Source organism: Nicotiana tabacum, chromosome 4 (assembly GCF_000715075.1).
Source record: "Nicotiana tabacum cultivar K326 chromosome 4, ASM71507v2, whole genome shotgun sequence".
Taxonomy (NCBI): domain Eukaryota; kingdom Viridiplantae; phylum Streptophyta; class Magnoliopsida; order Solanales; family Solanaceae; genus Nicotiana; species Nicotiana tabacum.
Window position 1 is genome coordinate 10859289 of NC_134083.1, and position 72089 is coordinate 10931377.

At 35.9% G+C, this 72089-nt stretch overlaps 2 protein-coding genes, 3 long non-coding RNA genes and 1 other non-coding gene across 19 annotated transcripts; 5 read left to right on the forward strand and 1 right to left on the reverse strand.

The window, feature by feature from the left end:
• The first annotated feature begins 14404 nt into the window (after positions 1-14404).
• On the forward strand, positions 14405-17958 carry LOC107806955 (pentatricopeptide repeat-containing protein At1g15510, chloroplastic). The gene has a single exon (XM_016631228.2). The coding sequence runs from the start codon at positions 14741-14743 to the stop codon at positions 17369-17371; it is 2631 nt and encodes an 876-aa protein (XP_016486714.1). The 5' UTR covers positions 14405-14740; the 3' UTR covers positions 17372-17958.
• Positions 17959-19345: 1387 nt separating this feature from the next.
• Positions 19346-22917, reverse strand: LOC107806956 (uncharacterized). The gene is made up of 7 exons (XM_016631230.2): positions 22638-22917; positions 21347-21462; positions 21126-21244; positions 20747-20909; positions 20434-20660; positions 19889-20207; positions 19346-19719 (listed from the first exon to the last, which is right to left on the reverse strand). The coding sequence occupies exons 1-7, from the start codon at positions 22794-22796 to the stop codon at positions 19482-19484; spliced, it is 1341 nt and encodes a 446-aa protein (XP_016486716.2). The 5' UTR covers positions 22797-22917; the 3' UTR covers positions 19346-19481.
• An 8540-nt stretch (positions 22918-31457) lies between these two features.
• LOC107806954 (uncharacterized) lies at positions 31458-37940 on the forward strand. Of its 2 annotated transcripts, XR_012708507.1 has the most exons (5): positions 31458-31579; positions 31834-31908; positions 35532-35650; positions 36481-36932; positions 37617-37940. It is a non-coding gene; the product is annotated as an uncharacterized LOC107806954 (long non-coding RNA). The 2 variants fall into 2 exon arrangements; XR_012708506.1 differs by having other exon boundaries at positions 35532-36932.
• Positions 37941-44861: 6921 nt separating this feature from the next.
• On the forward strand, positions 44862-50041 carry LOC107771093 (uncharacterized). 6 transcript variants are annotated; one of them, XR_012708513.1, is made up of 5 exons: positions 44862-45453; positions 45629-45749; positions 45846-47130; positions 47542-47619; positions 49737-50041. It is a non-coding gene; the product is annotated as an uncharacterized LOC107771093 (long non-coding RNA). The 6 variants fall into 6 exon arrangements; XR_012708510.1 differs by having other exon boundaries at positions 44862-46021; positions 46277-47130; XR_012708511.1 differs by having other exon boundaries at positions 44862-46021; positions 47053-47130.
• Positions 50042-50289: 248 nt separating this feature from the next.
• Positions 50290-50360, forward strand: TRNAG-GCC (transfer RNA glycine (anticodon GCC)). The gene has a single exon. It is a non-coding gene; the product is annotated as a tRNA-Gly (tRNA).
• A 1698-nt stretch (positions 50361-52058) lies between these two features.
• On the forward strand, positions 52059-56982 carry LOC107771091 (uncharacterized). Of its 8 annotated transcripts, none has more exons than XR_001644750.2 (6): positions 52059-52335; positions 52476-52915; positions 54397-54682; positions 54799-55126; positions 55359-55460; positions 56462-56982. It is a non-coding gene; the product is annotated as an uncharacterized LOC107771091 (long non-coding RNA). The 8 variants fall into 8 exon arrangements; XR_001644748.2 differs by having other exon boundaries at positions 52085-52566; positions 52815-52915; XR_001644746.2 differs by having other exon boundaries at positions 52086-52603; positions 52815-52915.
• Positions 56983-72089: the final 15107 nt, after the last annotated feature.

The window sequence follows — 72089 nt, forward strand, 5'->3', positions numbered from 1 at the left end:
TTCTCCAATTGGGGTGAACTCTTTCTTTGGTTCCTGTTTTCTCACATATTCTTGTCGGGGACGAGGATTATATGGTGCCTGAAAATTCGGCCGGAGTTGACGGGAGCCTTGTGGAATCGGTGCCCGCCATTGTTGGTGATTGGGAGGCCTAGCATAAGCCTGAGTATTAAACACTGTGTATTGTTGCAGGGGAACTGAGTATCGGGGACCTTGAGGCGGATAATAATGTTGAGGAGAATTGGATTGTCCTTGTTGGAATTGCACGTAAGAAGGAGCTATTCCTCTTTGAACTCCCTCGAACCCAGATGCCATCATGGATCCTTCCTCCTTCTTTTTTCGATTTTCGAAACTGCCTGACCCGCTTTGAATTGCTTGTGTAGTCGCCTTAAGGGATGCCTGACTCACAATTTTGCCTGACTTCATGCCATTCTCAACTATTTCACCAATCTTAATCGCCTCAGCAAAAGGTTTACCGATGGCGGCCAACATGTAATGGAGGTAATCAGGATCCTGAGCTTGGAGAAAATAGTCAATCATTTCTGCCTCTTTCATTGGTGGTTTGACCCTAGTAGCCTGCTCTCTCCACTTGATTACATATTCTCTTAAGCTTTCTGTTGGTTTCTTCTTTATGTTGACGAGAGAGGAGCGGTCTGGCACTATATCAATGTTGTACTGAAACTGTTGGACAAAATCTTGAGCCATATCATTTCAAACGTGCCAGTGAGAGATATCTTGATCTATGAACCACTCTGAAGCAATTCCTGTCAAACTTTCCCCAAAATAAGCCATGAGCAATTCTTCTTTGCCTCTCGCTCCCCTTAATTGGTTACAATACCTCTTCAAATGGGCAACGGGATCACCATGCCCATCATACTTATCAAACTTGGGGGTCTTGAAGCCGGGTGGCAAATGAACATGGGGAAGCATGCATAGATCGTTAAACGAAACACTTTTGTGGCCCCCCAAACCCTGTATGTTTCTCATGGTTTGTTCCAAGCTCTTCATTTTTCTGGTCATTTCCTCTTGTTCCATATTCTTTTCGTGCTTTTCGATCTCAATTGGGAACACGTTATGAGGAGTATGCTTGTATGAATCTGAAACCTTTAAAGTCAGTTCTGGAGAGTAATGTTGGGCATCATGAGCATCCAGTTGTGGATCATTATTGGACTTTTGAGCAAGAGCCGGTTGAGGGACAGTGAAAGTATGGACAATGGGTATAGTAGGTGGGTCATTTTTGAGAGGTGCGATTGGAGGACGTGGAATGGAGGTACTGGGGATAGTGGGAAGGTTAATGCTCGGACTGAATCCAGGTTGGTACAATGGGTTACTTGTTATGGAGATAGGCACTTGAGTGGCAACTGACACATTATGAAGATTATCCGAAGGCCCTATGGGTAGTGAGGGCGGTGCTTGTCCATTCACCCAGGCTTGGTACATCTCTGCCAATTGTTGCTTCAACACTCTTACTTCTTCAACCAGTCCTGAACCTTGTTCAACCAATTGTCCATGGACATCATCATTATCTGACTCATTCTCACTGTTGTTTGCCATTCTACTTTTTCCTTTTGATCTCGTGTTGTAAGGGTGAGTCGCCAGTTTAAACCACAAACCAACCACCTCTATTTTACTTTATCTTTTAAAATGACAAACAACAAACGTGTTAGAGTTAGGCATTTTACAGATATTAATCACACATTATATGTCATGCACCTAATGCCATTTTCATTTCTAAAATAATCTTGGAAGGCTTTATGTTTCATCCCGGCTTATTGATTTATTGGTTTATTTTCATCTTGAATTTAACGGGTTTTTTTTTCTTTTCATTTTTTTAGATTAATTATGGTTATGATCGCATCCGATGAGGATTGCCTATGTATCATGACGCCGCATGAATCAGACCATTACGTAGTTCAGGGGAAAACAATAATAGTATTTTTTTTTTAAACAAAACGAAATAATACAATAACAGAAAGGACCTTACATTGAAAATGACTTACCAAACTCTGACAAGACTAAAAGACAGTGATTTTAAGGATTCAACAATGACTCAAACTAAAACATAACTACTACATGAAAAGTTCTAACAACTACGACTATAATCCAACTCCACAATCTTCTTGCTTTCAAACACTGGAACATCTGCTCATGGTGGGGCTTGCCCTGGTTGACCCCCTAATGTACGGTACTTCCTTTCTAACTCTGCTGCAAGATGACGGGCAAAAGTAGGTACATGCTCCAAAAACTTCTCATAATCCATCCCTTGGCAGTTCACATAACTTTGAGCGGTATAAACAGCCAAATTATGGACTTGCTCTTTGAAGTACTGGAAATTCTGGTCTCGATCTTGTAACTGCTGCTAGCGATTGGTGGCTATCTCCCTTATATGGCCCTCACGATCTAAGGCTGACTCCAACTGAGCCCGAAGTCTAGCCTGCTCGAGTCTCGCCTGAGCCATCTCCCTATCAAAATCTGTCTGCTTGTATTCTCTATTGTACCTTCTCATTTCTTCCAACTGTGCATGGAGTTGAGCTTCTGAACGTACCCAATGGGCCTTCTCTCTCTCGAATTGAGCCCTTTCTTCTTCAAATTTTGTTACTTGGCGATCCTTACTTGAGGGAATCATAATCTTGCACCTTTTCCATCAGATTGGCAATGGTTCTCTGGTCTTTTCAACTTCTCACTGGCACTTTAGAGGCTTTCTTCATCTGTCGAAGTTGAGCACAAAGGACTTTATTTTTGCGGATCAGACTCTTCTTTTCCCCTTCGGCTTCTCGTTCTTGCAAGTCTTTCTAAAAATTGAGGTTTCTCAGCCTTTCTTCTAAGGCATAAATAGTTGTTTTGTATCCCTTTTCCCGTTCACCCCAGGCCAACCTTTCTTGAATTTTATCATCAAAGGATTGAACATGCGGACTTTTTGTAGGCCTTTTGGGCTCTGGCACATCATCCACGCGAGACCTCTTCCCAAACCATATAGCATAACCCGGATCTACCTCACCTCTCGCAGGATCTGGCACCTGAGTATCATCTTTCAAGTAGTGACAACCATTCCAAATTTGCTGGATTAAAGCTTCGGGGAGTGTGGCTTCGGGGTGTAGCTCAATCACTTGCACACTCAAATCTTCATCCTTAGGTACTACTTGGTACCTTCCTAGCTGTCTTAGAACTCTGTGTGGCGCATACGGCTGGACACTTCCCAAACCCAACAACAACAAATAACTTTTTAGGACCGACATGTGTATCACCTCTCTTACCGAGAGCCATCCCAAAGTCCACTCAATTTGACTTGCATTTAAAGATCTTAGGTGGGATATCCAGGCTTTCACCCCTTTTGGAGAGTTGTAATCTTTTACTCTTTCTTCGTAACTCTCAATGAAATTGTCCTTGCTCGGACCATAGCTCATGAACTTGGGGTGATGTCGGAGATGCTCAATCAACCACATTTGTAACAAAATATTGCACCCTTCGAAGAATTTTGCCCCGGACTTGCACAAAGTCAACGCCCGATAAATGTCTGATAGAATGATCGGGGCAAGAGTGTGATGTTCTTTGGTAGTGAGGACCTGTACGACCCTGGCTATGCGGGTATCAATTGTCCGCTTCTCGTTTGGGAAGTCCATAATTCCCAGAAACGCCACTATGAAGGTGAAGCGACGATGAATCTGCCATGTGTCTTTGTTCTGCTTGTTGTTAAGGCCCTTTTCATGCATTTCAAACCCATTTGGCTGCCCGAACCTAGAGTACAAGAAGTAGAAAGAATAACACCCTTCGACTACGTTGGTCTTTCTAATTTGCTTACTGATGTTTAGAAGATCGAAGAATCGGTGTACAGAAAGATCCCTTGGGAATATGAGCTCCTGGTTTCTCAAATCCCTGCCAAACCCGGAATATCCAGCTATCTCTTCTAAAGTGGGAGTTAGCTCAAAATCGGAGAAGCGAAAGACATTGTGAACGGGGTCCCAAAAAGACACTAGTGCCTCAATCAAATCGTCCCGCGGTTTAATTTTCATAATATCTGTAAGGGCTCCCAGGTGCTTGGTGACCCATTTCTGACCATCTTCTCCTAAATCATACCACCAGATCTGAAGCTGAAGTGGAGCCTCGTCTACAACTGTGAATGGTGTGTTCTGGACAGTGCTCATTTTGTACCTATGGGTGGTTAAGGTTAGGGTTGACACTAGTCTCAAGAGACAGAACCAATGCACTCCTTTTGCAAAACAATCTTTTGTAAATAACTCAATTTTAAGAAAAATCAACGAGAAGGGGGGCTATTTTTGCAATTGTGACCGAAGAAAGGGTGGCTATTTTTACAACTATGGCCCCTTCTTACTTTCAAGGATAGCTTTAGGGCCGGGGAAGGGCATTATGGTAAAAGTGATTCCCAATTGACAGACACGTCCGTTCTTGCGAGAACAGCCCTTCAACAATTTTGAAGATGTTCTAAGGCTATTCTGACAGGAACGATTTGGGATTAACCGAAGATGGGTCTGCTTATTTGTTTTTTGATTAAAAAAAAACACTAGACACATTTCTTTTTTTTTAGTTATTTTATAAAAATGGGGCCGAACCCTATGAAGGTTGCCTACGTATCTCACATCCGGTGAGAATCAGACCCGCGTAGTTCGTAGATATTTCAGGAATAGGATGACACTTTTTTTAAAAAAAAATTCAGGCTTTTTTGGGGTAAATACTAAGATTTTCGAAAATCGGGTAAATTTTCTCCCTCATATTTTTTTCTTTCTGGTTTTCCCTCAATATTTTTATATTTTTATTTTATTTTAGAAATCGATCAACATGCACAAACCAAATCAAACATAATGCACAAGTAGCACATAAGATGCATCAGGATGGTCTTGTAATTTCGGGTACACCTGTCCTAGACGGACCCAACCCCTGTGTTGAGTCCCCAAAGTTAAATGCACATGATGCAAACAAACGTTCCTACTAGGGATCCTACATGAGACTATGTTATTCTAGGTTTAAATCCTAAGGGGAGTGTTTTAGACCTGGCTTGCCCAAGCGGACAGCTTGAGCCGAGGTGGGGGTAACGTACCGGGAGCACGAAAGTCTACCCGGCCTAGTTACTGACCCAGCCTCGTTCTAATTGATATGACTTCTAACAGAAAATTGGGCCACGCGCACGTGTGCACCATAAATTCAGAAGACTCAGAAAGGAAGCGTAAGAAGACAATTTAATATAGTTCAAATAATATCAAAGCGGTAAATAAGCGACAATTAGCACATTAGACTCAAAAATACATTAATAACATCAAATCAATAAAGCCAAGTATAAATCATCTTATAAGCTCGAATTCTGAACCCCGAACTAGAAGTTCTGGGTTCTTGTCCCCAGCAGAGTCGCCAGAGCTGTCACACCTCCTTTTTCCTGGGGGAATAAGAAAGAAAGGAGTTTTTCCAATTTAAGTGACATTAATCGAAATGAGATTATTTATTAAATTCAGAGTCGTCACTTGGGATAAAATCTGGTGTCCCAAGTCACCAGTTTATTTTAAATCCCAAATCGAGGAAATTCGACTCTGTTTTACGGTCCGCGAACACAAAAAATTGGGTAAGGAATTCTGTTAACCCGAGAGAAGGTGTGAGGCACTCTCGAATTTCGTAATTTTAGCACGGTCGCTTTAATCATACCTGGCTTAATTAAATGGTTTAATTACTCATTTTAGAACCTATGTACATTTACCTTTTTACCGCTTTTAATTGCTTTATTATTTGTAATTATGAAATTATTTTGAAATGAATCACGCGTACGTGTATTCGTTTTGTTTGGTGTGTCATGAATCATGTCACGCGTACGTGTACACAATTAATAACACTTTATTATTTGCAACCCCCATTTATCTATTAATAAGCCTTACAATGTGTCTAGACCCAATTAGTTATATTCTCCCTTGAATCTATTCTCGGTGAGAATGTGAAAGAAATATACTCAACAGTTTAATATGAAATATCCGATTAATTTACCAAGGAAAATACTTATGATAATAAACAAAAAAAAAAAAAATTATTCAAATAAAGTTCATGAAATGAAGATAAAACTCATGAATCCAATTTATTCTTCAACAGTGAAACAAAGAAGAAATCTATATCCGTAGACTAATTTAAAATAGCTATTCATAATACTAAAATAACTTACAGTGGAGTTAAGGTATAAAGAAATTAATACAATTAACAATTTTTTTTTTTAAGGAATTTCTACTAAAATTAATACCTGAAACTTCAGTTTTCATGTTCAAGTAGTTAACAGTTGTAAACATTTATTCAAAGAAGAAAAAGTTTTATTTATATATAAGAAACTTACTAGAATCTTATAAGGAAAAATTTATTATAATTTATGGTCTATTCACAAGAATAACTGGAAAAATTAACTCGTTTCTAATGAACCTCATAGCACAATTTTGTGCAAACTTAACTGACCGCTAAATTAACACTAGAAAAATATTTATAGCATCACCATAGTCATTTTAACCTTAATTTCTTATGAATTCTCTTTTTAGTCTTTCACTAAATAAACTAAATGATAACAATTATCCAGAAACATATGCTCAAACAGAAAAATGACGGATTAAAAAAATAAATTACTAATAAAAGGAACCAAATCCTAATGCTTTGAATTTATTCAAAGAAAACTAAGAAATAACAGTGAAGAAGGATAAAATCAAAACCTTAGCAAAAGAATTCCAGTAATACAAGAAAAAGAACTAGTACAAACTCCAATCCAATGCAGAAACTCAGGCCGGACAATGTAGCAGCAACGTCGAACCTGAAGCCACGAACGGAAACTCGATCTCCTAATCACACGAGAATCTCTCAAACTTTTATCTAGAAAAACTCTCTTTCCTTTTGTTTTTGAATCTTCTTTGTTTCTTCCTCTCACTTTTCACGTTACTTTTTTTATTCCCCCTCCCCCTTAAGCAAGTGCAAGTGTGTGCTATTTATATAAAAAATCCTAAAGTCCTACTCGTATGTGTCTATGATCATGGGATTAGATTGAGGGGATAGTTGGGACGTAAGGAGTGAGACGTGGGGAGTTTGAAAAAAATGAGGATTATGGTTGTATAGGCAGCTTACTAAGATTAGAAGAGATCTTTTGTATTGTTTATTTTATTATTATTTTTTTCTTCTTTTTGTTAGTTGCCCTTTTTTTTATATATAAATTAACTTTTACTTTCTTCTTCTTTTTTTTTTAATTGATTTTTTTTTTAGAGAAAGTAAATTGCATAGTTAAAAATATTAGTCAGCTACTTTTATACTTAAATATTATATACATAAGAAACCTAAATATTTACATTGTAGTTTAAATTATACTGAGAAAGATACTATAGCTTACTTATTAAAATTCTAATTATATGAAACCAAGTAATTTTAATTTATTTTTTTTAAAATTTTCTTTTTCTCTTTACAAATAGAAACAAAAATATGTATTTTAAAAATGTGAATATTTTTGTAGTTTTTATAAACTCTACTAAAAGTGAGATAAATGTTTAAAATATCAAGATTAGGCATAAAATACATATTTACACTAAAATAGTATAGAATTTGAGTGTGGTCAAAAATTAGTTGTTCACAATTATCACGCATAAAATTCTGCCGAGGACATTCGGCCCGACCCAACATAAATGTAAACTGTGCACTGTCGAGGGTCGAACGGCACAAACCATAGATGCATCTATTAACCTGCCGAGGCGAATGGCCCGCTCCCATGAGAGTAGTAGAAAGAATTACCCCGCTCGCGAAATATACTTACGACGCGGTCAAATATAAATTATCAATAAATCATAACCCTTTCTTGATTCTTTTCAAAATAAAGACAATTCAACTTGAAGCTTTTAAATCCTTCAAATCCTCGACTTAGTTCCATTTGATACAATTAACAAATATAGTCAAATAACAGTATCCACAAAGCATGGTGTAAACCTAAAACTACCCGGACATAAACAGGAATAGTAGCTACGTACGGACTCCTGTCACTTCGTGCGTACGTAGCCCCCCACAAATAACAACACATATTAATTAAGTTCATCTATGAGATAAATTCCCTCTTACAAGGTTAGAAAAGAGACTTACCTCGTCTCAAGCCTACTTCTCAATTCAAGAATGCGCTCAGACCTCCAAATTTGATGCCAAACTACTCGAAACTAGTCAAACATTACACAAATCAATCAATATATACTCAAAAGTTCATATCTCCACTATTAGAGTGATTACCCAAGCCAAATTGCAAGATTCCTAAAATTCACCCCATGGCCCACATACCCGAATTTCGGAAATCTTTGAAGAAAGTTATTACCCATAACCTTAGGAATATAAATATAAGGTTTTCACTAAGTTTCATAATCATTTTCGTGGTAAAATCTCATTTTTTTTATTAAACCCTAGTTTTTTCATCTAAAACCATAATTTCTACTAATTTTTATGTTAAAATATACCAATAATCTATGTATTAAACTCACATTAAGATAGGAATTACTTACCCTCAATAGCTAGGTTGAAGTCTCCCTTTTTGAAGCTCTAAAATCGCCCAAATATATGAAGAATGGGAGAAAAATGCCTAAGTCCCGTATTAAATGAAGTTCACTGCCTCCAGCGATTTCCGCACCTGCGGTCATAGGGCCGTACCTGCGCCCTCGCTTCTGCGGATAAAAGTCCGCTTCTGCGAAACTCCCCTGGGCCGGCTGGCGTCGCTTCTGTGGACGGGTTTTCGCTTCTGCGGTCCCGCTTCTACGGAGAATGGGCCACACCTGCAGAACCTAGGCGGCCCTTCCTTGGCCGCTTCTACGAGGCTTGGCTCGCACCTACAGCTGACCAAGCGCAGGTGCGATTATGACAGACCTGATGCTTCGGTTGTTGCTCCAAATTCTCATCTTCATTCGAGCCTCGTTCGATTGACACTCGGGTCTTCGTCCGAACATATCAATAAGTTTGAAATCATAAAACAGACTCGCTCGAACTCTCGGAACACCCGAAACAACATCAAAACTAAGAATCGCACCCCAAAACCAATTGAATCAAACTTAAGAACTTCAAGTTCTTCAATTTACTTCCAATGCGTCGAAACGTAGTTAAACTACTCGAAATGACACCAAATTTTGCGTGCAAGTCTTAAATGACATTATGAAACTATTTTCGATCTCGGAATTCCGTTTGGACCTTGATATCACCAAAACCCGCTCCCAATCAAATTTAAAGAACTTCTAAAACTTTCAAGAACCAACTTTCACTATTAGGCGCCAAAACGCTCCCGGGTCATCCAAAATCCAATCCGAATATACGTCCAAGTTCGAAATCATCATACGCACCTATTAAAACCATCAAATTCCTATTCCGATGTCGTCTACTCAAAATGTTGACCGAAGTCAAACTTGGCCTTTTAAGCCAACCTTAAGGAACCAAGTATTCCGATTTCAACCCGAACCTTTCCAAATCCCGAACTAACCATCCTCGCAAGTCATAAATAGTAAAAGCATGTACGAGAAGTCTTATTTAGAGGAATATGGTTCTAGAAATTAGAACGACTGGTCGGGTCGTTACGCTTCCAGTCCTTTGTTTGTCCATTCCTCTGACATTCCCGGGATCTCTTTAATTCTTTTTCCTTTTTCAGGGAATGGCTTTGGGAGGTGGAAGAGTAAGATGATAGTTGCCTTGTTCGTAAAGAATAAGATAGCCTTTGTTGATGGTACATGCACTAGGCCAAGTACCAGTGGACCTCAAAAGAAAATTTGGGATAGGTGCAATAATATGGTAATTTCCTAGCTGACTAGTTACCTTTCCCCTGAAATAGCAGAAAGTGTGCAGTACTCTGAAACTACTCAAAGTATTTGGACTCAGCTCTAAGCTAGACATGTGACTGAAAATAGGGCAAAGATTTCTGAACTTAAACGAGAATTAGCCTATAATTCCCGGGGAGCACTAGACATAGCTTCCTATTTTAATAAATTGAAGAAATTATGGGATGAACTAGGGGTCATTTGCACTGATCATGCACAAAGATGCACTTGTGCTGCTAAGCCTGGTATTCAACATGAGGATGAGGAGAACAAACTTTTCCAATTCCTAATGGGTTTAAATGAGATATATATGGGTGTCAGGAGCAATTTACTTATGATGCAACCTCCACCAAGTCTTGACAACGCTTATAATATACTGCTTAATAATGAAAAGCAAAGATAAGTTCAATCTAATTCCCAGTTCAACCCTGATTCAATGTCTTTCAATGTAAACACTAATGCAAAGGTGGGTCCTAATCCTGGTGTCAGTCATGTCCCAACCTTCAATCCTAATCCTAATCCCACTCTTCCCAGGCAATATCCACAAAGAGGAAATTTTGACCAGAACAAGGTGAACCTGTTCTGTAAATACTGCAAGAAATCTGGACATTTAATTGATACTTCAAACTTCATAGGTTTCCACAAAAATCTAAGGTCTTCAAGGGAAAGAGAATTGTTGTTTTTAGTGTTGATAGTTCAGAACATGGTAATCCTAAGTTCAATGGTCACGAGTCTGCCCCTAATTTCACTGAGGGTATCCACCCAACTCCTACTGCTCATGCTGGCGAGACTCATAATTTAGTCATTCCAGGGTTTACGAGACAGTAGTATGCTCAATTGATCAGTCTGTTGCAACATTCAACTTTGGGAGAGTCTACCAATCCTTCATCCAATCTTATGTGTTCTGCTAACTTTGCTGGTAGTATGCTAACTCAGAGTCCTATTTCTGGTTCTAAACTTTGCATGCTTACACATATTGATTCTGTCACATGGATAATAGATTCAAGGGCAACCGATCATATGACTTCTAATAAGGACTTACTTACTAATATTGTTCCTCTACCTATACTCTATCTTGTCACCCTCCCCAATGGGTACAAAGTAAAAGTGACTTTAATATGATCTTTTGCTTTGACTCCTTCTATTACATTACACAATATTTTGTTCATTCCTTCTTTTCAACACAAGTTAATTTCAGTTCATAAGTTGATAAAATAATTGCACTGTATAGTACTATTCACTTTCACTTCCTGTCTGTTACATATGCTACAAACCCTTTCTTTGAAGATGCCTCTGGAACTTGATAAAGAGAAAGCTGGTTTATACAAGCAATCTTGGAAGAGACCAGCAGACTCAGTACCATTTTCTGTGCATTTTGTTCCTATTTCATGCAGTAATGTTTCTTCCTGTAATTCTAGCAATATTTCTCATTCTGTAGTATTATTTCCTATTTCACAGATGAACCTTTGTCATGTAATAATATTGTTCATAATAATATGGATCATGTTTGGCATCAAAGGCTAGCACATATTCCTTTTACTGCTATAAAACATATATCTGTTTTGTCTACTTCTCTGCCATCTAGACAATATTTTTCTTGTTTTATTTGTCCTATGGCTAGACAGACTAGGCTTCATTTTCCTGACAGCTCCATTAAAACCACTAGACCTTTTCAACTGATACACATTGATATATGAGGTCCTTATCACACACCTACATCTTCTGGTTCCAAATATTTTCTTGTAATTGTTGATGACTTCTCAAGAGCAACTTGGACTCATTTATTAGGGTCCAAAAGTAATGCTTTCTCTTTAATCAAAGCCTTCTTAGCTATGGTTCACACCCAATTTAATGTGTCAGTCCAAACTATTAGGAGTGACAATGCTTTGGAGTTGGGATCTAGCCATGCTACTTCTTCTTTTCTTACTGAGCATGGGATCATTCATCAAACTACTTGTCCTCACACACCCTAACAAAATGGTGTGGTTTAAAGAAAACACATGACCCTTCTTGAAGCATTTAGAGCCTTACTCTTTCAGTCTAAACTTCCAGTTAATTTTTTGGGGGATTGTCTTTTAACTGCTACTTACATGATTAATAGGATCCCATCTAGACTTCTTCAGAATAGATCTCCCTATGAGGTTCTGTATGGGAAGCCTTATAACTATTCTCATTTAAGGGTATTTAGGTGTTTGGCTTATTCTACTATTCTAATTCCCCAAAGGGATAAGCTCTAGCCCAGAGCTATTTCCTGTGTCTTTCTAGGTTATTCTTTTGCCAAGAAAGGTTACAAGCTCTATAATTTGACTACTAGGTAATGTTTTGTTTCCAGAGATGTTATTTTCCATGAGCATTGTTTTCCTTTTACCACCCCCCCTCCTTTCTTTGTACCCTTTATGCCTACTGTCATGCTGCTCCTCTTAATGATGTACCTTTTCCTACTTCTCCTCTACATCCCTCTGATTCTTCTCCTTCTCCTTCTCCTTCTCCTTTTCCTTCTTCTTCTTCTTCTTCTTCTTCTTCTTCTTCTTCTTCTTCCCCTTCTTTTACTTCTTCCTCTACTAACTCTACTTTTTCTCATGGTGCTCCATCTCCTATACTTTTCAATCATGATATACCTTTCCCTCTTTCCTATTCTCCTTCTCCTGTTCTTAGGAAGCCTTCTAGACAACATGCTACTCCTTCATATTTGCAGGATTATGTTTGCAAACTTCCTTCTTTCTCTGCAGCCCATTCTTCCTCACAATTTTTAGAGTCTGAACCTGCTAATTACTCTCAGGCCGCTTTAGTTCCAGCATGGCAGGATGCTGTGAGAAAGGAATTTGAAACTTTAGACTCCAATCAGACTTAGGATGTTATTCCTCTACCTGCTGGGAAGAAGCCTATAGGGTATAAATAGATGTATAAAATCAAATATAATGCTGATGGTAGTGTTGAGAGATACAAAGCTAGGCTTGTCATGATGGGTGATACTCAGGCTGAAGGTTTTGATTTTACTGAAACCTTCTCCCATGTAGTTAATGTCTACTGTCAAGTATTTAATGGTTGTGGCTGTTAAGGAACATTGGTCTCTTTCTCAATTAGATTTCAGCAGTGCTTTCCTCCATGGAGATCAAGATGAGGAGGTTTATATAAAATTACCCCAAGGGTTGTCTGTGTCTACTCCTTTTACTTCTCTGCCCCTTGTTTGCAAACTGAAGAATTTTCTCTATGGTCTTAGGTAGGCTTCTAGGCAATAATATGCCAAGTTATCCCAGGCTTTGTATTCTAGGGGTTATACTCATTCCCTCAATAACTATTCCCTGTTTGTCAAAGGTAATCTTGGGCATTTGGTCCTTTTGGTTGTCTATGTTGATGATATCATTATTATTGGGGATGATACTGTTGAGATTTCTTCTCTAAAGCAGTTCCTAGACTCTGAGTTTAAGATCAAAGATCTGGCTCTTTGCACTATTTCCTAGGCATTGAGGTGTGTCATGTTTCTGGTGGGATTGTTCTCAATCAAAAGAAATTTGTCTCAGATTTGCTTCAGCAGTTTGGCTGCACTTCTGTTACTCCTGCGGTCTGTCCTTTGGAGTTGCACACTAAATTGCATGTTGATTTTGGTGATTTGCTCCCTACACCTAAGTCCTATAGAAGTCTGGTGGGGAAGTTGCTCTTTCTCACCCATACTAGACCTGGTATTTGTTTTGTTGTTCAACATTTGAGTCAATTTCTGAAATCTCCTAGGGTCCCTCATATGTATGATACTCTCTATGTTCTGAGATATTTCAAGGGCACTATGGATCTGGTTTTGTATTATTCTGATTCTCTTGACTTATCTATCACTGCATATTCAGATAGTGACTGGGCTGCTTGCCGTGACACTAGGAGGTCTATCATTGGATTATGTATTTTTTGGGTGGTATCCTCATTAGTTGGAAGTCCAAAAATAACATGTTGTTTTCACTTTCTTCTACTGAGGCTGAATACAGGGCTTTGAGCAAGGTGGTTGCTGAGTTGACTTGGTTTTCCAGGCTCTTGAATGATTTTGTTGTTCCTGTTATGCTTTATTTTTATGTCTTTTGTGATAATCAGGCTGCCCTGCATATAGCCAAATATCATGTTTTTCATAAACAGACCAAATATATTATGGTTGATTGCCATTTCATTAGGAACAAGCTTGGTGATGGGCTAATTCAATTATTTCATGTTTCTACCACCAAGCAGTTGGCTGATCTACTCACCAAACCTTTGCCTGGCAATCTTCATCACCATTTCTTATCCAAGTTGCAGATGGTTTTCCCCTCCAACTTGAGGGGGGTGTTGACATGATGGAGTATTTAGCTTCTAGTCCCAACCACAAACTTAGTGGCTAGTCATATAATAGGCCATAGTATTTATTTTGGCTATCTTTGTAAATATTGTTTCAGCTTGTTTTAGTTAGTGTATTAGTTAGGAGGCTAATTTAATTGTATTGGGCACCCGACTGAGGCCCACTATATAAATATACAGTGTTGGATCTAGAAGGATCCATCGGCATTTTTCTCTCATTTTGTTTTTCTCATATGAAAGTATCCTCTCTCTGCGTTGAAAACCCTAACCAAATTTTTCCAAATTGTTCGATCTAGAAGGTTATCATTTTCCAATAGCAAGAAACTAATTCTAATTTCTACATGTTAAAATAAATATGCTTGTTGAATTAATTTAATTAAAAGAAGAAGGAGAGGAGGAGGAGGAGGAGATGATTTATATTAAGAACAAACTAATTTCAATTTCTATCAGTTAAAATTTATATCACGACACCCCAGAAAAATGGTTAGCCAAAATATAAAATACTCTCTACGACGCCGAATAGGGAATTTCGAAGTATCTCTTATCGGCTAAACTGCTATTGGCGTTTGATAGCCGTTTAAACCATCTCCTTAAACCCCGGCTGATAAAAATATCCTACATGCTCCTTCGTTACACCTCCCGATATGGCAGTCTCTGCTAAAACCCCAACTACTTCCCTCCCTTCCTTAGACCTCCCAAACCCTCAATTCTCTAAACTCCATTCTTCTAAATCTCTAAACTTTTCTCACATCTTCCAAAAATCCCACCTTTTATTCTTAAAAAAAACCCAGCAAAATTTCCTCCTCAGCTCCTCCTCCACCTCAACTCCCACCACTGACCCCAATTCCCATCTTATCCAGCTATGTTCCCACAACCAGCTAGAACAAGCCATAATATTCTTAAAGTCAGTAAAAGAACTTCATGGGACTATAGAAGAAGAAACATTTGTTTTATTAGCTAGGCTTTGTGAATTTAAGAGGGCATCTAACGAAGCATGTGAAGTTTTTTCATGTATACTTAACTGTATGTCCCAGTTAAGCTTGAGACTAGGAAATGCATTGTTGAGCATGTTTGTTAGGCTGGGGAATTTGGGTGATGCTTGGTATGTTTTTGGGAAAATGGAGGAAAGAGATGTGTTTTCTTGGAATGTTTTGATTGGTGGGTATGCGAAAAATGGTTACTTTGATGAGGCTTTGGATTTGTATCAAAGGATGTTGTGGGTTGGTGTTAGACCTGATGTGTATACGTTTCCGTGTGTTTTGAGGACTTGTGGTGGCTTGCCTGACTGGAAAATGGGTAGGGAGATACATGCTCATGTTTTTAGATTTGGGTATGAGTCGGAAATTGATGTGGTTAATGCTTTGGTTACTATGTATGTGAAATGTGGTGATGTGTTCATTGCGAGGATGGTGTTTGATGGAATGCCTAGGAGAGATACAATTTCTTGGAATGCTATGATTGCAGGTTACTTTGAGAACAATGAGTTTTCGGAAGGGTTGAAGTTGTTTTCGTCGATGAGGGAATTTGGATTTTTTCCGGATTTGATGACCATGACAAGTGTGATTTCAGCTTGTGAGGCTCTTGGGGATGAGAGTTTAGGGAAGGCGCTTCATGGGTACGTGTCAAGAATGGATTTTTATAGTGATGTTTCGGTGCACAACTCTCTCATTCAACTTTATTCGGCTATTGGGAGTTGGGAGGAAGCAGAGAAGATCTTTGATAGGATCCAGTGTAAAGATGTAGTTTCATGGACTGCAATGATTTCGGGTTATGAGAGTAATGGGTTTCCTGAGAAGGCTGTGGAGACGTACAAAATGATGGAGCTAGAAGGTGTCATGCCGGATGAGATTACTATTGCTTCTGTTCTATCTGCCTGTACTTCATTGGGCCTTCTAGAAATGGGTGTTAAGCTTCATGAACTAGCCGAAAGGAGAGGACTTACAGCATACGTGATTGTTTCAAACACTCTGATCGACTTTTATTCGAAGTGCAACTGTATTGACAAGGCATTGGAAATTTTCCACAGGATACCAGATAAAAATGTCATATCTTGGACATCTATCATTCTTGGTCTTCGGATTAATAATCACAGTTTGGAAGCTTTGATTTTGTTTAGTCAAATGAAACGCTATCAGGATCCCAATACCGTTACCTTAGTGTCTGTCCTCTCTGCATGTTCTAGAATCGGTGCACTGATGTGTGGTAAAGAAATACATGCATATGTATTGAGGAACGCTATGGCATTTCATGGTTTTTTACCCAATGCACTCCTTGACTTCTATGTGAGGTGTGGAAGGATTGCCCCTGCACTGAATCTGTTTAATATGCAGAAAAAGGATGTTACTGCTTGGAATATTTTGCTGACTGGCTATGCTCAGCGAGGGCAAGGTGCACTCGCGGTTGAGCTTTTTGATGGAATGCTTACTTCAAAAGTAAAGCCTGACGAGATTACTTTCATTTCTCTGTTACGTGCTTGTAGTAGATCCGGGTTGGTGACTAAAGGCCTTGACTATTTAAATAGCATGGAGAGTAAATATTGCATTGTTCCAAATCTGAAGCATTATGCTTGTGTGGTTGATCTGCTAGGCCGTGCAGGTCTAGTGGAGGATGCTTATGATTTTATTATAACATTGCCTGTGAAACCTGATTCTGCTATCTGGGGGGCTTTATTGAATGCGTGTAGGATCCACAGGCAGGTTGAACTTGGAGAACTAGCTGCTAGACATATTCTTGAAACTGATGAGAGAAGTGTTGGGTATTATGTTCTCCTATGTAACTTCTATTCCGACAGTGGCAGATGGGATGAAGTTGCAACGTTAAGGAAGATTATGATAGAAAGAGGACTGACTGTTGATCCTGGTTGCAGCTGGATAGAAGTAAAGGGAAATGTACATGCATTCCTTAGTGGTGATAATTTCCACCCCAAAATTAAGGAAATCAATGCGGTTTTGGAAGGATTTTATGAAAAAATGAAAACAGCACGTCGTAGTGAATCAGAAAGATATATAGTAAATGAGGTTGAAGATTCAAAAGCCGAGATCTTTTGTGGACACAGCGAGAGACTGGCTATTGCATTTGGGCTTATAAATACTGCTCCAGGGACACCAATTTGGGTCACAAAGAATCTCTATATGTGCAAGAGCTGTCATGACACAATCAAGTTTATCTCTGAGGTTGTCCGGAGGGAGATTTCAGTTAGAGACACTGAGCATTTCCACCATTTTAAGGATGGAAGATGCACATGTGGGGATGAAAATTATTTGGGAGAAACTTGAAATTCATAACAGGGGAGAATCAATTCACAGTTAGCAAAATAGAATCTTTTGCTTGTGAACGGGCAGCGCCAGGTTACATAGAATGGAAGCTGAATTAGCTCCTGGCTAGAGAACTCAATACACCCCCGAAGGTGCTATTGCTGATATTTAATGATGTGGTAGACTGCTAAATCTCATCCACAGTCCAGCACTGCACGTCTGTTGCTTCCGCAGATAACATCAACTGCCCTTCTGCAGGAATGTTTATTTCCCCTGTGGTAATGATCTTGAAAGCTAGAACATTGTGAAATGTTTGCAATCTCAAAAGACAATTTACTCAACATAGAGATGCCTGATGCACTGTATATAGCACATACCTTTCTATCATACTCGAAGATAGACGCTAGTCCTTTGTTACTTTAGCGAAGTGGATATAGAAACCTGTATATCTTGGTGGTGGTATGACTTTGTGCTCAAAGAGCGGGGAAGCTTGTCTAGATAATAGTACATGTTGTTGCGTGTAGAACTGCATGAACATGGAGGGTCATGAAAACAAACAAAACTACTTGTCTTTTCAAAATTGTTGACTGAAAGAATTGTGCCAGAAACCTTTCCTCTTATCTTTCTGCACGATCTAATTTTGTCTTGGTAAAACATAACCGGACATGTTTTCAAACTCCAAAGGATACTTACGTCAAACAACAAGCTGTTATTACAAATCCTTCAAAAAGAATAATAGTACACTATTTTACACAGAAATAAAGCGCGCACCATTCACACACTCATTTTGGTAGCCAACACTCACTAGCAATAACAACCAAACTATATGAACTTAGTTCTATGTATCAGGGCCTACATCTTCACTGCTTTCTTGATTGTTTTGATGGATGATCTTATGAAGCCATTACCTCCTACCCGACCTTCATCGCTATCATCACCAACAACTGAGGGCTTCTTCCTTATGCAATCCACTCTCTTTTTCATGCCACTCAAGAGGAGAGATGGGGAAGACGGGATACGCCTAAACAACCTGGCACTGTCAGACCTCAAGAGTTCCCTTTCCTTTTCCTTTTCCTTTTCCTTTTCCTTTTCGCTCTTCCTTTCAGTTCTTTCACAGCTGCTAGATCTCCCAACTACTCCCTTAGAAGCAGAACCTACATCACTGGCTCTCCTTTCTGGAAGTAATCTGTAGGGAGGAGGATTCCTGGATGGTGTTTTTTGACCTTTAAGCTCAGTTCTTTCTTCTTTTTTTCCAATTTCTCTGTTTGAAAATGATGATTTCCTCTCTGCCATTTCAACAATTTCCTCTCTTTTTGTTTCTTCTAGCTGTTTGGCCGCTTTCTGTGGCTGTTTCACATCCTCAGCTATTTCTGACTCCTCTGATCTGGATTTCTTTATCTCGTTCTGTGGATGTCTGATCTGGATTTCTTTATCTAGCTGTTTGGCCGCTTTCTGCGGCTGTTTCTCAGCTATTTCTGACTCCTCTGATCTGGATTTCTTTATCTCGTTCTGTGGATGTCTGATGTTCTGCTTTCTTATCGTGCCATCAATCTCATTAGTTTCATCTTCTCCTGCATTAAGTGTTTTCTTACCATTATTGTTCTCCTCAGCAGTCTGAACACTAAAGTTGGTAGGTTCTTGGGAGTTATCCAAAAGCAACTGAAGCCATTTTTCAACATTTCCTTTCCCACGTTGCTTTCTGCTCTCGTCGTCCTCCTCCTCTCTTTCAGCTTCATGAAAAGTGGGAAACCCGGCATTGTATGTTATCCCTTCTTCTTGTATTTCTGTATTTTGAATCTTCTTCTCTGTTGGATCCTCGTCCTTTGCCTGCACAATAGCCTTGTCGCTTTGTCTTTCTTTCTCTTGTCCTCCATTTAGAGAGAGTCTTGCCTCATATGCTTTCTGCTCCTCGTCCAGAAATACTCTTAGTTCCTTATGCATACTGTCATTGGACTTCATCCCTGGCAAGCATAGAACTCTCTGATCATCTTTCTCTAATTCTGCCCTTGAGCTGCTGCCAGGAAGACAGAGGAGAGTCTTCTCATCTCCCTCTTCATCTGGAAATTCATCCATTCTTGATCTTTTTCTTGTTTGGTCCCACTCAGGTCTTATCTGTTGCTCGAGTTCATCTCTATATTTGAATCTCTTGTGTAGCTCTCTCTTCATCTGGAAATTCATCCATTCTTGATCTTTTTCTTGTTTGGTCCCACTCAGGTCTTATCTGTTGCTCGAGTTCATCTCTATATTTGAATCTCTTGTGTAGCTCTCTCTCTGCAGAATCACAAATTGCTCTTTGAGCTTCAAGTCTTGCCATAAGAGCATTAGCTGCTGCCTGATTCAACCTCACTTGTTCTTTATACACAACACTCCTACAAGTAACATAAACCAATAGAGTAAGAGCATATAATAAAAATTATATGTATATTTATACATTTTCCGGCTATTATTTTTTAGGCGGCCCAAGAATGTAATTATCTCTATTATCAAATACTCGTGAATTTTTATTTTTCTAGTGGACATGTTTTTCAGTGATCTTACTGGTGCATGGCATCTCGAATCATCTTCTCTAGCATAGCTCTATAAGAAGATTGTGCCTCAGCTAGTCGTCGACATTTCTCTGCTCTCCTCCTTTTCTTTATTAGGACTAGCTCCAGTTCTTCTACGGCTGCTTTCTCCTCCTCAGTCTTTTGCTTTAATTCACCCACTTCATCGTCTAATTTCTGAATTTCTGCCTGCATCTTTGAAGTCTCTTCTCTGTGTCTCAAAGAATCTCTAGCCATCACAATAGCTTGGTATGGATTGGTCACCATGCCTGGATCTTCATTTTCTTTCAAATCCGCCTTTGATCTTTTGTAAGCTGTCACAAAAGAAAAACTTTAAAAAGCAAAACCAAAGAAACAAAGAGTAGTCTCACCACCGCCCCAAGCCTTTGGTAATTAAGTGGAGAAGGGGTAGAGGGACGGGCCCCACTGGCCCTCGAGGATTTCTCAGTCACTTGAAAAAATAGAACTATACACTTGTCTATTCTCACAAGACATTAAAATCAAGAAGCAGATGATGGTGTTTATTATTTGGAGACTAACCTACAATAGGAGTGTTTGATCTTGGTCTTCTATTTATATCCAAGGATTTCAGAGTAGAGGAAGAATCAAAAGACTCTCTTCGACTTAGAACAACAGCAGCTGGAGCCAGGCCAATCTTTTCTTGCGATTCAACAAAATGATGAGGAAAAACATGGGAATCAACAGTTTGTGAGGCATTCAGTTCTTCATTTTCACCTTCAGAAAACAACCATGAAAATGCTCTGCGCCTGAAAATAATGACAGTAAGCATCTAGCAGTTGCAAAATATCACTTTTAAACTGGAAAAACATTCAACAAACATACAGCAACCAACCTGAAATCTGAATTTGATATAGCAAAGATGGACAGGAACTGGTTTATGGATATACCAACTTGCAGATCCCACCAGGGTATAAGGAATTCCAGCTTATTATTCTTTTTCTTACATGATTGCCACTGCATTATCCTCAGATTGCTTGGAACAGTTAGTCCTCCTCCTGCAATTTCACCAAATTGTCACAAATTCAGAACTCATAAAATGAAGAAAAAAATGACTAATGCAGAAGAGTTTAACTTATATACACAGATGGTGTAAGCTTTTACAACAGGTAAAGGTGACCTTATAGTGTAAAAGTTTCTTTACACTGTCCAGGTACATCAGTCAAACTTTGCGCGGAAAAACAGAAGGATGCAGAAAGATGATGAGTAATTACTGGAGCAAGGAAACCAATGATCAATTTTCCAAGCCAGAGGTGAAGCTGAATCAGCATGATAATACAGAACATTGCCATATGAGTCTACTCGAAATACTTCAGGATCAAACCCTGCATTCCTGGAGTTCAAAAATTATAATCAAGAATGAGAAACCTCTTATTAAGCATGTCCTAATTATTCATATTGGATAAGTTGAATTGCATGAACAATCCAGTTTTACCCGAGATGGTTGAGTTGCTTCCACAAAAGAGACAGGAAAATCTTCGGTTTTGTACTGGGTTGTGCATTTGGATCAATGATAGGGAACATGTCATCCAATTCTTTGGCTCTCAAAACCTATTATCAATCAATATAACAATGATCAAAATTTGAGGCAGCACATAATTCCTCCAGAAAATTAAGTACAAATATGGTAGGATGCATTAGAGAAAATAATGCATGCATTAGCTTTTGGTAATACTAATCCCTTGTTTGGTATACTTTTTCAACCTACGTATTATTAATGCAAGTATTAGTTATACAACTTATTTGGTATTATCCTTTGTATAACTAATACATAACAAACCAAGGTATAACTAATGCATGCATTAGCACGGTTAAAGACAAAATTGTCCTTAAAGTCCCTTATAAAGCTAAAGAATACAAGGAAATTTTTAAAAACTAATTTTCTTAAAAGCTATGCAGGGCATTTTAATTTTTATTGCACCACACCAAACAGTGGATAAAAAATAATCTCCGCATAACTAATGCTTGCATTACTAACTCATACATTACTAATCCCGGCATTACTAATACACCTTATTCAGCATTATTCTTATACACCCTACCAAGTGACCCCTCACTGTTTTAAAGGAAACTATAATCTGGGACACTTGTTTTCCAATATCAGATAAGTGGTTTTTAGAACACTGGCTACTTGAAAATCACTGATTTAATTGGAGTTAGAAATTGAATAACATTCACAAGGTTTAACTCAACTATGAGGCGGATGCAATGTATAATCCACCGAGTTCAACTGAACTATATTTGCACAAAACATAGATATCCATGTACAAAAGTCACTAAAATATCAACAAATATTAAAATTCGAACCGTAATTGTAAATGTTCATTGAGTGTAATTGTGAGAAGATAAAGGTTAAAACCATCGAGTTTAAATCCTAAATCCATCCGTGATATCCACTTAGGGATATAACTATACTACCAATTAAGGTCCATTTAAGCTTTATAATGGATGAAGAAGGCGAATTTAACTTGCAATTAGAAGCTAGAAATCATATGCACCATAAATACAACGAAAATTCAACATAAAATTGGGGGAATTTTTTTTTCCCGAGGGAACAGATTAATCCACTCTTTATGGTGAGACAGAAAAAGCCATATTAAGTTCTCCATACAGTAATTTAATCAGATTTGGTGAATTAGATATAATTCGGAGCACCAAGTTCCTCCTTCTGAAAAATGACTGATTAATCTTGAAATAAAGAGAATTGAATTGATTCTTTATGTTACCTCATGATGTGGTAGAGAATAGGGAGTGAAAGCGAAAGGAGGGCCGCGGCTGAAGGGGCCAAAGCTTCTGTCTTTACAGATCTTGGCATAGGCCTTTGGGTATCCTAGTCCCTTGTCAATCACCATTTCTTCAGGGGTAAAAACAAGATCTCCAGCCATTGATGCCTCTGTTTTTTCTTGAAGAGAAATGAAGGAGGAAAAACCAGCGCTGAACAGAGCTAAGTGTCAGAGATTTATGTGATTTTGATGAAGAGAGGAAGAGAACCAACGGTCATGTCATTTTTAAAAAGTAGAACAATTGTGTTTTTTCCCTTTTTCAATTGGTTGAGAGGTGTAACGGCTAGATATGCTGGCCTACTGCCTTAACAGCTCTCTCGTATGTAATTCGGTTGTTCCTCGTTAAAGTCTTACCGTATTTGAAAAGACCATATTAGCCTTGTCGAATAAGCTATCAGCTGACCTGGATGTATGAAAACTATGGGGTGATTCGGTCAAAGAAATGGAAAGTTGTAGAACACAGGTCATCATTGAAGTTTGAACGAGTTTTAGAAAACCAATGAGTGGAACAAATCTATTACTCCTTAGTAAAAGGTCACGTGAAAAGTTCCTTTTAGTATGACAAACCAAGTGAGTACATGTCAACACACATCTAGGCTCTAACTAAATTCTACCCACGTAGTCAATACTTTTTTCTTTTTCTTTCTATTTTAGGAGAGTTTAGTGGTGAGGAAATGGATAAAATAAATGGCGGAAGGGGGGGGGTGGGGGGGGGGGGGAAGAACCAACACGACATGATAAAATAAAAATGGTTATTTGCTATTGACATTTTATTCTTTATTATTTTATTTTTTTGCTTGAAAGAAAATAAGCAAACATGTTTATGCCAAAGATATAATCATTAATTTTTGTGTGGTTTAAACACATTGACATAAGAGTTACATTAGGACGAGAGACGAATCCAAAATTTGAATTTGATGGGTTCAAAGTTTTTAGTATTAAACTCCTTGTACATTTCAAATTATGGGTTCAAATTTAGTTTATATTAAATACATCGGGAACTTTACATAACTGTCACTGTTTAAAAGAAATATAACAAATTCTCAGCAGAAAACCCAATATTATATTTGTGACATGAAAATATTTATATTTGTAGCACACAGTTTCATTAAAATAGAAATATTAATTATTAATCCCTAAACATAAGCAATTTGAATGAAAAATCAATAATTCTTTGTACAAAAATCATATTTTTTTTTCCCTCTTTATATATTAGCTTTCCATCTTTTTCTTCATCTTGTTAATTTTGTTTTCTGCCGAAACCAATATATTTTCTAAATTTGTTCCATTCGTTTTTTTAAAAATTATCTTTCTTAAATTTTTCTCTTGCTTCTTTCTTCCTTTCTTAACATAAAGATCTTACTTCGATAATAATATATGTTAACATATACAAAACGTATATATAAAAAATATACATTGAATTAAAACATATAAAAAATATACATAAAAAATACATCTTCAATTAAGATGACACTTAGATATGTGAAATATACATAAAAATATATCTTAAATTTAATTAAGATGGCATATAAATATACAAAAAAATATACATAAAAAATACATCCTGAATTAAAATGGCACTTGACATATAAAATATATTTAAAATATATATTAAAAATACATCTTAAAATAAGATGGCACTTCACAAATAAATATACAACAATTATATACATAAAAATACATTTTGAATTAAAGTGATACTTGATATACAAAGTATAAAAGATGTATAAATCAATACATCTTGAATTTAGGTGGCATTCACATATACATCAGATTTTCAAAAATGGAGCGAAGAAGATGAATGTTGGAAAGGGAGAATGGAGATGGACAAAAAAATTACTTCTTGTGATTAGTGAGTCAATTAACTTATTAAATGCTGAGCTTAATTTTTATAATATGCTAATAATGGGGGAAAAATGCTCTTTATGGAATAAACAATAAATGATACTATTTTTTTTAAACAATAGTTAAAAAAGGATCAAGCGTGTAAAAAATCCAAATACGATATATGTGTGTGGGAATGAGATCCCCTCCAGTGAAAATTGGTCCAGTATTGTTCCATACATAGATCGATTTAGCAAAGGTATATACCCTATTTATTATAAACTAAAATTATTTTAAAATATTATTTTCTATAGCTACCTTTTATATTTATAGCAAAATAAGTATTTTATGGTATATACTACCATTGCGGCATGAAATACGCCTATTTACGTTTTTCCTCTCTCTTAGACAACTTGACATACCTATTTTTAAGGGATTTCCGTTACTGTATTCATGAATACATAGCGCGAATACATGTGAATACAACTGTATTCATGAATACAGCAGCGCGAATATATGTGAATACATACGCGTATAACTGAACTGTCCTGATTTTAGGCATTTTTTGCTGATGTATTCATGAATACATGCGTGCGAATACATGTGAATGCATGCACGTACAACTGGATTGCCCTGATTTTAGGTATTTTTTACTGATGTATTCATGAATACAGTAGCACAAATACATGTGAATACATGCGCGTACAGCTGGACTGCCATATTTTTAGGCATTTTTTTTACTGTTATATTCATGAATACATGTGAATACATGCGCGTACAACTGGACTGCCCTGATTTTAGGTGCTTTTTGCTACTGTATTCAACTGTATTTATGAATACAGCAGCGCGAATACATATGAATACACTACTGTAACAACTGAATAATAGGTATAGGAAGTAATTATATATATGATAACTATAGTAAGTTAATAACCACTAAACAATAGTGATTTCTAAAAATTACTCACCGATTTATGCCATGTGTCCACCCACCTATATTATGGTTTAGATTCATTTTGTTATAAACAATTAAAAAGATAAGGCAATTTTGAATTAAAAATAAAATAAAAAATACAAAAAAGCTAAGGCAACCATTTATGTAAACGTGGCTACCATTTTATCTCATTCTATATATATATATTTATTTTTATTTTAACTACACAATAAGTGAAGATTTTGTTATAAAATAAAGACAGTAAAGTAAAGAAACTGAAGACAAGTATAGAGGGAGATTGATATTTTTATTCAACTTCAAACTGTTGTACATAATGAACTGAAAACTTCTCTATTTATAGAAGAAAGGAAGCAGCTGCGAGGCTTTTCAGGAAGCAGCTGCAAGGCTTTTCTTTAGCTGCTTGTAAGCTGTCTGCATGAGCTACTTGCAACCTGCATGTTTAATAAGAAACTGCTGCAAATCATTTCATTGAGCTACTTGCAACCTGCATGTATCAGCTGCTTGTAGATAAACTTCAACAGAGTACTAAATGGATAATCTTCTTCAGGAAGATTATCTATAGTGGGGTAATAAATGGACATCCACAATAATTATTTTCATAACACTCCCCCTTGGATGTTCATTAAAAGGTATTGTGCCTCGTTAAAACCTTACTAGGAAAAATCCAGTGAGAAAAATTCTAGTGAAGGAAAAAGAGTACACATATTTAGTAATACGCATTTCTAGCTGCCTCATTAAAAACCTTATAAGAAAAACCCTGTAGGAAAAAACCTTAGTAAGGAAAAAAGAGTACATCACGTATTTTACTTCTCCTGATGAAAACTTTGTTTCAAATATTTGAGTCTCCGCATTCCAATCTTGTATACCATCTTCTCAAAAGTTGATGTTGGTAAAGATTTAGTGAATAAATCTGCCGGATTGTCACTTGAACGGATTTATTGCACATCAATGTCACCATTTTTCTGAAGATTGTGTGTATAGAATAATTTTGGTGAAATGTGCTTCGTTCTATCTCCTTTTATAAATCCTCCCTTCAATTGGGCTATGCATGTAGCATTGTCTTCGTATAAAATTGTGGGTCTTTTATCACATTCCAACCCATATTTTTTTCGAATAAAACGAATCGTTGATCTCAACCATATGCATTCCCTACTTACTTCATGAATAACTATTATCTCAACATGATTTGAAGAAGTAGCAGTAATAGATTGCTTTGTGAAGCGCTATGATATGACAATACCTCCACATATAAACACATACCCGATTTGATATCGAACTTTATGGGGATCAGATAAATAACTTGCATCTACATAACCAACAAGATCTACACTACCTTTGTTAGCATAAAACAAACTCATATCAAGAGTTCCCTTTAAATATCGCAATATATGCTTAATCCCATTCCAATGTCTCCGTGTAGGAGAAGAGCTATATCTTGCTAGTAAATTAACAGAAAATACAATGTCAGGCCTTGTAGCATTAACAAGATACATAAGTGCATCAATTGTGCTGAGATAGAGTATTTCAGGACCAAGGAGTTCATCATCCTCTTCTGGAGGTCAGAACGGATCCTTATTCACTTCGAGTGATCGAACACCCAATTGGTGTACTTAATGGGTGCGCTTTGTCCATGTAAAAGCATTTTAAGACCTTTTCTGTATAGACATATTCATGGATAAAGATCTCGTCTGCTAAATATTCAATTTGCAGACTAAGACAAAGTTTTTCCCTATGGAGCTCTTCTGAAGTTCCTATGATATTTATGCCATTAACATAAACAACAAGTATAATAAACTATGATGTTGTTTTCTTTGTAAAAATGCATGGACAAATGCCTTCATTTACATAACCTTCATTCATCAATTCAGTGAGGCGATTATATCACATGCGCCCAGATTGATTTAAACCGTACAAAGATCTTTGTACTCTGATTGAATGCATTTCACGATGCTTTGAACTATATGCTTCAGGCATTTTAAATCCTTCAGGGATCTTCATATAGACTTAATCAAATGAGTCATATAGGTTATGCCTTGCATTTAGATGGCATGACATCTTCAGGTGTCTGGACTACAGGTCCGATCCTCACAATCTTTTACAATATTGTGCACTATATTGTATCAAATATATCGTCGACGATCATTTCATATCGGTTCGCAAGCGACATAACTTGTTGAGATCTCATCACTTTCTTTATTTTCAGGTACCTGAACTTCTTCCGGAGTTTCATGAAATATTATGTCGTGGGCTCTTCCGGAGCTTATTTCCTCCTTATTATGATCATTTTGATCATTTGCTCCTATTCTTTTCAAGAATTGTTACCTTTGGAACCGATTGGTCTACTACGCTTCATGCGTACAGTAAACTCTATCCTTCATTAACTTAATTTTAATAGGAGCATTTGCAGCTGAAATATGATATTTAATTTTGGATCAGCAAATGCTTCTGGCATTTGACTTGAATTATCTTCTAAGCGAGGATCATATTAATGATAATTCGATTCATATAGTATATTTTTCAACTGTTTTATTCCATCACCCAAATGTTAGAAAAACTAACATATATCCCAAATCTTCTTTGAAAAATATATCATTGTGCATTGTGGTAGAGAAATTAATCATATACCACACATCAAAAGTTATTAGATAGTAAAAATATTTGGTTTCTGATCCTAAACCAATTGTGAGGGGATGACTTATCATATTTTGTTAGTCTGATGCATACAAGTGCTGTTGTATGCAATTTAGAAAATCTTAGACCAACACATGAGGCTTTGTTCTCATAAGCAATAGTTTAGCCATTAATAAGAGGTATTCAATGCTAAACTAGCTTGGATATAAACCAGCATCATCAAAATGAATTATTTTGATTTCATAATCTGAAAATTATGCTCTTAATTGAGAAAAACAATTTCAAATGTCAAACTGCAGGTTGACAATATAAACATACATGTAACCATCTTATATATGCATATATAAGTGGTTCACATGATAGGTGAATGAGCTCATATTCACCTTTTATATATTTCAGAATTCGGGGATTGTAGTCCCAACTTTAGTTGGTATAATCAAATTATTATGAGAACAAGCAATACAAGAGAATTCTTTAAGAATCTTCTAGTTCTTCAGTATATGCTTATCTGAATTCTCAAATAGCTCATTTAAAAATGGCAAATGAAAACTTAAAGTTTATCATGGCATGTGCTATCTCTAAGTAAACTTCTGGTTTACTATGGCATAAACTTTTGCATCAGTAAACTTCTAATTTACTGTGGCTACTTTTGTATCAGTAAATTTTTGATTTACTGTGGCTGCTTTTGCATTAGTAAACTTCTGGTATACTGTGATACATGATGTAGTACAAATTTAAAGAATAAGACGGGTAACTTCTCACATACATATTTACCCCATATGATTGTGGAAACGTGAAGATTTTCAATCTTTTAATCATTTGTAGTCTCAATATGATAGCCATTTGTATCAGTAAACTTCGGGTTTACTACATCATATGTTTTGACCATAATCATATAATAAGAATGACATATTTGTATATAAGCTCTTCGAGAGCCTTCGTTTATTATCCACAATCTAATATTTATCGGACACTACTGGTGTCATGTGTCTTCTAGACAAATATCTAGCTCTTCAGGAGTTGTTGATACATTTTGTACTATCAAATATTGCTCAGACACTTCCGGTATCATGAGAGAAAATCATAATCAAATAAACAATATAAAGACAATTCTAAATTTATAAATGTAAGAAATCAAGAATTTCAATATTTTTTACCACCAACTTTGTGTCTCCTTCAGGAGAAACGCCATTAACATATGAATATTTTATATCAAAGCGACAACCACATAGTCATTACATCCTTCAGGGAAATATACATGAGTTGTTATTTTCTTCGGGGTAGTTAATAACAACTAATCATAATATATCAATGTGATTGTAGTAGAAAGTATTCTACAAGAATGATTTTGCCTTAGAATGATACTTAATAAAATTATCCAAGATGTTTTACGTATAACAGGTACGTGCGACAATGATCTTTATGCCACAAAAATAATATTTATATCATCTGTTATTCTAACTCTTCCGGAGGTGAGTTATGGTATTTCTTCATTCACTACAGGGAATGAAAATGTGCTTCAAAAATAACTTTGAATAGCTCATTATTTTATTTACGCACAAAAAAACACAATTTCATAATATTTTCCTGCTTCGGGAGAAAATTTCAATTGTGTTACTTCTTCAGGAGCAAATTAAAATACGAAAAATTGAGTATATATTCTCTCAATCATATTACCTCTTCTGGAGGTGAATTGCAATATATTTATATCAAGAGCACGTTCATATTTACGACTTTATAAATATTGTCACATTCACTTCAGGGAATGGATTAATATTTATCAGAAATTCTCATCCTTCAGGAAATCGAATATAATTATCTGAACGCGCATTAATCACATCAATTATGATGCTTCAACCTCTTTTAAAATATTTACTAGTTCAGGAGCAAATCGAGGCATGCATGTAATATAGAGAATATTTCTCTAGCTTATCTTTAATTGTAATCATAGAAAGCCAAAATTATCACTTCTGGTGGTCATAGGCATATACCACTTCTGGTGGTTAACAAAATTTAGTTACAATGAGATATACGAAACATAACCATTTCTGGCGGTTGTATATTTCTTGCAAACTCTGCTAGAGTTTAAGTGGATCTAACAATGTTATCCACTTTATAATCCTTTATTAAGATAATTAGGATGAAAATAAATATCAAAATAGGTACTGCATGCGTAACATATAACAAATTAAGCGATGATAAAGATATTTAAAATATAAGCAAATGGCTCAAATAATCTACGCAAATTTGACCACTTCATATGTAAGTGATATCTACATCACTACTCTAAGTGATATCTATATCACTACTCCATATAAAAAAAATTCACCGCCTCAAGGATATAATCTGCTTTATGATACTTGGAATAAACAAGATTTGACCACGGAGTTAAGAGCGTCACATTACATTGGAGGCGTTACATTGGAGATGAACATTTGTTTTGAATAAGCTGTGCCTCTGAGATGTTCACTCTAGACAGCTCACTTGAGCAGCCAGGCTGTTGAACATAATTGGCGTGCATAACGACGAGAATAGAGAAAAGAGTGACGGCGATGGAAAGATACAAATACTCCAGAGTAGCTCTGACCCTGGGCCGAAGCATCTGAGCAAATCGTTCTTGAACCCTTATAAACCTCTGCTCTGGATCCCTCTGTACATAGAACTAAAAGAAAAAGAGCTTTCCTATATATATCCCTAAGATTGCACAATCAACCTTTTCGTATCATTTGGGGGGTTTATGGGTCTTCCCAATTCCTTGCTTTTTGCCGAATTAGGATTCTCGAATATAAATTAAATATAAGTGTTCAAAATGGTAAAATTCGTGCTGATAACGTGTTATAAAATAAAGGCAGTAAAGTAAAGAAACTGAAGACAAGTATAGAGGGAGATTGATATTTTTATTCAACTTTAAACTGTTGTACATAATGAACTGAAAACTTCTCTATTTATAGAAGAAAGGAAGCAGCTGCGAGGCTTTTCAGGAAGCAGCTGCAAGGCTTTTCTTTAGCTGCTTGTAAGCTATCTGCATGATCTACTTGCAACCTGCCTGTTTAATAAAAAGCTGCTGCAAATCATTTCATTGAGCTACTTGCAACCTGCATGTATCAGCTGCTTGTAGATAAATTTCAACAGAATATTAAATGGATAATCTTTTTCAAGAAGATTATTTATAGTGGGGTAATAAATAGACATCCACAACAATTATTTTCATAACGGGTTTGTAGTACTACGATAACTATATAATAAGTGAAGGTTTGTAGTACTACGAAGGGTAACATCGTAAATACACACATCCTTTCATTTTCAGATGTAACCCACGAATCCCATTTTTTCCACTTTAAGACCTAAGGCAACACAAATCATGCCTTTTCCTTTTCTTCCCAAGGTTCCACGTGTTAAAGGAAGACATAGCAAAAACACTAAAAATCAAATACCCTTTCATTCTCTCCGTCTCCTGCTTCCGGAATCTGTTATGGTGAGTTATTATTCACTGCTATCATTTCTTCTCAGCGTTTATTTTAAATCTGCAGGTTTCTCTGCTTAGTATTTCTACGTTTTTTCTGTTTAATTTAATTATTATTTGTTTGCTTGTTATCTGCTTTTTGTTTTCCTTTTCGATTTCTCTGCTTTTCTGGTGAAATTTTTAGTTTTAGTGCTTCAATCATGTATGTTTGTTCGGATATAATCTTTAATTAACACCTGCATTTTTCTTTTCTTCTGTTCTTCCAGACATGCTCAACAATTATCTAATCTGTCGGAGATGAAAGGAGAAGAAAACAGTCGTGTAGAAGTCTATTCATTTTGGTGAGTTTTTTTCTGTAATTTTCCTTTGTTTGTTGGTAGTCACAATTTGATGGGTATACGTTAGTTTCCTGTTCTTTTGGTTGACATATGTTTTTTCTTCAGACGTTTTATTTGTTGGATTTCTACATGCATGCCAAAGATTTAGTTGGGTTTTCTCATCATTCGTGATATGTATTTGATCCTTAGTGCATCGGCTATTTAGGATTCTTTACCCGGGTACATTTTGGGCCCCTTACCTTATATAGTGTGCAGGTGATTCCATCCTTAAAGATGAGTGGTATTCAATAGAGCTCTAATATACTGGTGGTATCTTCACATCTTTAATAACAATATTAGACATGTGCGGATATGGGAGAAACGAATATGGGTGAATGTGTATTATAAAACTGAGATTTTTATAGTTACTTAGATCTTGCGTATGAAAGTCTTACATTGACTAGATAAGAGGGCAAGAATATATTTCTCTGACAATCAAAAGACCTATTCCTTCTGTCCGATTTAGCATAGTGTACGAAAGCAAACATGGTGCTGGTTTCAATTGCTGGGTTACAAATGCACATGAATGTGTGCTGTTTCTCCTAGGTTTTCTTGAGCAATTTGCCATGGTATCACGATTCCTTTCCTTCCATCTTTCTTTCATGCATTTACATTAAGGTGATGCCCAGTAGATTCAAATTTGATGCATCTGGTTTGAAGCCTTTTTGATAGAGGTCTTAGCATAGTTAGTGAGCAAATCTTGTTGTGATTGAAATTTGAATTTTCAAGTGAGCTGGTCAATTTTTTGATGGACACAAGGCCTTCACATGTAAATTTTTCTCCTTTGCATTCCTTTTTTTAAATTAAAAGTTGTAAAGATGAATTACAATTTTTTCGGAAATAAATTTTGAAAGATTGCAATTGACTTATGAAATATACTAAAATTATATATGGACCATAGTACTCAAGATTTCTTTCACGAACCTCGTGGACCATAAGTGCTTAAATGCATATGACAGCAAACGTCTAAAGATGAACCATATTCGATATCTGTGAGCACCTAATTTTTGACTATATTTGAATTTTTATTACCTTATATATATATATATATATATATATATATATATATATATATAGGGTAAAAATTAATAATAATTTAAAATGTCAATTATTACTATTAGTATTATTTTTATTTTTATTTTTATCTTTATTTTTAAATAAAATGAATTAAAAAACCGAAAATAAATAAAAATTAATTATTTTTTTTTTTTAAACAAATTTCGGATGGGAATTAAAAAAATAGGAAAAGTAGAAATATAAAAGTAAAAAGTAAAAGTAAAAGTAGGTGGAAATTGTTTAATAAAAAAAGTAAAAGAAAGTGGAAAATTAATAAAAATAAAAGTAAAAGAATGTGAAAATTTTAAAAATGAAAAGTAAAAGAAAGTTGGAATTAAAAAATAAAAGTAAGGGTAGCTGAAAAAAAAAAAAAAGAAGTAAAATTAAGTGGAAATTAAAAAAAGAAAAGAAAAGTAAAATAAGTGGAAAATAAAAAAAGAAAAGTATAAAAGTGGGAATTTAAATATAATAAAAGTAAAAAAAGCAAGAAATTAAAAAATAAAAGGAAAGGAAAGTGGGGAATTATTTTTTATTTTTTTTAACAAAAATGAGAAGTGGGAATTCTTTTTAATTAAAAAAAATAAAATAAAAAAATAAAAAAACAAAACTGAAAAATTTTCGAAAGTTTTTCTATAAATAGAAGAGAAAAAAGAGAAGGAGAAAAAAATAGGGAGGAGGGAATTGAGAGAAATGTTTTTGCTTATTCTACGTTAAGAGAATTTCTATTCGTGTCATTCTTTCTTCGGCTTTCTTTCGAAAAAATACAGCAATAAATCACCAAACTCTAACCCCGAAACCAACTGGAAACCAAGCTGAAAAGCACGACAAAAACGAGCCGAAAACCGAGCAAAACAGTCCCCTTTTGTACAGAAAACAACAGCTCCAAAGTTGAGTCGTCGAGTTCGAGCTCCGTTTGTCGATTTTGGTCGAGGCTCCATTTGCATCCTTGTCCATTATCCGAGCTTCAAAACAGTCTTGTAAAGGTCCATTTCTCCCATCATTGTTTTGTTAAGATATTATGCTTGAATATATAATTTGATCTTATTTAGCTTTATGAAGATTGAAATGTTTTTTTTCTGTATTAATTGTTAGGTCTCATTAGCTTTGTTAAATTTTGTTACTTTTTTGTTTGATTAACATGAAGATTGATGAAAACATGGTTTTTGGGTACGTAGTGAATGTTTGAACTTTGGGGATAAAATCCATGTCTGCTAGTTGAAATTGAAAAATGAGGTTTGGATTTTAAAAAAAAAGATAATTGGGCCCAGTGGTTGAGCTTTGCTTAATGAAACATGTACTACTGCAATTGACTAATGGATAGTGGAGTACCTTGATGAACTAGTAACTGGGCATACTCATTAATTGACTTTAAAAAGTCAATTGTGCTATGATCAATTTTAAGTTATTTGGGCCAGAATAATTAAGAGAAAAAGCTTATCCTTTTCCATAATTGATTTCATAATTCATGGCCTCACTAATCTCAAATTTTAGGAGAATAAATAATATCCGAACCTCGTAGCTTGCTTTAGGCGCGATTAATAATAAATCATCGTGACTATGGGTACGGTTCCCGTGGCATAGTCATGATACATAATTCTAAACTCAAATGCGCATTTCACGCGACTTGATCCCAACTTCAAATAATAAAAATCAACATGTTGTAGATCGCGGGTGCGTTTCACGTGCCGCGGTTCGCAATATGTACAAAAACAAGCGAGTGTGCGACATCGCGACTTGTTTAAATAAATTTCATAATCGTTTAAAATAATTAAAAGTGGTATAAAAGCATTAACACATAAAGGGTTCTAAAACATGTAATAAACTAGAAAATTAGGTCAATTATTAATAGTTGAGCGACCGTGCTAAAACCACAGAATCCGGGAGTGCCTCACACCTTCTCCCGGGTTAACAGAATTCCTTACCCGGTCTTCTGTGTTCGCGGACCATAAATAGAGTCAATTTCCTCGATTTGGGATTCTAAAATAAACTGGTGACTTGGGACACCATAATAATTATCCCAAGTGGCGACTCTGAATTAAATAAATAATCCTATTTCGAATAATGTCACTTAAATTGGAAAAACTCCCCTACCCCTACCCCTACCCCTACCCCTCGGGAAAAAGGAGGTGTGACAGTATCAACCATTCATCATTATCAAGAGGAAGAACTGCTGTGTTATAAGAAGGAAAAGAGGGATATAATGTAGGAGCTAATTTCTGTTAGCATTATTATTTGCTTTTAAGGACATGATTTCAAGAATTAAGGGAAAAATACCTCTCCTGTGTATGCACATTCTTCACCCCTTGGTAATAATTGAACAACCAGTAGTTTGACTCTTATTTAATATGAATTCCGGTTTCTACAGTATCTCACTTATAAAAATTAGCGACATTCAAACTAGAATGTCTCCATTTGCTATTATTAGATGTGCTATGAGCTGTTACCAATAGTTGTCCTCATTATGTTTGTATGTCTTCTCCCTCTTCTTACCTGATAATAGTTTGAATAGAGTTTGTTGCTTCCTTTTACAGTTATAATTTTGTTACCTGTCCGAGGGTCTGTTGGAAACAGCCTCTCTACCGTCACAAGGTAGGGTTAAGGTCTGCGTACACACTACCCTCCTCGGATCCCACTTGTGGGATTACACTAGGTATGTTGTAATTTTTCTATCTGTCAGTTGTTGGTCTTTTGTGAAGCAGAACAGAAAAAAAAAAAAAGGACTACTTTTCTGCCTGCCCCAACTTAACATTTTTACAATAATAATATCTATGATTGTCCTTGTCGGAATTATAAATATTTCCACCGCTGTCATCAACGACCTCTCACTATACTTATATGATGAACACAATGGAATTTTTCTTCGGTTTACTGTTGAATTTGGAACTTCCTCAATTAATTATATATTTAGAATTGAAATTCTCTTTTACAACCAGTAAATCTATTGATTACTCTCATCAATCTTCCAAGTGAATTGGAATTAGATCAGTCGATAATACAAATGCTATTTAGTTTATACATGTATAAATATATGTATCAGTCGCTTCTCAATTCGATATCAATCCTCCTCCAAGTAAATTTGAAAAATAGGACTACTATTTTGCCTGTCTTTTTACACTTTCACATTGCATACACCTTTATTACTTATTACAATTTGCATTTTTTCCCACCTAAGAGTTTCAAAGAATTCATATTTCAGAAATTATTATTCTCTTTTTTAATCAACAGTGGGTAAATATTTTCAACAAAAATATTTATCCTCATTTTTAATTATCATTATAAATAAATGCATTAAAACTTTTTGTTTATAATTTTAGACAAAATGGTCTAAGTGTCCCCTAAACTTGCACCGAATGTTAAAGCCGGTATATAAACTCTTGTGTTTTCCATTTAAGCATCTCTACTTGATAGAATGACCATTAATATCACATTTGATCATTGACTATGCTTATACGTGTCTATCATGCTCATTTAAAAATGTAGAAGTCAACTCATATATCTCCATCATCAAACTGAGGAGAACAGGTATTGAGAGGTACTGCTTTCTTAATCGTACATGGATTGGCATTGAAAATAATAAATCTTTATAAATTTGAGTTACTAAGGTAGATAATTACTATGTCACCTTCAAAGTTTTAATGGAAAATTTTTAGTTGAACTTTTGTACTTACGTGCTTGCGTACAGAGTTGGATGACAGAACTAGGATTAACCCAAAAAATTGACATTTCCTAACCAGTGAGGTTTCAAATTAGTTTGTTCCTGTTGCACTTTAGCAGTAGCTGCTGCTTCCCCGCGTTGAGGTAAATTAGAGCTACTTCTATCTTTGCTCATGATACTTTGGCAGATTACAAATCTCTATTTTTGTAGCTGAAGGCTTTTGCAGGTTCAATTTTAGTTTCTTAGAGCCCAGGTGTTTGGAGCTGTATTTTATAAGGTAAGCTTATATTGTCATTCATTTTAATAGACTTTATCAATTTATTTATCTGATTGACCTAGCATTTGAAATATTCTGCTTTTATTTTCAACAAAGTGAATATCTCTTCTAATGCAGATAGGAGTCATATAGTAGGAATGGAAAATGCTAATTACATTTATCTCTGACTCTCGTAGTTTAGAGTATGTGTTTATATTGCTTTGAGCATAAATCAAACATAGACTCTTGAAAAAGTAGGAAGAATGCCCGACATAAGATTTACACTATTTCCGCATGCTGAATGCTTGTTCTCTGTGAAAGTATCAAATTCCTTTTTTGGTCTGATTATATTTTCTGCAAGTTGAAGTATAGGATACATCTACGACTGTGCCTTGGTTGAGTGCATAAGATCTTGCAAGTGGAAGTGTAGGATATTCTCACTGTTTATTTCCTTTTCAAAAGTAATTATGCCATTAAGATCTAAAAAGAGAAATAGGCTAGCCTAGATTTACAGAATTGATACAGGGGTCCAAATGGATTAGATATAGCATTCCAGAATACTCGGGCTCTCTACCCTTCCTCTATGTGCTATTGAAGCATGATGAGATAAATATAATAATGAAAGTTTACTATATTTTTATGTAAGAGCACTTTCTGGTATTTAGGACAAATGATTTCATACTAAGATTGCTTTCTGGTGTTTAGGATAGATGATTCATAGGGATGCCAACAATTTCAGTGCAAGCACAACTTGAGATACTTATCCTAAATCACAAATTCAAGAAGAATGACAATGTCTCGAACTGTGAGAGCTGGTGGATCCTGCGCGATTTTAATATTGCGAATTGTGATGCTCAGTAGCAAAATAGGAATTGTTGGGTCTTAATTTAATGTGCTTTGAGAAACTGGCTTATTATGAAGTAATGCAACCTCCGAAAATGAGGAGCTTTCCTGGCCAAGAGATAAAGGGTTATGCCAAATCTACTTCACTTCCTGTGTTTGACAGGGAGCCTTAGGAAAAGGTGCACTATTGGTCCTAATGCTAATACATATGACATGGGCCTGGCGCAGTAAGAATTCTTTTATCACATCTTTGTCTATCTTTGATCAATGAGCATAAGATAGGTTATTTGGTTGAGAAACCTTTATTCTTACCTTTAATTTCTTTTTTTGGAAAAATTCCACATGTGTTAACATAGGTACGCATGACGTTGTAATTAGCTACTTTAGCTGTAAGTGGTTGCCTATCATAATGGCCCTTAATTTTACTTTTCATGGTTCTATTGTTGATTTTCGCATCACTAGAGAATCAAAAAGAATTATGGACAGGCCAGCAATATTTGGGAAAATAATCTGCTAGGGTACGTAAAAGGAGCAGATGTTGACATAATAAACTTCTTCTCTATGTATACATGACATAAGTTTTATCGAGCGCAGTGTTGCAGAAAAATGATAAGAAGTTCCTGAAAATAGAGATGATTAAAGGAGTACATGAATTTTACAGTAGGTTGTCTAAGTCATTGTCTTTCTCCTTGCTTTTTCTATTTCTCCATTTTGGTAAAGAATATTATTGTTGGTTTCCATTAGTCTTTGTTTTCTTGATAGCAAGAAAATACGATGTACCCTTTTCCCTCATGTTCACAGTTGTATGTGTTGAGGTTTTAATTTTTAAGATGAAATAGTCTTAAAATGAGGATTATCCGCATTTGGTAAATATTACGTGTATTGACCATTTGGCAGCCGCCTAATGCTCTTCCCACCATGAATGTGCTTGCTCCACAAACATGAATGTGCTTGCTCCACAAACAAGCTAATGCTTGCTCCACCATGGAGGGTGGACGTTTGGTCTTCTTCAACACTGGCTGCTATATATATGTGCAGCAGATGTTGAAGAAAGACACTCAACACTCAACACACAAACTGAAATCCTGAAATCGCTCAACAGATTTGGCTATACATTGCACTCAATCCTCTCAGCATTTCCATACGATTTTCTGAGTTTCTACTCCTTCGTTCTGCATTGTTTTAACTTCAAACAAAGTAACTGTAAGTGTGATTTGCTACCGAACTTTGTGTTCGCTGAAACACTGGGGTTTGAAGTACCTCTACACCAGTGTGTGATTCGTTCTATCCTGGGAGGAAATAATCCATTACCTTGGGTACTAGGAGGGGATTAAATTCCTTAAGGAAACACTGTGAATTCAGTGGGCTCGAATTAATTATTGTTTCATTACGCTAACTTATATTTTACAGAATTATTATTTACAAATACAACAATATTGGCGGGACTAACAATCTTAAGGAATTTAATATTTATTTCTGTATTTGTGTTATTCTTATTATTCTGCAAACTAAAACCTTTGTGGTTTTGTGTACTCCCGTTTTGGAGAGTAAAGCCTTCGTGGCGTTTTGTTGGAAGATTAAAATCTATGTGATTTTTACTCCAGTTTGAAAACGTTTATTAAACGTTTGTTTGTGTCATTCTTTTACAGAAAAAATGACGACTGAAAGCGAAAACCAAGCTGTTCCGATGGTGACTGCCAACGCATCGACAAGCCGAACACCGGCGTTGGCACCGGCAGAAAAACCCGAAAAATTTTCCGGGATTGATTTCAAGCGCTGGCAGCAGAAGATGTTCTTCTACTTAACTACGTTATGTCTACAGAAGTTCATCAAGGAAGATGTTCCTGATCTGCCAGATAAAACTCCAGAGAATGAACGCTTTCTCGTGATTGAAGCGTGGAAGCATTCTGATTTTTTATGCAAGAATTATATTCTTAGCGGACTAGATGATAATCTGTATAATGTATACAGTAGCATGGAGACGTCAAAAGAATTGTGGAATGCGCTTGAAAAGAAATATAAAACTGAAGATGCCGGGATGAAGAAATTCGTTGCCGCAAAATTTTTGGACTACAAAATGGTAGATAGCAAGTCTGTTATTACCCAAGTCCAGGAATTGCAAGTGATTATTCATGATCTACTTGCTGAAGGTCTTGTCATCAACGAAGCATTCCAAGTAGCAGCAATGATTGAGAAGTTGCCTCCGTTGTGGAAGGACTTCAAAAATTATTTGAAACACAAACGAAAGGAAATGTCCCTTGAAGATCTCATTGTTCGGTTGAGAATCGAAGAGGACAATAAAGCTGCTGAAAGGAGAGGCCGTGGAAATTCAACAATAATGGGAGTAAATATTGTTGAAGCTAACAAAAAGAGGAAGAAGGCTTCTGGTCCGAAATACAACCCAAGCAAGAAGCGGTTCAGTGAAAATTGCTACAACTGTGGGAAAACCGGACACAAATCTACGGAGTGTCGTGCTCCGAAGAAAGACAAGAAAAGGGGTCAAGCAAACATGTTAGTAAAGCATGATGATGTTGATAACTTGTGTGCCATGCTTTCTGAATGTAACTTGGTGGGAAATCCTAAACTGTGGTGGTTTGATTCAGGAGCCACTCGCCATGTTTGTGCAGTTAGAGAAGCTTTTGCTACTTATGCTCCTGCTGGACCCGGAGAGACAGTTTATATGGGAAATGCTTCAACAGCAAAAGTTGAAGGATATGGGAAGATATTTCTGAAAATGACTTCTGGCAAGGTCATGACTTTGAACAATGTCCTTCATGTTCCCGAAATGAGAAAGAATTTAGTCTCTACTGGACTTCTTGTTAAGCACGGTTTTAAGTGCGTTTTTGTGTCCAACAAGGTTGTCATTAGTAAGAATGAAATATTTGTAGGAAAAGGTTACCTCACCGAGGGCCTTTTCAATCTGAATGTAATGGTTGTGGAAAACAATAATAATATTTCAGCTTCTTCTTACTTACTTGAGTCAAATGATTTATGGCATGTACGTTTGAGTCATGTCAATTATAAAACCTTGCGGAAAATGATTAACTTGGAAGTACTGCCCAAGTTTGAATGCGAAAAATCAAAATGTGAAATATGTGTGGAATCTAAGTATGTTAAACATCCTTATAAGTCAGTTGAAAGGAATTCAAATCCTTTAGACTTAATTCACACAGATATTTGTGACATGAAGTCAATACCATCTCGCGGTGGAAAGAAGTATTTCATAACTTTTATTGACGATGGTACTCGATATTGCTATGTTTACTTACTGAATAGTAAAGATGAAGCAATAGACGCATTCAGGCAATACAAAAATGAAGTTGAAACGCAACTTAACAAGAAAGTAAAAATGATAAGAAGTGATAGGGGTGGTGAATATGAATCTCCTTTTGAAGAAATATGTTTAGAATATGGAATTATTCATCAAACAACAGCCCCTTACACGCCCTAATCTAATGGGATTGCGGAAAGAAAGAATCGCACATTAAAGGAGATGATGAATGCGTTGTTGATAAGTTCTGGTTTGCCACAGAACTTATGGGGGAAGCCATTCTTACGGCTAATCGAATATTAAATCGAGTGCCCCATAGCAAAACACAATCCATTCCATATGAAAAATGGAAAGGAAGGAAGCCCAACTTGAATTATTTTAAAGTGTGGGGGTGTTTGGCAAAAGTGCAAGTTCCTAAACCCAAAAGGGTAAAGATAGGATCGAAAACTGTTGATTGTATTTTCATAGGATATGCGACAAATAGTAAAGCATATCGATTTCTGGTTCATAAATCAGAAAATCCCGACATTCATAATAATACGGTTATAGAATCAGATAATGCTGAGTTTTTTGAAAATATATATCCGTATAAAAAGGAATGTGAGTCGTTTGGTGAAGGATCTAAACGACCTCGGGAAGAAACAAAAGAAAGTACATGTAATCAGGAGGATCCAAGACGTAGTAAACGTCAAAGAACATCTACTTCATTTGGACCAGATTTTGTGACTTTCTTATTGGAGAATGAGCCTCAAACATTTAAAGAAGCTATGACTTCTTCGGAATCATTGTTTTGGAAAGAGGCAGTCAATAGTGAAATATAATCCATATTGAACAACCATACATGAGAATTGGTTGATCTTCCTCCTGGAAATAAACCTTTGGGTTCTAAATGGATTTTTAAGAGAAAAATCAAAGATGATGGCACTATTGATAAATTCAAGGCAAGGCTCGTAGTCAAAGGGTATAGACAACGAGAAAGTCTAGACTACTTTGATACATACTCTCCAGTTACAAGAATTACGTCCATACGGATGTTAGTAGCATTAGCTGCAGTGTATGGTCTTGAAATTCATCAAATGGATGTTAAGACGGCCTTCTTAAATGGAGAGTTGGAGGAAGAAATTTACATGGAACAACCTGAAGGGTTTGTGGTTCCAGGTAAAGAAAAGAAGGTATGTAGACTTGTTAAGTCTCTTTACGGACTAAAACAAGCACCCAAACAATGGCATGCAAAATTTGACCAAACAATGTTGTCAAATGGTTTTAAGATAAATGAATGTGATAAATGTGTGTATATTAAAAATATTCCAAATCACATAGTCATTGTTTGCCTATATGTGGATGATATGCTGATAATGAGTAATGACATTGCCAACATAAATGCTACTAAGCGTATGCTCAATAGCAAGTTTGATATGAAAGACTTGGGAGTTGCTGATTTAATTCTGGGAATTAAGATCCATAAGACTCCTCAAGATCTGGCATTGTCACAATCTCATTATATTAAGACAGTACTTGAAAAATTCAAGCACTTGGGCTTTAAAGTTGCAAAGACTCCAATTGACGTGAATCTTGCATTAGCAAAGAACAAAGGCCAAAGCATATCACAATTGAATTATGCTCGTGTGTTGGGATGCTTAATGTATATCATGAATTGTACACGACCAGATATAGCTTGTGCTATAAGTAAACTGAGTCGATATACGAGCAATCCAGGCCAATCTCATTGGATGGCAATGAAACGAGTTTTGGGATATTTAGAACATACCAAGAACTTTGAATTGCACTACAGTAATTTCCCTGCGGTGATTGAGGGATACTATGATGCAAATTGGATCACCGGTTCAACTGATTCTAAGTCCACGAGTGGATATGTATTCACTATTGGTGGAGGAGCGGTATCTTGGAAGTCGTCCAAACAAACATGTATTGTCCGCTCTACAATGGAGGCTGAATTCATAGCCTTAGATAAAGCCGGTGAAGAAGCTGAATGGCTCCGGAATTTCTTGGAAGACATTCCATTTTGGCCCAAACCGTTGGCACCAATATGCATACATTGTGATAGTCAAGCGGCAATTGGAAGGGCTGGGAGCGTTATGTATAACGGTAAATCTCGTCATATACGACGAAGACATAAAACCGTTAGACAATTACTCTCTAGAGGAATTATCACGATTGACTATGTAAAGTCAAGTGATAATGTGTCGGATCCACTTACAAAAGGCCTAACTAGAGAGGTAGTTGAGAAATCATCAAGGGGAATGGGGCTATGGCCGAGAACAAGTCATTGTGGCGGTAACTCTACCTAGAAGACTGAAAATCCCAAGATCTAGGTTCAAGGAGATCAAACAAAGTCATTAATGACGGTTCAACATTGTCAAATAAAATTTTAGTCTGTTCTCGTGATGAGACAATGTTCAGTACCAAGGATAAAACACTAAGGCTTTTTAATGATTTCTAAATTTGATACGGGGTATATCAAATAGTGTATCTACAGGATGACACGTTTAGGAATCACCTATGTAAGTGTGAAGTATTAGCCGCTTCAAGGAGAACTTTGTAAGGCCAGTTCTCTACGCACTTATGAAACCAGGCAGTGTTCATGGCTGAAACGAATACAACAATGAGAACCAAAGACGGTTAAGGGTTGATTGTGTGACTTATGGTTGTCTAGGTATACACCAAAGATCGACGGTTCAAAGATATCAAATCTACCGATTGACCGAGTATATCCGACATAAGTTTACTACGGAAAGTTCAAAGGGAAACCTACTTATCCAGATGCGATTAATCCTTGCTTGTAAATCACACAATTTTTTCATGCATACTTCCGTGATATAGCCATTCCCCATTCATGTGGGGGATTGTTGAGGTTTTAATTTTTAAGATGAAATAGTCTTAAAATGAGGGTGAATGGGAAATGGAGGGAAAATGAATTTTTTGAGTAAAATTTTAAGTTTCCCTCTCTTGACAATGAGACATTGTCCCATATTGGAAGAGGAAGAGATTTTTGGTGGGTATATATATAATTGCTCTTCTTGTAGCTCTTAAAGAGTTAAGAAGAAAGCAAGCCTCGCGCCGCCGTCGCTCGCTCGGCTCGGCTACGGCTTCGGCTTCGGATTTGGATTTGGTCAAATGATCGATTGATTGATTAATTTTTTGGACCAAATTTATTTGTTAATAGTAAATATTAACGTAAGATTATCCGCATTTGTAACGGATATTTTCCAATCCGTGTATTGACCATTTGGCAGCTGCCTAATGCTCTTCCCACCATGAATGTGCTTGCTCCACAAATATGAATGTGCTTGCTCCACAAACAAGTTAATGCTTGCTCTACCATGGAGGGTGGACGTTTGGTCTTCTTCAACACTGGCTGCTATATATATATGCAGCAGATGTTGAAGAAAGATACTCAACACTCAACACACAAACTGAAATCCTGAAATCGCTCAACAGATTTGGCTATACATTGCACTCAATCCTCTCAGTATTTCCATACGATTTTCTGAGTTTCTACTCCTTCATTCTGCATTGTTTTAACTTCAAACAAAGCAACTGTAAGTGTGATTTGCTACCGAACTTTGTGTTCGCTGAAACACTGGGGTTTGAAGTACCTCTACACCAGTGTGTGATTCGTTCTATCCTGGGAGGAAATAATCCATTACCTTGGGTATTAGGAGGGGATTAAATTCCTTAAGGAAACACTGTGAATTCAGTGGGCTCGAATTAATTATTATTTCATTACGCTAACTTATATTTTGCAGAATTATTATTTACAAATACAGCAATATTGGCGGGACTAACAGTAAATCAGCTAGATGACCGGATCTAGGGGATAGATTGGCTCAATTATTCAACAAAACAGTTCAATTTAAACTCATCTATACTTGGTCAAAATCTCTAAAAAAAAAAAAAGGCAGTACCTTTCTATATTTGTATCTGTCATTAGAATTAAGTTTCAATCCTGCTTGGTAGATCATAGCTTTGTTGATTCTTATTTTGTTGCCCTTCTGAAATGAAATAACAGAAGAGATTCTAATGCTTAGTTTTCTTTTCTAATTTCTTTCCAGAATACCAAGGTGCAAGTATGTGCTGTCAATTGCAGCTGTTAAAATCCATCCAATACTGCATCAACATTTGTATTAGTTGGACCACCAACATGAACATGATTAATCTAATTGTTTTTTCTTCGTCATTCACATGGAATCAAGCTCAAGAATATAATTTTTCAACTTTGTTCTGCAAATGAATGTATACAGTATGAAGCGTATTATGTTAATTAGTCAATTTGATGGTATTGCTTTCTTTGTCACGGAGCTCTTTTGTAAAGTGGTGTCGATATATGCCCGTGCACAGCACGTGCACGGGCCATCTAGTACTATTTAGAAGCGGGAGTGAAGCGCCTCTTCGTCGTCAAGCTTTCAGGTGAAATTATATTTATACCCTTAGGTCTTTCTATTCCCCACAATTTGTTTAGGCCCATTTATGTAAATTTGTTTTGTCCTTGGGCGGTGGCCGACCAGCCCCCCTCCATCGTTTGCTCTCTTTCTCTCTCTGTCTATTGTTGTGAGTTGTGATGATGTCGACGATTGTGTAACAGACATGGTTTACGCAACGGAAATCTCAGCGACTTTTAAAGTGATGTCAAGTTCGTTCATCATACCCATTGAAATATAATCCAGCTTGAAAAAATGCTCGACAGTGAAAATATTTGTTCAGTAGTGAGAAATTCCCTCATGACATTCATCTCCGCCTTCTCTTCTCTCTCCTTTCCCTCATCTCTCGGGCCTTAACCAACTTTGCTCGAATTTGCTCAGTTGAGGAGTGAAGCTACCTTCGAGCAGTGTATCGGCTGTAATATTTGTGGTGGTGGAGTAGAACTTGGAAGGGTGGCCACTTGAAACGATTCATGGCACTCACGTTAAGCATTTATTTGACATTTCACTCAAACTCTCTGTATTTGATTTTAGTTCGACGCTGCTATAATTACCGGGTGAGTTTTATTCTCCTCTTCTTTTTTTTTTTCCCTTTTATAGTTTTTCCCAATTTGTTTTACTTTGTGATATATATATATTATGCTTTTATTCCAAAGAAATTGTTGTAGGAAAGGAGTATCGATGATTCTGTTTTACTGGTCTTGTATACTCAATTTTGTACTTTTGAAATTTTTAGTTTAGCTTTTCGAAACATGGTGCGTTTTTACTCTTATCAAACATGGCCTCAACTCACTCTTGACTCAATTGCGTAGGTGATTTCTCAAAGGAGCACTGTTCTTTAAGGCATGTCTCTGTGATGCTCGCTTATAGAAATTGACTTTGAATTTTAATTATTTCTTTGGGCAATTTCGGATTAGAGTGATATTTGGAGGTTAAAAAAGTTGATTTATGATCATCCTGAAGTATGGCAATGCTAATGTTATAATCTGAGATAAAGGTCTTTTATTTTTCCAACTGAACAGGTTAAGAGATGAAAGCATGAAAATTGTCTAATCTTTAAAGAAGCATAGTTATGTCCTTCAAGTAAGGAGGTGTAGACTGAGGCATCACAGTTTTGTATACATTTTGTAGCTCTGTGACTAATCAGAAATTCATTTTTGGTCTATCCCTGATCTGTTTAACATGTGAATATTAAAGAAACCAACAGTTCATACTGTAATATTCTGAAATTATTTTCTTTATCAAAGATGAGTATGATAATATGTAGGCATTCCGTCCAAAATCCTTATCTCAGAGTATAAACAGTGTCCAAGTGCTGGCCAGTAATTACCAGGTAGAAGTTCTTGCAAAGAAGAATTTTTACTCTATATATATTTACTCTCGAACTTTCCTGTTATATGCGACTTCCTCGAAAAATTTAGTGTTAGCCAAATTCCCAAGGAAGTGATCTTCTTCACTTTGCTCTCTATTGCTTATCCTCATGTTCGATTTACACTATCGATTAACTTCATAGCAGCAGAAATTACAGTAACTATGTCTATGATAAGTTGGATTTTTATGAATGTGTTTCTATAACTTCCTATTTTAGGCCCTAGGAAGAAGATGTGATGGAAGCATGTCGCAGGTTTCTAAGAAATGTGTCGGTGAAAGACGGTGCTCTTCTTAGGTTAGTAATGAGTGATTTAATTTTATTGGCATGTTCAATGGACCTTCATAACCCCATAATAGTAAGACATGTGATTTTGGATTGAAAAATTCAGAGTTTTGGTAGATTTTACCATTTTAGTTAGTGAAACAACATTCTCTTTGTTTGAAGTGTTTAATACAACCTTGTTTGCCATTTTATGTTATGAAACCTGTAGTGCTGTAGGTATTTCCAATGTAATTATGTGCAAACTTTTACCTTATATTATGCTTCAAATTCCCAAGGAAGTGATCTTCTTCACTTTGCTCTCTATTGCTTATCCTCATGTTCGATTTACACTATCGATTAACTTCATAGCAGCAGAAATTACAGTAACTATGTCTATGATAAGTTGGATTTTGATGAATGTGTTTCTATAACTTCCTATTTTAGGCCCTAGGAAGAAGATGTGATGGAAGCATGTCGCAGGTTTCTAAGAAATGTGTCGGTGAAAGACGGTGCTCTTCTTAGGTTAGTAATGAGTGATTTAATTTTATTGGCATGTTCAATGGACCTTCATAACCCCATAATAGTAAGACATGTGATTTTGGATTGAAAAATTCAGAGTTTTGGTAGATTTTACCATTTTAGTTAGTGAAACAACATTCTCTTTGTTTGAAGTGTTTAATACAACCTTGTTTGCCATTTTATGTTATGAAACCTGTAGTGCTGTAGGTATTTCCAATGTAATTATGTGCAAACTTTTACCTTATATTATGCTTTAACTTTTAGTGCTCTGTAGTATATATGAAATCACTGAGACTTTATTTCCTTTTTAACTTACCATAATTAGCTCTGAATTGCTATTCGGGTATTCTTTCAGTCATCATTAATAAACTAAAACTGACTTTTATGTAAATAATAACATCAGCAGAAAAAAAGTTGATCATTTGCTGAAAGTCTGAAACTCTCAGTTATTGTGTTTATAAGCATACTAAAATGAATAAATTAAATAGGATTCTTCTAGGTTCTTCATTATAACTTGTATGTATTTATAACGTTATCAAACCTGTGTGGTTTATTGAAAAGAGCATATGCATGCCATTATAATGAAAGAGTTGATACTAAAGTAAAAGGTCAAAAACTCTTAATCTTATTGAATTAGGTGAAGATTACATATCATGTTTGGAAGAGTTTATAGTAAGGTATGAATTACAAGCATATTTTCTTTTTAATTATAGATAGTCAAAGAGTATTTTGTTAGAATACATTAACTGTAAGGTATTAGAAGTACTCATTATGGATATACTAGGAGAAATAAGCTCCTTGACATTATTAATCGTCTACCTTAACACATTCAATGATTCAAATGTGTTTGTATATTTTTTTAAAAGGATTTTAATTTCTCATTTCAAATATAAACTCCTAAAATTTCTAAGTAAGATCATATTTTGTCAAGATTTTTCACACGAGAGAGTAATGAGAAAAGTGATACATTATTTTTCTTTTACATTGTGACTGTGGACATTTTTGTTTACTTTTAACATATCATGGATGTATAGAGCACATTGTGATATAAAGAGTAAACCTCCACAAATTTGGTCTTTCAAGCACATTTTGTAGAAGAGTTATGGACCTACAGTTGCTCCCCACGCCCCCTGGACAAAGTTAACATAGAGTGAGCTTGTATGTGATGTTTGGTAAATTACATTCATTTTATGTTAACTAAACCAAGATAAACATGATGGGACATAAAATTTGAAGTATTATTGTGTAGGTAAATTACTTCATTGGGGGAGAAATTAACTGTACCTTGTTTTACTGAACTACGTGCCGAATTAACTCTTAAAGGTTCTGTTTATTGGGGGTATTCAATTTCTAAAAGTAAGGGGGGCTAATAAGTTCATCAATCTTATTATTTCTACTCTCTTTACACTTTTATCCTGTAAATATAATCTTACCTTACTGATTATCCTCTATGCTGTAATTTAATGCAGACTATGCTAGCAAACAATGATATTTATGATTCGTGTTTTCTAATATGTGGGGTAATTAGGTGATTTATTCTTTAGTATTTTCTCGAGTTGGATGCTCAATTTAGGTGATGGATTACTGCTGCTATTTTTGGGTTGCTTGTTAAGCTCTTCAAAGTGCGTTTCTTCAAAGTGCGTTTGAAATGAAAATATTTGAGAGTTTTAGATATACTTTGTAAAGCATAATAAGTTCCTCATATCTGAAACATTTATAAAAAATAAAATTGATGCTTGCTCCCATTGCGTATTACACAGTTTTTTCAACCTGACCATGCAGCCCAATGCAAGGAGCATTCCGCGCTCATGCAGGGGCTCAGGGAAGGGAGGTAGTCTAACTTGAAACATTAAGAAGGAGAAGAAGATTAATTGTTATGAACTGCATTCTTTAGCTTCTATATAATTATATTTTGTATTGTTTTGATGGCAGGAGTGTAGATCTTAGATATTAATGTTGTATTAATGTTGTTTTCTGACTAATAAGAAATTATTGATTTTGATCAACTTTAATTGCTGGAATGTAGCTGACGTTTTGAGTTTATCACATTCTTTCTTTAACAAGTACTACCAATATTGAAGAAGGCCATGTGTTTACATGTTTTTTTTTCTTGGAGATAGTTGGAGGAATTGAGGAAAAGGGTTCGATATTTGGAAGGAGAAAATGGATCGGAAAATGAAGCAGGGTTTGAGAGAAGTATAGGAGATTTAGCTGACCATAAAAAAGAAGTTGAAATATTTGTGAGCTGTTTCCTTCTGGCTTCTGTATAGTTTTAATTTATTATTAGGCGGTAAGAGTGTAGATCTTATTAGATACTATTACTATTGTTTTGTCTTGTTAACTTTTGATGTGTAGAGGTAGTTGCAATACTAATCCTCTGACCTGACTAATAAAACTTGTTGATCTTGATCAATTTTGAATGTTATGCTGAAGCTGATTTTTCAGTTTAACTGCAAGTTCCAGTCTTGAAGAAGGCCTTGTATTACATGTTTTCTTTTATCTTTTCTGAAAACATATTTTAGCGCTGGATTTGATCAGGATCTCTTCGAAATGCATTTTCAGAAGATGAGAAGTGGAGAAGAAAATCTGTCCATTTTCATAATTTTCGGATGTCCTAAAATAATCCATGTTCAATAATAGATGTAGAAACAAGCATACATGTCAAAACAAAAGGCACCAGTGGTCTAGTGGTAGAATAGTACCCTGCCACGGTACAGACCCGGGTTCGATTCCCGGCTGGTGCAAAAGTTTTTTTTTTCTTCACATTATTGTTTTGTTATTTTTATTCTGTATTTATATGATTTTTTGGTACTTGCGTGCACACTACACTCCCTAGACAATACTGGGTATATTGTTGTAAACAAGCATACATGTCGAACTTCTTAAAATCTCTTCAATGAACTAATAAATATGGACTTACATGTTGCCCCTAGGGACTATATCACAAATAACAGGTTATTAGAATGAGTACCTTAAACTCATGTATCTCAGTTCCACCAATTGATCATGGTATACTCTATGAACAATGACTATAAAGGTTTACCAAGAAAATACCACATTTGACATCAACAAATGTGGAGAGTAATGTTCCTATCGACTGCTGTTCAATTATTGAAGTTTAATATCTTCGTGTTAACCACAACTGAATCAATGTTGGTGATGTGAGCCAAAATCTTGAGACTAAGAAAGATGCTTTAAAGAGATAGCACTGGAGATCTTGAACATATGAGTTATATCACAGTGTCGATTCCAATTTCCAAGATGTTGAACGAAGAAAAGGTATGAAAGCAAATACGCAAGGTGGTAAGAGCGAAAGGCAGAGCACCAAATGGAACTAATAAAAGTGCTAGATAATGAAATTTGGGTGTTGTAACATCCCGGATTTAAACAAACCTCTATAGCAGAAAAAAAAAACGCAAAGATGATATTGATCTTTACTAGATCAACACGTCTAGACATTTTCTTTTCAGAATGCGTAACCATTGCTTGAGTTATCTAAGAGAACACAAATTGAAGTACTTTCGCATCAATTCTCCTTGCCAAAGTTGCTGAATAGCTCAATACTGCCTTGCTTGTGGCAATAATAGTTTTTTTGGAAGGAGATAGCAGACAAAAATCCAAGCACTATTGTCCAATTTTTACTAAATATCCAGAAAGTTAACTTATAGCAATGGTATCTATGCTTTTGGCATTATTCTTCTAGAGCTTTTGATCGAGTAGGGCAATGGAGAAATGAGTTAATGCATCTACCATCTTTAACTGATATCTTTTACTTTGTATTGACTCATGTAGCATGAAATGGTGAAGACAGTGAGGCCCGTAATCAGATTTGCTCCTTCTATGATAATGTGAAAAGTAGAGTTAATCCTATTTTCTTTGGTATCTTCTCATAGGTTAAAATTTGGCATGATTATAGCTTTCAGCCTACTTGCTGTAGCAGATGAATATATGGGTGCATTAGAGTTCTTTTTTTAAATTAATTTTCTTGGTTCTTAAGGTGAGTGATCAAGAGACTATTAATGATTCAATAGATCTTTTTATTGAAGTGGTTTAGATAGACGATACGCGTCCCTTTTTGGTTGTTTTCGTACAATAGACTTCCAAATTATAATATTAAATTTCAAGTCATTTGTTCAACTATTTAGACAATTTTTATCTTTCGCTTTGGTGACATAGGTGGTATACATATAAAATTTACATCACAGACCACACTTCGTATAGAAAAAAGTTTACATTTCTAACTTCTCACAAGATCTCTTCAATGAGCTAATAAATATGCACTTAGAATATTGCCGCTAAAAATTATATCCCAAATAACATATCATCGGAATGTGTACCTGTCACTCATATATTATATCTCCTCCAAAAATTGATACTCTTTGAAAAATTATCCACTAAAATAATATAAATTGTTAACTTAAATAGATTCGGGCCCGGGTTCAGCACGGCCATTCTCTACTAGTTATATTATAATTATACTTATTTAGAAGGGGGAGTTGAGGTGCTATTCGTCGTCCTGCTTCTGGTTTATTTTTGGAATTTTCCATCTCTGCTTCGGGGTTATTTTTGGAAATCTGCCCTCTAAGTGGCTTAAAATTGTTCTCGTGTACGTCCCTTTTGTTCAACACGTAAGCACGGTCTTCAGTTTCTCGTCTCCCCCGTGCTCTCTCTCTCTCTTTCTATCCTCTCTGCCTCTCTTTAGAGTTTAGATTCTTCAAGGTATAGATCTCTCTTTTCCCCTTCGTTTTCTCCCTAAGTTTGATATTGTGGGCTGTTGATTTTGTTCCTCGTTTTTTGGTATTCGAAAGTTCTGGTCGAATTGAACTCAAGCCCAAGTTGCTTCCACTATAACTCTTCAGGCCAAAGCAAAACTGGAGAAGATGACGATTTGTAATAAGATGTTTGTCGCGTCTATCAGGTGTTGAGGTGTACTTTGCTGTCAAACACGTGGTGTGCAATTCTTCAATCTTCCCTTGTGTCTGTGTTGGTAGATCTCTGTCGTTCCGTCTTTGTTTTTCCTTTTAGGTTTGGAATTAAAGCTATGTAATTTGGGTTGAGGTCATTCTTATAGGGTTGGAGTCAATGCTGGATATGTATTTTCAAAGAGTTACGAGTGTCGGTCTTGTAAAACGTGGCCGCCAACGCAGTTGGACTCACCGTTTGTCAGCTCATCCCCTTCCTCACTCTGTTTTGCGCAGGTCGATTTTCTTTTTGCGGCTGCTGAGTGATTCATTTTCTTCTCCCTGTTGTTCTCCGTGTTGGCATTGCTGAAACATAAAATTTCGAGTTCTGCTGAGAGGTGAGACTTGCTTTTGCTGAAATTTCATGTTCGTTGTTGTGTGCTACTCTGGTAACAAGTTCGACTTGGTTCTTTTAGCTAGCTTTCTGTTTCATCCTGATAAATCTTATGGCTCTACTCGTCTTATTAATTGACATATAGCAAACTACATATATTGATTAAGTTGTTAGTTAAAGCTAACATAGAATTCATGGCAATTCGATACTATAAGTGATTTCAGGATGAGGTGTATTTTTTCGGTTTTAATACTTAAAAAGCGATAACCAATTGCTTGACATATTTTATTGGATTCTCCGGATTTTGATTTGGATTAAGGTTTAGGAAATTTGATAACAGAAGAGAAGTAAAGAGAAGAAAGACAGGGACATCGGAAAAAGGGAAAGAGACGCTATGTCGCGAAATTGTCGAGATGAATGCTGACTTAAAGGGGGTGGCAGGAAAGGAATAGGGAGTTGGTGAGGTTGGAAAGATTTGAGACTCTGGCTGCTGAAATGTTGGAGAGGTCGAGTTTTCTTTGTGTGGGCCACGACAGATTTATTTTATTTAATTTCGGTTAGCTTTGGGATATATGTTACCTGGAAGAAAATTATTATCACATGACAGATTGGTCAAGTCATTGCAAAGAAATAAATTTAACTTTTAGAATATAGAAGATTGGTATGGTCGTGTAACTACATTAGATGATGATGATGTGATCGTAGCAACAGATTTATCAGCTCCTAATATTCTTATATGTGCTTCCAAAATTGACAATGAGACCGAAAAAGAAGAATAGTTTGCAAGGAAATACATGTACTTAATTGAGATAGTGCTGGACAACTTTCTTATGGTTTTAACTGAGGTAAAAGTCACACAAGTTAGATTTAATCTACTTTATAAATCATTTATCTAGGAGAGATTGGAAAACATGATGCCAAGTGTTGGCGCAGAATGATAGAGAGTTGTCAGTTAGAAGAGTTAAGCTCTTTAGATATTGTTCCACACTAGACAAATATTGATACAACTACCCTTAGATGTATTTTATATCTTAATTGGATTATTAGTGTATTGTCTTAAGTTTAGAACAAATATGGCACGAGGGTTCTGTGAATTCATTTAGAAGAGTGAAATCTACAAGACGAAATAAAAGATTCACATTCAAGAAAGAATTACTTTTGTTAGCGAGTGAATAAGTGAAAATTTTCCAACTATATTGAGAAGATCTTTTAAAAAGAAAATGTAATGGTTACTCCTAAAAAATTATAATAGCCTTCCATCCATGTTGCACTAGAGTATATTACTGAAGTCTTAAGTGTAATTTACAGGGAAAAAAAATATTTATACATATCATTATGCAATTTAAAAGAGAGAGAAAAGGCAAAGCTACAGATAAGATAAAAAGAAAAGCTTCATGGTTTCAAATTTGTATGTATTAATTGTTTCTGTAACTGTCTTTGCTCTTTCTTTCTGCTCGATGAAAAAGAATGATAGTTGTTCTATAGGTTTCTAAGGTGATTGGAGTACTTACCGTCGAGAAAGTCAAGTTTTTTATCAATGGATCTGCGGCAAAGAAAAGGTTGACATGCTACACTTGTTATTTGGAATGAAGGTTTCTGCAGTGCAACTGCATTTGACTCTGTATACACCTTCCATGAAAAGCTTGAATGTCATTGTGGAAACTATGGAGCATCTTTGGAGGAAATCAAGTTTTTATACAGCTAGGATCTAGCCCAGGATACAACACACTTTCGTTAGGATCTTGAATTGTATGCTTGGTAATACTACAAGGTAAAATCAAGATTCTTGGTCTCTCTTATCCAACAACGTCCTTTCCTATTTAGTATTGATAGCTTTATTACAAAATTTACCTAACTGCTTTCATTGTTTTCTTTTGTCACTTGCAGTGAAGTAGTGCTTCCTGGTTACATTAAAGAGGACAACATTAAAGGCATATATGACACTGTTGAGGAGCGTGCTTTATTGGCAAACCAACTGGAGGAAATAGAATATTTATGATTTACAAATATAAAGTATCTTATTGTGTTCAATTTATCACATTTGCAATGTATATAGTAAGTTCATTCTTCGATCTTGGTATGACTTCTTTGAACTCCCTTTAGACAAGCTACTCGAAATTAAACTTACACCATATCTCTCTCAATTGAAAAATGTTTTGTATTCTAAGACTACTGTAGGGGTTGATAGCTCAATTTCTTGGCCGGACGAGCTTTGGTAGGAAAATTACTTATTCATTTTCATTCTTTAACTCTGTATTTCTTACTTCCATATCATCTTAGTTGTTTGGTTAATCTGCAAGAATGTGACTCATCCTGAGAATCATTTGATTCAGTTAGTTATAATATCCAATGTAAATATGCTGAATTCTACATTCAGGTTTAGTAGTTTCAACTCCCTTATTCTTGATAAAAAAATTAATTTCAACTCCTTTCTTCCGGCTTTTCAGGTGATTAGTCTTTTCAAAGAAATAACTCTGACTAGCTGAGGAGTTGTGCCAACAGATTACCCATGAATCATAGGAACCCAACCAAAGTTGTCCCGAGACATGGTATTGATAGGCATTTTACTAAGAATAGATTATTAGAAATGAATGAAGAGTGACTAACCAGTACTTCTTTAGATCCAATAGATGATACAAGAAAAGAAAGTAGAATAAGAAAGCAAAATGATGTTACTACTTTCTACGACAAGTCCAGCCTTTAAAATACAAGTTGGCCATTTAGCATGCCTATGGTTTGAATATCTTAGACATTAGTTAGAGTAGGCACAACACAGTATAAAGTGAAGCTTGTTTGATATTTAAAAGGTTTTTTCTTCTCCATCTCAAAAAAAGGTTTTTTCTTCTCCATCTCAAAAAAAGGTTTTTTCTTCTACTCCATAGATTCTCATTCTTAATAGTACATGCTTCATGTTTATTGACTTTAAAATTGTTCAACGACAACATAACACCTTTGTTGATCGGTTTCTAGGATTTAATTTCGCTACATCTACTTTCTTTCTAGCCGCCATGAAAAGCATCTGTATTTTGAAAGGAAAAAGAAAGAAAAGAAAGTATCTGTATTCTGTACAATTCATTCCTTTACTCCAATTGAAAACAACGTTGACGTACTGTGCATTGCAATTTAAAGACTTTATCTAGGTTTTAAGTAAGTTTTTCCTTTGACACAATAATTTAAAAGTGTAAATATTTATTATGGTGCTGCTAACTTTATTATACTAAAACGTTTTGGAGTTGGTTCACTTGAAGATGTGGTTTGTTACCTCTTTAGAGTGTTCACGATAAACTCTTTTTTTGGTTGTTTCGGTATATAAACCTAGGAGTTATAGACGCGATGCTAAATGCAAATTGATTTTGTCTTTAAAAAGATTGCCTCAATGGTAAAGTAAACAATCATTTAGGGTGCCATTTCTTGATTTCTTCTTACATAATTTACCTGATTTGATGACTTTTTTCATTGTGTCATGACTTTATAAAACCTTGATTTACTGAGTATGCAACATAGTTTAATGATTCTATGTCATGACAACTCAAAATTTCTACTGGAACAGATCTTTGCAGGCAATTTGTGGAATTAGTTGAGGCGTGCATAAGCTGGCCTGGACACCATGGTTAATAAAAAAAAGGAATAATTCGTCAGAGATAGTTAATTGGGGCTGCTGGATAATGGAGAAGTATGAAGCAGTGAGTGATACAGATACACCTATGAGCTTTTCTTCTCTTCAGATAGTTTTATGTTCATAATTTAGGAATTTTGAGAAGACTATTAAATTGATGAAGTCAGTCGGCAGCTCCATCTCTCAAATGAGCTCTTCAATCATGTGCAGACCGTTTATTAGTAAAATATCATCTGCAATTTATTTAGTATTCAAATAGGTCAATAAGCCTGGAATAGTGCAAGCAGGTAAAGAAGTTTTAACAAATTAGTACCACAGATTTTAAGTGCAAGCAGGTGACGCAATTGCCTTGGTCATTCTCTGATTTACTGAAGTCCGTGAGCCATAATTAATGTATCTGATTCATACTATTATAAATAGGAGTATTGCTAGCTTATTTATGTGTGGAGATTTCTAATAAAATATTTTCTGTCAGTATCTAAGATATTTTTATTTTCTTTGGTGGTTGCAACACAATGAATTTGCTTGTTGACAAATTCAACCCTGCATATGATAGACATAACAGGAGGAGTGGACGAACTGCTTTTATTTGAAAATTTATATACTGCCAAGATTGCCTTTTTGCTCTTGTTAAATCTCCTTTGTAGCAGTAGCTTTATGTTTTGCTGAGTTTAGGGATCGTATAGGAATTAAAGTAGTGAGTTTGCTTTTCTTTTGTCTCTCTTTAGTCGTAGTTGCCCATATATATAACCTTGATTCTTGTGGCACCATTATATACGTGCGTGAAAGTGGTAGAGGATTTTGGCTTTAGAAGTTTTACTTAGTATGTTTGGGGCCATTGTTGCCCGGTAGCAGTAGTGTTATGCAGGTACTAATATAATTTGAGATTCTGGGCATGTGTTCTTCCTTTCCCGCAACCCAGCCCTTTTAATACCAAGTTAATCTTCATCGTATTTTCTTGGTGAATGTTAGTCTTTACTCCCCTCAAAATTACTTTCAAATTTGCAATTTTTTTCCCTGTTGGAATGAATTTCAGTTTGATTTATACAAAACGTTACTATAAAGTTTCCCTATCTTATGGAATATGAGTTCTTAAAATCTTACAAGTTCACTTGAAGTACGAAAATACACTGTTTTAATCTTGTTAATCAATCCAATTCTTTTGTGGCCGGTGATGACAGAAAGAACCCATTTGTTTTTCTGTTGAAGATGAAACTCATTGCGATCAAAGATGATGTTTGAATATGATAGACTGCAAATAAGCTAATGCATTTCTCTTGAGAGTTGAGAAGAGATCCTTTTTAATAGGATGGTATCCATTACAATTTAAAGGGTTTATACAACAAAGAGAGAAAAAACAAGACAATGAGAACATTACAACTCAGGCTGCAAATAAGGCTGAAATAAGCATAACCAAGTCTAGCTCAAGCACAAGTACAAACGTAAAAATGTGGTTGCAGCCTTGTAGGCTATCCAAGGTGCATCATTGTGAAGCTGTATTTTAGACAAACTAAAGTACAGAAGCAACATTTTATTGGTGTAAGAACAATGGACTTCCAATTATCTTGACAGTTCTGTCTTCAGAAAGTAATGATACTGAATGGAGTTAACAAATGGCAAGTGCAAAAGCTCAAAGTTCAGTTTTCTATACCCAGACCGTCTAAGAAAGATCATCGAAGGTCAATGAAAAAAAAACTAATAAAAGATTAGCAGATAAATGAATTGGCTCCCAAATATATTTGTATGCCAAAAATTATTTAAGTTAGCAAATCTGCTTCTGGAAATTGAAATGTAATGGCTCAAGTGAACTATTATAATTAAATAAAATTCATTTATGCAGAGAGAATTCCAGGATAATAGCGTTCTCAAACTATATCTCTAATAACAAAAACTTGATACATCTCATAAAAATTTATCCACTCTTTTTATAAAATAAAAGTTTGGGCCTGGGCTCAGCACAAGCCAATTCTACACTAGTTTCTTAAAGAGAGAAATTCATTTATAGCCCATCGGGCCAAACATATATCATCCGGTAGCCACAAATTGACTCATACAAGTCATAGCTTAAAAACAAATAACAACTGCTAGCCGGAAACCTCTCTGACCGAATTCCTTTCGTTTAGATACCTCACCGAAAAATCCTAAAACCGGCCAGATCTAAGAAGATCTGGACTTTTACCCGTTAAATCAACATCAAAACAAAAGAAATAGAGATGAAGGAGGTGAGGGATGGTGTATCAATAGCGTGGAACAGTCGTTGTCGATGGGGGTAATACCATCGCCAGCCAGTGGTCAATTCCGGCGGTGACTAGTAAAAATCAGTAGCAGCAACCTATAGGGAAGAAGAGGAAAGCGAGAGGAGCAGTCATGGTCATCATTGGCCGACCAGATTTCGGCAGAGGTGTAGCATAAGGCAACGAGAGAGACAGCCTTGTCTTATTTTTCTGATTTTCTCTTATAGTTTCTGTGAATATGAAGTTAATATTTTGAAGATCTTTTGCTGAAAATTTAAAACTACGGCAATCTTGTTACCATTTTCGGCGACTGTGAGGACATAGACGCCGGTGGCTGGTCCCTCAATGAGAGGAAGATGAGAGGAGATAACTATGCATAAAGTTGAAATATATACAAAATAGACTGTCACTATACAAAAATTATACAAAATAGACTGTCACTATACAATTTATATATAATAGAGTGTCATTATACAAAATATATACAAAAATAGAATATCATTATATAAAAAATATACTAAATAGACTGTCACTATACAAAAATATACTAAATAAACTGCCACTATACAGTTTATATGACTGTCACTATACAAAATAGACTGTTACTATACAAAAATATACAAAATAGACTGTCACTATACAAAATATATACAAAGTAGACTGTCAATATACAAAATAGACATTTCGGGCTACTAGATGCAATATGTTTGGGCCGAAGGGCCATTTCGTGTCAATGGGAAAAAACATGAGCTATTAAAATTTTGAGGGGCTATAGAGTGTAGTTTTCTCTTTTTAAACACTACAATGTAGCATTGGGGACCACAATAATTTCATAGTAAAGCCTAGAGCGATGTGCATTTCAAAAAAAAAAATCAGAATTATATTTTAATAGTATTAAACCAAACAAAAGTGGATAAAATCAATCCACATCGAATTTAACTATGTATGATATTGATTTAGTATTTTAAAAAATAAAATATCGAAAATATCGAATCAAAATATCTAAAAGCTATACCAAACTCGAGTTGAATCCTTCAAATAAACGAAAGAAATAATTTAATTGCTCAATATTATGACCTTTTGTTACAAGATCATTGTTCCACGGCTACAGAGTTGATCTCAACACTGTAAAGGTTTTGCTTTTAGGAAACAATATTGGTATAAAATGTATGACGTATAATTACTAATTAGTTAGAAAGATAAACGAATGTCCTTGATGTTATTCGTAATCTTTTCCAAAAAGAATGAGATTAGGATGGTTTTTGGCGTCTAAAATTTTCCACCTTAATTTTCGTTTTTCCCCTTATAATTATTCTTTAACCTTTTTATTGTTACTTAAACACATGATGGGCCTTAATGTTGGTGTTTAAGAGATGGGATAAAATGGCAAGCACATTGACATAAACAACTGCCGTTAGTTTTTTGTATTTTCTAATAATTTTTAATTCAAAATTGCCTTACCTTATTTAATTTGTTTACAACAAAATGAATCTAAGCCATGAAATAGTTGGGTGGACACATGGCATGAATCTGTCTATGCATTGAACAATACTGGACCAACTTTCACTAGAGGGGATCTCATCCCGTGTGGGTACTGAGTTTATTGAACTCGCAGCAAAAAAACTGCACATTCTTCACTAGTTGCAACATGAATGAGATTTATGTTCTAAATACTACATACAACAACTATAAGGTGTTTAGATTAACTTAAAAGCTGGTCAAACCACTCTTGTTTACTTTGAATTTTCTCTAAACATAACCAAACTCGATTTCATGTGCTAAAAGCTCTAATTTTGACAACTCCCTCGCATATAAAATACTTGTTATAAAATAAAGACTGTAAAGTAAAGACAAGTATAGAGAGAAACTGATATATTATTCAAACTTCAAACTTATATACATAATGAACTGAAATCTCCTCTATTTATAGAAGAAAGCAAGATGTTGTGTAAGTTGCTGTGTAAACTGCTACTGTACTAGATATAGATAATCTTCTACCAGAGGAAATGTTTATCTGTAACAGAGTACCGACATGATAAGCTCATTGTACCAGATATAGATAATCTTCTACATGGGGTGATGTTTATCCATAACGAAGTACCGAAATGATAAGCTTATTGTACCAGATATAGATAATCTTCTATCGGGTGTGATATTTATCCATAATGGGGTACCAAAAGAATAAACTCATTATACGAAATATAGATAATCTTCTACCGGGGGGTGATGTTTATCCATAACGGGGTACTGAAAGGATAAACTCATTGTATCAGATATGGACAATATTCTACCAAGGGTGATATTTATCCATAATGGGGTACCGAAATGATAAGTTTCTTCAGGAGACTTATTTCCAATAGAGTACTAAATAGATAAACATATTTACGACGGAGTCTCATATAGATAAGTTTCTTCAGGAAACTTATTTACAGCGGAGTACTAAATGAGCATCCATAATATAATATATTTATAACACTCTCCTTTGGATGTTCATTAAAAGATAATGTACCTTATTAAAACCTTACTAGGAAAAATTCCGTGAAAAAAAATCCTAGTGAAGGAAAAAGAGTACACATATTTAGTAATACACATAACTAGTTGTCTCATTAAAAACCTTATAAGGAAAACCCTGTGGGAAAAATCTTAGTAAGGGAAAAATAGTATAGCGCGTATTTTACAACCTCTCATAAAAATCTTGTTTCAAATATTTGAGTCTCCGCATTCCAATCTCGTATACCATCTTCTCAAAAGTTAAAGTTGGCAAAGATTTAGTGAATAAATCTGCCGAATTGTCACTTGAACAGATTTGTTGCACAACAATATCACCATTTTTCTGAAGATCATGTGTGTAGAATAATTTTGGTGAAATGTGCTTTGTTCTATCTTCTTTTATAAATCCTCCCTTTAATTGGGCTATGCATGCAATATTGTCTTCGTATAAAATTGTGGATCTTTTATCACATTCCAAATCACATTTTCCTTGAATAAAATGAATCATTGATATCAACCATACACATTCCCTACTTGCTTCATGAATAGCTATTATCTCAACATGATTTGAAGAAGTAGCAATAATATATTGCTTTGTGGAGTGCAATGATATGACAGCACCTCCAAATGTAAACACGTACCCGGTTTGAAATCGAGCTTTATGTGGATCAGATAAATAACTTGTATCTGTATAACCAACAAGATCTGCACTACCTTTGTTAGAATAAAATAAACCCATATCAAGTGTTCTCTTTAAATATCGCGATATATGCTTAATCCCGTTCCAATGTCTCTGTATAGGAGAAGAGTTATATCTTGCTAGTAAATTAACAGAAAATGCTATGTCAGGCCTTGTAGCATTAGCACGATACATAAGTGCACCAATTGCACTGAGATAGGGTGTTTCAGGACCAAGGAGTTCTTCATTCTCTTCTGGAGGTCGGAACGGGTCCTTATTCACTTCAAGTGATCGAACAATCATTGGTGTACTCAATGGGTGCGCTTTGTCCATGTAAAAGAGTTTTAAGACCCTTTATGTATAGGCAGATTGATGGATAAAGATCTCGTCTGCTAAATGTTGAATTTGCAGACCAAGACAAAGTTTTGTCTTTCCAAGATCTTTCATCTCAAATTATTTCTTAAGATATTCAATTGCCTTTTGGAGCTCTTCTGGAGTTCCAACAAGATTTATGCCATCAACATAAATAACAAGTATAAAAAATTCTGATGCCATTTTCTTTATAAAAATACATGGACAAATAACATCATTTATGTAACCTTCTTTCATCAAATATGCACTAATGCGATTATATCACATGCGCCCAGATTGATTTAGACCGTACAAAGATCTTTGTAATCTGATTGAGTACATTTCACGATACTTTGAACTATATGCTTCAGACATTTTAAATCCTTTGGGGATCTTCATATAGACTTAATCAAATGAGTCATATAGGTTATGACTTGCATTTAGATGGCATGACATTTTCAGGTGTATGGACTAAAAGTCCGATCCTCACAATCTTTTATAATATTGTGAACTATATTGTATCAAATATATCGTCGACGATCATTTTGTATCGGTTCCTAAGCGACATAACTTGTTGAGATCTCATCACTTTAATTCTTTATTTTCAACTACTTGAACTTCTTCTGGAGTTTCATGAAATATTATGTTGTGGGCTCTTCTAGAGCTCATTCCTCCTCATTATGATCATTATGATCATTTTGATCATTTGCTCCTATCATTTTTCAAGGATTGTTACCTTTGGAACCGATCGGTTTACTACGCTTCATGTGTGCAGTAAACTTTATCCTTTAGAGACTTTAATTTTAATAGGAGCATTTGCAGCTGATATATGATATTTAATTTTGGATCAGCAAATGCTTCTGGAATTTGAGTTGAATTATCTTCTAAGTGAGGATCATATTAATGATAATTCGATTCATATAGCATATTTTTCAGCTGTTTATTCCATCCCCCAAATGTTAGAAAAACTAACACATATCCCAAATCTTCTTTGGGAAACCTATCTTCGTGCATTGTGGTAGAGAAATTAATCATATACTACACATCAAAAGTTATTAGATAGTAAAAATATTTGGTTTCTGATCCTAAACCAATTGTAAGGGAATGACTTATCATATTTTGTTGGTCTGATGCATACAAGTGCTACTGTATGTAATATAGAAAATCTTAGACCAACACATGAGGTTTTATTCTCATAAGCAATAGTTTAATCATTAATAGGAGGTATTTAATGCTAAACTAGCTTGGATATAAACCAACATCATCAAGATGAACTATCTTGATTTCATAATCTGAAAATTATGCCTTAATTGAGAAAAGCAATTTCAAATGTCAAACTGCAGGTTGACAATAAACACACATGTAACCATCTCATATATGCATCTATAAATGGTTTGCGTAATAGGTGAATGGGCCCATATTCACCTTGTATATATTCCAGAATTCAGGGGTCTTAATCCCAACTTTAGCTGATATAATCAATTTATTATGAGAACAAGCAACACAAGAGAATTCTTGAAGAATCTTCTAGTTCTTTAGTATATGCTTATCTGAATTCTCAAATAGCTCATTTAAAAATGGCAAATGAAAACTTCAAGTTTATCATGGCATGTGCTATCTCTTAGTAAGCTTCTGATTTACTATGGCATAAACTTTTGTATTAGTAAATTTCTGATTTACTGTGGCTACTTTTGTAGCAGTAAATTTCTGTTTTACTGTAGCTACCTTTGCCTTAGTAAAACTTTTGATTTACTGTGACTGATTTTGCATTAATAAACTTCTGATTTACTGTGATACATGATATAGTACAAATTAAAGAATAAGGTGGGTCACTTTTCACATACATATTATTTTACTCCCTATAATTGTGGAAACATGAAGATTTTCAATCTTCCAATCATTTGTAGTCTCAATATGATAGCTATTTGTATTAGTAAACTTCAGGTTTACTACAACATATGTTTTGACCATAATCATATAATATGAATGACATATTTGTATATAAGCTATTCGAAAACCTTTGTTTATTTTCCACAATCTAATATTTATCGGACACTACTAGTGTCATGTGTCTTCTAGACAAACAGCTAGCTCTTCAGGAGTTGTTGATACATTTTATACTATCAAATATTGCTCACACACTTCTAGTATCATGAGAGAAAATTTCTTTAAAATGACATAAACAAAATAAATATGATAGTAAACATCATTATCAAAGCATAACTTTTATTTATGTACAACAATTACATAACGATATTATCTACTATAAACAACAAAAATTAAAATATTTATATTTCTACAGATTCATCACCGATCACATGATTTGTTTCTCCTTCCAGGAGTGTATAGTAATCAGCTACATCCAAATGCATGAAGTCTAAATTATCTTCAGAAATAAAATTTGCTTCAATATTTTTCTTTGTCTTCTTCAGGGAGGCTTGATATAGCTCAACCAGGTGCTTTGGCGTACGACATGTACGTGACCAGTGCCCTTTTCCTCCACATCATTAGCATGCATTTTCTGCCTTTGCTGCTTGCACCGCTTCATGCTTTTGTTCCTTCCTTTTCCACTGCTGGTGGTGAGGAGGGTTCTTTGGTGCATTATTATTACTATGATTAGAGTTTCTTCCCCGACCATGGCCATGACCTCGACTGGGGCCACATTCTCTTCCACGCTTAGCTTGGTGGAAGTTCGTCTCATTCACTTCAGGGAATGGACAAGAACCAGTAGGTCGGCTTTCATGATTTTTCATTAATAGCCCATTATGTTGCTCGGCTACAAGAAGATGTGAGATAAGTTCAGAATACTTTTTGAATCCCATCTCTCAATATTGCTGTTGCAGGAGCACATTTGAGGCATCAAAAATGGTAAAAGTTTTCTCCAACATATCATGATTAGTAATATTATTACCACATAATTTCAATTGGGAAATAATTTTGAACATAGGAGAATTATAATCACTGAAAGATTTAAAATCTTATAGCCTTAGATGAGTCCAATCATAACGTGCCTGTGGAAGAACGACCATCTTCAGGTGGTCATATCCATCTTTTAAATTATTTCACAGTATGACTGGATCTTTAATAGTGAGATATTCCATTTTTAAGCTTTCATCAAAGTGATGGCGTAGGAATATCATTGCTTTGGCACGGTCTTTGTTTGATACTTGATTTTTGTCATTGATGGTATCTGCCAGACCCATTGCATGAAGATGAATTTCAGCATCAAGTACCCAAGACATGTAGCTTTTGTCCGATATATCCAGGGCTATAAATTCAAATTTAGAAAGATTTGACATTATTTAGAAAAAAAAAAGTTCGTACCTCTAATACTTTCAAAATATTGCTCGAGATGGTAGAGTTTCGTGGTGATAACGTGTTATAAAATAAAGACTGTAAAGTAAAGACAAGTATAGAGAGAAACTGATATATTATTCAAACTTCAAACTTGTGTACATAATGAACTGAAATCTCCTCTATTTGTAGAAGAAAGCAAGTTGTTGTGTAAGCTGCTTCTGCAAACTGATGTGTAAGCTGCTACTGTACTAGATATAGATAATCTTCTATCGGGGGGTAATGTTTATCCGTAATGGAGTACCGATAGGATAAGCTCATTGTATCAGATATAGATATTCTTCTACTGGGGGTGATGTTTATCCATAATGGGATACCGAAAGGATAAGCTCATTGTACCAGATATAGATAATCTTCTACCGGGTGTGATATTTATCCATAACGGGGTACCGAAAGGATAAACTCATTGTACCATATATAGATAATCTTCTACCGGGGGTGATATTTATCTATAACGGGGCACTGAAAGGATAAGCTCATTGTACCAGATATGAATAATCTTCTACCAGGGGTGATGTTTATCCATAACGGGGTACCGAAAGGATAAGCTTCTTGAGGAGACTTATTTCCAATAGAGTACTAAATAGATAAACATATTTACGGCGGAGTCTCATATAGATAAGCTTCTTCAGGAAATTTTTTTACAACGGAGTACTAAATGAACATCCATAATATAATATTTATAATAATACTAGCATTCTCTCTGTCTTTTTTTAATTACTTTTTCGGCATTCTCATTTGGATATGATTAGAAAGAGACCGGCTTAAGTTACAAGTAACCACCTGCCAATATACGGGCGGGTTGACGATTCATATCAAATTATCAAAATAGTACGGGCTAGTCAGTTTTCGGACTGGTCATTCAAAAATAGTCAGCGTTTGCCAAGTCATTAAAAAATAATCACTATTTTACTGCAACAGAGACCGGTCCAGTATAATATACTGGAGTTTCAGCAAAGTATACTGGAACTCCAGTATATTATGCTGGAGTATTTTTCTGGATTTTGAACAGTGTTTTCGTTCAGATTTATCTTTACATGAAAAGTGGCTAAATTTCGATGACTTTTGAAACTGTGACTATTTTTGAATGACCACTCGTAAATCTGGCTATTTTTGAATTTCTCTCTATCAAATTGGATCGTCAAAGCCCAGATACTTCTCGGATTTGTCCATGGGCCTAATTCCAAGTTCAAGTCCAGCATATGTGGGCTTGGGTTACTCGGATCCTAAGAGTAATCTTGTTTCTTTTTCCTTTTTTTTTCCTCCAATAAATAACCTTGAGATGGAACTTTTCCCCTTTTGCAGTTCTCTTGGATTATTAATAGACCATAGCTACCCCACCCATAAATTTATTAAATAAAATAAGCATCTCATTGAAGGAAAAAGGCACCTTTCAGATTTTGTGAAGTCAGGATTTCACCATCTTTGTACTGACTTTTCGTGCACGGAAGAGCTGATTGGGAAGGTCACAACGAAATTCACAAATACGAGCTCGACACTCAGACTTCGCCTGACTCCTTATGTTGTACTTAAATTGTCCAGTTGGCCAAAACGCATTTGCAGCTATAGACAGTGAGTAAGATATTTATTTGTGCTTTTCTCGATCAACATCAAAAAGCTATCACAGATGGGAATGAATTAATAGCAACGGCTCTTCACATATCTAGTAGGATAGAAACATTCCTCACAAGTTAAGAAGAGAAAGATGATTAAAGACTATATATTATTGTCTAGACTTCAGCACATATATATGGAACTAATCAAGATTCATACCCTCCATTCGAAATTAATTCATCTTAATATGTATATATGCTTTCTTATAAAGTGGAATTTAGTTAATTTTTAGCAATGGTAAAAAGATAGGTATATTAGTTATAGTTGTCACTAGAAGAACTTTAGAAGAGAAATGATTCCTTTCATAGAAGTGGCGCTTACTAACATGGAACTTTCACCCTCGCGTTACCAAAATGGTGAATGTTTGCCCATAAAACGGTATATTTAAATTTGTTCGCGGTTTCTAGACAGATGAATCAATTTGATCCTAAATATAATGAATTAATCGATTAGATGTAAGATACTTAGTTCAAAATGTAGATGAAATGATGGATTCGAAGAGCCAGGGAACAAGGTTTCCGGACACAATGATGATAAGATTAACAAACGAGAAAGAGAGAAAAAAGGTATTAGATTGTTGTGTAGAATTTAGTCAATGTATTCTAGAAAAATCGTGCATTACAATGATAGTTGAGCCTATTATTTATAGCTCAGTGGGCGTAATGGTCGGTCCCATCACTAATGACAATTATTGGAGTGTGATAATGAAAATTCAACGGTAAACATAAATGCTTAGATTTCTTTAATGAGCCATCATTAATGCTATGGAATATACTTCATTAAATGTCATCAGGCGCAACATGCTTAATGCCCTTACGAACTTGCCTTTCTCGGTGACACACGAGGTAGTTGTGCCCGATTTTCTATCCTCCCGATTTTGATTCCATATGTCCCCTTCTTAGGTGGCCACGTAGCAATACGTATTTTACCCAATACAAATAGTCCCCCTACTTTCCGGTGACATAACTTTGTGTTACCGGAAAGTTGATGAGAATTCTCTTTTGGCGGAAATTACTATAATCCCTTTTGTAGGTTACTGACGGTTGATTAGACACCTGTCTCCCCACATTTAATGCCTAGAACACGCGTCCTCCTATGATTTAGCATGCTTTCTTCCGGTTATCGAGGTAATTAGAGCCAAGTATTTTAGCCGCCCAAAAATTTACCTATACGTATCAACTCCCTTTTTCTTTGGGTCGTACCAGTTGCTTGAACTTCCAACCTGCATTCTTGCTCTTCATCTTTTCTTTAATTTTTTCCGAGCACATAATTTCTTCTTCCCCTCTTCTAATGGCTTCTTTATCTAAACATTCTGGTTTTTCGAAAAATAAGAACAAAAACGAAGATTCTGCTCCCCCAACAGTAAGTTCCATAATCCCCAAAAGTCTCAGTACTTTGAAGTAATTAGAGGAGAAATTTTCCACTGATAACCCCTATACATGGGCGGTTAGTGGGTATCCATCTTGCATTCGTCCTTCCAGTATCCTTACTGTGAAGGAAGACTGTTGCTGCCTGAATTTGGGTATCATCGCTCCTGACCTATCGGTGCAAGTGACCCTTCCCAGAGAGGGTTTCACATATTTTTACACGTACCGTTTTACCATGGGTACGTTCTCTTTGAGTAGGAAGCTCGATTCTGTGATAGCGGAATTTTGCCTTCACTACCAGGTATGTTTGGCACAAGTAAGCCCCTCCGTGTAGAGGATGGTTGCCTGCCTTTGGCGCCTGTGCTTTGAAACCAGAGAAGAGCTGACCCTGGCTCATATGATGAATCTGTTCCCCTAAGATCTTCCGCGGGGAGATGATAAATCTTTACAAGCATGGTCACCATGCTTTGATTTCCAGCATGGATGATGACAATGATCGAGGGTGGATGGACAGGTTTGTTGTAGTTGCCTCCTGTGACATTATTCCAATAACGACCTCATCCTTTCCGGTTGCTTGGAACCGTTCCCGTGAGTTTCTTTCAATACGTTCTCCCCTCCTAAATGCTTTTTACGCCTGTATTGATCTTTCAACTTTTGTATGTTATAGCAACCCGATGGGCCCCACCGGAGGTAGAAGGTTTGGACCAGTGGGTTCAAAATATCTTGGACATTACCACGCCCGAAATTTGCTTGTGGAAAGAACTGTCCATTAAATACGGGTGGAAGGCCAAAAATCATGGTAACTATAATTTCCTCTGCTTCAGTTTTTGCATATGTGGATTTTGGCTGAATTTCCTGACTTGTTTGTCAAATTAGGTCTACCCCCGGGCTTAGTCGAGATCCCCGAAGAGGATGTTTTAGCCGACCCTGCTGATGCAGCGAGACTGCTCCAGGAGGCGCTTGCTCGAACGGGTGCCTCCGGGTCTACTCCGGGCACAAATATTTCTTCACGGAGTCCTCGGCTAGAGAACAAACAACCAAAAAGAAGGCATTCTTATGCGCCCGGGGAGAAGAATAAGGGGGCAAAGGTTGATGCCCCCGAATCATCCCAGGTGGCGACATTGGCCGGTCCTCCCTCCGGGCCGGTTATAGACACCGTAGTGATTGATGATGAATAAGCTAGTGATGAGGGAGCTTCTCTTCATAGAAGACAACGATCTTTATCCTCTCAACAGGATGCCCAACCTGTTAATCTAGTCATACCCACCGAAGATGATGTCTCGGCACTTTGGGGAGAGTTTGATTTGGTGGAAAATACCAGCTCCCGTTCTCGGCCCCAATCGTTGTATTCGGTACTACGAGGCAGAGTACCGGGTCCTTGCCGTCCTCAGTCGGTGAGCACTCAACTATCAGTGCTGCCTTTGGTGTAGCTGCTTCCCGTTCTTCTTCTTCACCAGCTTTATCACCACCTTCTTCGCTACCAGCAACTGCTACATCATTTTCATATTCATCCACCCTTCTACCGACAACATCATCTCCAACGGTCGCACCTGGATGAAGTCGTTCCTCTTCCTCAGTCCCCTGTTCATAGAAATTTAGGGCAAAATTATGCTGCCCCTTCTGAAGATCCTCAGAGGATGAGGAGTGTTACCCTTTCGGTTTCTATTCAGGTGCAACTTTCTTTCCTGGCCGGTGGAGTTTGCAAATTATCTGAAGCCCTTGGCTTCAGAGAAGGATTGGGAAAAGATTCATATACTCTCGGGAGAGTATTTGTCGAACAATGCCATGCATAATGCCGCAACGGTATGTTTATGTCTTTCTCTACTATTTCTCAGTGAGTGCATTTTAAATTTTATCTCTTCTTATCCTGCAGGCCAATTTTCTTGCTTCCGAGGGCCTATAGCGGTTAATCCGTGAGAAGGAGGAACTTTCTTCTGAGCGAGATCGGCTTTTGGCTGAACGAGACCAGACCCTTCTTCGCCTCTCAGAACTGGAAACCAGGGCCACTGAGGCCGTTTCTTTGGAAGCCCGCTTGCAGCAAAGTGAGCAGGAAGTAGATATCCTTAGCCACGAAATTGGGCCGCTGAGGACCAGTTTTGATGAAATCAAAGCTAAGTGGGATGAGGTCGAGGATTCAATTCTGGCTGCCAATGACCGTGAGGCTGCTGCTACCGAAAGGGTAACTAATTTAGAAGTTGCCTTGAATTCTAAGGTCGAAGATGTTACTGCTGCGGAGGCAAGATATGCCTAGTTGGAGGAGAAGTATAAGAAAACTACCGAGCACAAGAGGCTCTATAGTTCAACTGTCTGTGATCTCGATGTTAGCCTCCAGTCTGTTAGGTCCGCCCTGGACAATCTTTCTACCGAGACCGCTCAACTCAAAGAAGAACTCAGGCGTCGAGAGTCTTCCCTCGTTGTTGAAAAAACTTACGCCATGTACAACATGAGGAGAAAAACCTTGGAAGGAGCCAAAGCTGGCATTATTGATATTGATGCCGAAATCGCTAAGGCATGCGAGCTTGAGTTGGTTGCAAAAAATGGATTCCCAGCACGGTCTGATGTTCCAGGTCCTTCTGATTCTGGTTCCAAGATTTCAGACACTGCATAGGAATCAGAAGGCGATGATGCCGAAGATCAAGCTGGCGAAGATGTTGAGCCATCCGTTGAATCGGCTACTGCTCTTGATGATGCAGATACTTCTCTTCCTTCTGATTCTTGCGACGTTGTAGCTTAGCTTTTTCTTTCCCTATCTTGTATTTCCTTTTGAAACACCTTTGTAAATAAAGACGTACTGTTGCTCAACTATTTGGATGAGTCTTACTTTGCTAGGATATCTGTTCAAGTTTTTTAACCCTTGTGCATGTCTTCCTGCTTTTCTGCATGTGGTCTCGGGTGCATTTTCTTCGATGCACTTCTGTCTCCGAGTATTATCCCTTTTACATGAGGGTTTCAATAAGTATTTGTGTATGTTTGGTTTCTGTGTCTTTTTTCGTATGTGGCTTCGGGTGTATTTTTTACCGATAGCATTTTTGGTTCCGGGGATATATTCTTCCCGAACTAACCCTTTAACATGAGGGTTTTTATAAGTGTTTGTGCAAGTTTGGTTTCTACATCTTTCTCATATGTGGCTTCGGGTGTATTTTTCCCCGATAGCATTTTTGGTTCCGGAGATATATTCTTCCGAAACTAACCCTTTAACATGAGGGTTTTTATAAGAGAGGACCCTCTTATATTTACGGTGCTCTTAAAGAAGACGTCTCCTGTTCATTACGACACTAACATTTGAAGTACTTGTTTAACTTTCAAATGACAAAATTAGTTCATCGTGCAGACAAGAAACAAGATAAAAGCAAAAGGATTTCATTTCATTCCTTCTATTTTTATAGTTTACATAGGCATTTTGCTATGTAGAAAAGAAGTTGTCATGACTTGTAGCTATCTTGTATAACTTGTTTCTTCGGGGTTGGCTGTGC

What these genes read in the sequence shown, in the direction of transcription:
- LOC107806955 (XM_016631228.2), top strand. Translation starts at nt 14,741, where the DNA reads ATGGCAGTCTCTGCTAAAACCCCAACTACTTCCCTCCCTTCCTTAGAC.
- LOC107806956 (XM_016631230.2), bottom strand. Translation starts at nt 22,796, where the DNA reads ATGGCTGGAGATCTTGTTTTTACCCCTGAAGAAATGGTGATTGACAAG. An exon ending in AAGCAACTCAACCATCTCGG is followed by an intron (nt 21,245 to 21,346) that starts GTAAAACTGGAT and finishes TTTGAACTCCAG; the next exon opens with GAATGCAGGGTTTGATCCTG. An exon ending in ATATCAAATTCAGATTTCAG is followed by an intron (nt 20,661 to 20,746) that starts GTTGGTTGCTGT and finishes CATTATTTTCAG; the next exon opens with GCGCAGAGCATTTTCATGGT.